The sequence below is a fragment of the Carcharodon carcharias genome, chromosome 15 (assembly GCF_017639515.1).
Source record: "Carcharodon carcharias isolate sCarCar2 chromosome 15, sCarCar2.pri, whole genome shotgun sequence".
NCBI classification, from domain to species: domain Eukaryota; kingdom Metazoa; phylum Chordata; class Chondrichthyes; order Lamniformes; family Lamnidae; genus Carcharodon; species Carcharodon carcharias.
Genome location: NC_054481.1, coordinates 80,491,547 through 80,552,494, shown reverse-complemented (window position 1 = coordinate 80,552,494; position 60,948 = coordinate 80,491,547). Strand labels below are relative to the sequence as shown.

Below are 60,948 nucleotides of genomic sequence, written 5' to 3'. Positions count from 1 at the left end.
CAATAACAGCCAAAGAACCAACACCAGCAAGAGGAAAAAAAGCTGCAGCAGCAACAGCAACAACAGCAGCAGCAAAAGCAGAAGCAGCAACAACAGCAACAATAGGAAAATTACAGCAGCATCAATCGCAAAACAGCAAAAGCACCAACAGCAGGAGCAACAGCAGCAAGTGGAACCAGAGCAGCAGCATTAACAGCAGAAATAGCAGCAGCAACAGCAGCAACAAGAGCAACAGCAGAAGCGACAGCAACAGCAACAGCGACAGCATCAGCAGCAATAGGAAAAGCAACAATAACAGCAGCAAAAGGAACAGCATCTACAGAAGCAACAGCAGCAGCAACAGCAGGAACAGGAACAGCAACAGCATTAGGAGCAACAACCGCAGCAATTGTAGCAGTAGCAACAACAGCAGGAACAGCAAGAGCAGCAGGAAGAGCAACAGCAGCAGCAACAGCTGAAACAGCAACAGCAGAAACAGCAAAAGCAAGAAAAGCTGCAGCAGCAACAGCAGCAGCAACAGCAACAGAAGCAACAGGTGCAGCTACAGCAGCAGCAAAAGCAAGAGCAACAATAACAGTCAAATCTGCAGCATCAACACGAACAGCAACAACAGCAGCAACAGGAACAGCAGCAACAGCAGCAACAGCATCAGCAGCAACAGCAAGAGCAACAATAACAGCCAAAGCTGCAACAGCAGCAACTGGAACAACAGCAGCAACAGGAACAGCAATAACAGCAGCCACAAAAGCAGCAGCAGCAACAGTAACAATAGGAACAGCAACAGCAGCATCAACAGCTGAAACAGCAACAGCAGAAACAGCAAAAGCAAGAAAAGCTGCAGCAGCAACAGCAGCAGCAACAGCAACAGCAACAGCAGCTGCAGCCGGAACAGCAGCAACAGCATCAGCAATAACAGCAACTTGAATACCAAAAATAGCAGCAGCGATTGTAGCAGCAGCAGCAGCAACAGCAGCAGCACCAGCAGCAACAGCAAGAGCAACAATAACAGCCAAAGATGCAACACCAGCAAGAGGAACAAAAGTTGCAGCAGGAACAGCAACGACAGCAACGACAGCAGCAACAGCAGCAACAGGAACAGCAACAGCATTAGGAGCAACAACCGCAGCAATTGTAGCAGGAGCAACAATAGCAGGAACAGCAACAGGAACAGCAACAGCAGCAGGAATAGCAACAGCAGCAGGAATAACAGCAACAGGAACAGCAGCAACAGCATTAGCAGCAATCGGAACAGTAGCAACAACAGCAGCAACATGAGCTAAAAGAATTGTAACAGCAACAGCAGCAACAGCAACAGCAGCATAACAGCAGCAGCAGCAATTGTGACAACAGGAACAGCAATAACAACAGCAACAGGAACAGCAACAAGAGCAACAGCAGCAGCAACAGCATCAGCAGCAACAGCAAGAGCAACAATAACAGCCAAAGCTGCAAAACCAGGAAGTGGAACAAAAGATACAGCAGGAATAGCAACAACAGCAGCAACAGCAGCAGCAGCAACAACAGCAACCATAGGAACATTACTGCAGCATCAATTGCAGAAACAGCAAAAGCACCAACAGCAGGAGCAAAAGAAGCAAGGTGAACCACAGCAGCAGCATTAACAGCAGAAATAGCAGCAGCGACATCAGCAGCAAGAACAACAGCAACAGCAGCTGCACCTGGAACAGCAGCAACAGGAACAGTAACAACAGCAGCAATAACATCAGCAATAATAACAATAGGAACAGCAAAAACGGCAGCATCAATTGTAGCAGCAGCAGCTGCAACAGCAGCAGCAACAGCAGCAACAAGAGCAACCGCAGTGTCGACAGCAACAGCAGCAACAGCAACAGTGACAGCATAAGCAACAATGGGAAAAGCAACAATAACAGCTGCAGTAGGAAAATCTACAGCAGCAACAACAGCAGCAACAGTAGCAACAGGAACAGCAACAGCATTAGGAGCAACAACCGCAAAATTGTAGCAGTAGCAACAACAGCCGGAACAGCAACAGGAACAGCAACAGCAGCAGGAACAGCAACAGCTGCAGGAACCACAGCAACAGGAACAGCAGCAACAGCATTAGCAGCAATAGGAACAGCAGCAACAGCATTAGCAGCAATAGGAACAGCAGCAACAACAGCAGCAACATGAGCTAAAAGAATCGTAACAGCAGCAGCAGCAACAGCAACAGCAGCATAACATCAGCAGCAGCAACTGCAACAACAGGAACAGCAATAGCAACAGCAACAGGAACAGCAACAAGAGCAACAGCAGCAGCAACAGCAACAGCATCAGCAGCAACAGCAAGAGCAACAATAACAGCCAAAGAACCAACACCAGCAAGAGGAAAAAAAGCTGCAGCAGGAACAGCAACAACAGCAGCAAAAGCAGCAGTAACAGCAGCAACAGGAAGAGCAACAGCATTAGGAGCAACAGCCGCAGCAATTGTTGCAGTAGCAACAACAGCAGGAACAGCAAGAGCAGCAGGAAGAGCAACAGCAGCAGCAACAACAGCAAAAGGAACAGCAACAACAGCAACAGCAACAACAGCAACAGCAGCAGCAAAAGCAGCAACAGGAGTAGCAACAGCAGCAATAGCAGCAGCAACAGTATGAGCAGCAACAGCAACAGCAGCAGCAGTTGCAACAGGAATAGCAGCAACAGGAACAGCAACAACAACAGCAACAGCAGCAGCAAAAACACAACAGCAATAGCAACAGAAGAAGCAGGAACTGCAACAACAGCAGGCACAACAACAGCAAAAGCAGAAACAGGCGCAGCAACAGCAGCAGCAACAGGAACAGCAGCAACAGCAACAGCAACAACAACACAACAGCAACAGCAGAAGCAGGAACAGCAACAGCAGCAGGGACAGCAACAGCAACAGCAGCAACAGGTGCAGCTACAGCAGCAGCAACAGGAACAGCAGTGACAGCAACAGCATCAGCAACAGCAACAGCAGCTTAACAGCAGGAACAGCAGCAGCAGCAGCAAGAGGAACAGGAACAACAGCAGCAACAGCAGCAAAAGGATAAGCAACAGCAGCATCAACAGTTGCAACAGCAGCAGCTACAGGAACAGCAGCAGCAATAGCAACTGAAAAAGCAATAGCAGCAACAACCGCAGCAATAGTAACAGCAAAAACAACACAACAGCAACAGCAACAGCAGAAGCAGGAACAACAACAGCAGCGGGCACAGCAACAGCAACACCAGCAACAGGTGCAGCTACAGCAGCAGCAACAGCAACAGAAGCAACAGGTGCAGCTACAGCAGCAGCAACAGCAAGAGCAACAATAACAGTCAAATCTGCAGCAACAACACCAACAGCAACAACAGCAGCAACAGGAACAGCAGCAACAGCAGCAACAGCATCAGCAGCAACAGCAAGAGCAACAATAACAGCCAAAGCTGCAACAGCAGCAACTGGAACAACAGCAGCAACAGGAACAGCAATAACAGCAGCCACAAAAGCAGCAGCAACAACAGTAACAATAGGAACAGCAACAGCAGCATCAACAGCTGAAACAGCAACAGCAGAAACAGCAAAAGCAAGAAAAGCTGCAGCAGCAACAGCAGCAGCAACAGCAACAGCAACAGCAGCTGCAGCCGGAACAGCAGCAACAGCATCAGCAATAACAGCAACTTGAACACCAAAAACAGCAGCAGCGATTGTAGCATCAAAAGCTGCAACAGCAGCAGCACCAGCAGCAACTGCAACAGAAACAGCAGCAATAGGAACGGAATCAGCAGCAGCAACAGCAGCAACAGGAACAGCAACAGCATTAGGAGCAACAACCGCTGCAATAATAGCAGTAGCAACAACAGCAGGAACTTCAGCAGCAGCAGCAAAAACTGCAACAGGAACAGTAGCAACAGCAGCAGCAACAGCAACAGCATCAGCAGCAACAGCAAAAGCAGCAACAACAGAAGCAACAACAGCAAAAAGAACAGCAACAGCAGCAACAGGAAAAGGAGCAATAGGAACAGGAACAACAGCAGCAACAGCAGCAATAGGAACAGCAACAGCAGAAGCAAAGCAGCAACAGGATCAGCACATGCAAAAACAACAGCAGCAACAGCAGCAGCTACAGGAACAGCAGCTATGGGAACAGCAGCAATAGGAACAGCATCTACAGCAGCAACAACAGCAGCAATAGCAGCAACAGCAGCAGCAGGAACAGCAACAACATTAGGAGCAACAACTACGGCAATTGTAGCAGTAGCAATAACAGCAGGAACAGCAACAGGAACAGCAACAGCAGCAGGAACAGCAACAGCAGCAGGAACAACAGCAACAGGAACAGCAGCAACAGCATCAGCAGCAATAGGAAAAGCAACAATAACAGCAGCAATAGGAACAGCATCTACAGAAGCAACAGCAGCAGCAACAGCAGGAACAGGAACAGCAACAGCATTAGGAGCAACAACCGCAGCAATTGTAGCATTAGCAACAACAGCAGGAACAGCAAGAGCAGCAGGAAGAGCAACAGCAGCAGCAACAGCTGAAACAGCAACAGCAGAAACAGCAAAAGCAAGAAAAGCTGCAGCAGCAACAGCAGCAGCAACAGCAACAGAAGCAACAGGTGCAGCTACAGCAGCAGCAAAAGCAAGAGCAACAATAACAGTCAAATCTGCAGCATCAACACGAACAGCAACAACAGCAGCAACAGGAACAGCAGCAACAGCAGCAACAGCATCAGCAGCAACAGCAAGAGCAACAATAACAGCCAAAGCTGCAACAGCAGCAACTGGAACAACAGCAGCAACAGGAACAGCAATAACAGAAGCCACAAAAGCAGCAGCAGCAACAGTAACAATAGGAACAGCAACAGCAGCATCAACAGCTGAAACAGCAACAGCAGAAACAGCAAAAGCAAGAAAAGCTGCAGCAGCAACAGCAGCAGCAACAGCAACAGCAACAGCAGCTGCAGCCGGAACAGCAGCAACAGCATCAGCAATAAAAGCAACTTGAATACCAAAAATAGCAGCAGCGATTGTAGCAGCAGCAGCAGCAACAGCAGCAGCACCAGCAGCAACAGCAAGAGCAACAATAACAGCCAAAGATGCAACACCAGCAAGAGGAACAAAAGTTGCAGCAGGAACAGCAACGACAGCAACGACAGCAGCAACAGCAGCAACAGGAACAGCAACAGCATTAGGAGCAACAACCGCAGCAATTGTAGCAGGAGCAACAATAGCAGGAACAGCAACAGGAACAGCAACAGCAGCAGGAATAGCAACAGCAGCAGGAATAACAGCAACAGGAACAGCAGCAACAGCATTAGCAGCAATCGGAACAGTAGCAACAACAGCAGCAACATGAGCTAAAAGAATTGTAACAGCAACAGCAGCAACAGCAACAGCAGCATAACAGCAGCAGCAGCAATTGTGACAACAGGAACAGCAATAACAACAGCAACAGGAACAGCAACAAGAGCAACAGCAGCAGCAACAGCAAGAGCAACAATAACTGCCAAAGCTGCAAAACCAGGAAGTGGAACAAAAGATGCAGCAGGAATAGCAACAACAGCAGCAACAGCAGCAGCAGCAACAACAGCAACCATAGGAACATTACTGCAGCATCAATTGCAGAAACAGCAAAAGCACCAACAGCAGGAGCAAAAAAAGCAAGGTGAACCACAGCAGCAGCATTAACAGCAGAAATAGCAGCAGCGACATCAGCAGCAAGAACAACAGCAACAGCAGCTGCACCTGGAACAGCAGCAACAGGAACAGTAACAACAGCAGCAATAACATCAGCAATAATAACAATAGGAACAGCAAAAACGGCAGCATCAATTGTAGCAGCAGCAGCTGCAACAGCAGCAGCAACAGCAGCAACAAGAGCAACCGCAGTGTCGACAGCAACAGCAGCAACAGCAACAGTGACAGCATAAGCAACAATGGGAAAAGCAACAATAACAGCAGCAGTAGGAAAATCTACAGCAGCAACAACAGCAGCAACAGCAGCAACAGGTACAGCAACAGCATTAGGAGCAACAACCGCAGCAATTGTAGCAGTAGCAACAACAGCCGGAACAGCAACAAGAACAGCAACAGCAACAGCAACAGGAACAGCAACAAGAGCAACAGCAGCAGCAACAGCAACAGCATCAGCAGCAACAGCAACAGCAAAAATAACAGCCAAAGCTGCAACACCAGCAAGAGGAATAAAAGCTGCAGCTGGAACAGCAACAACAGCAGCAACAGCAGCAGCAGCAACAACAGCAACAATAGGAACATTACAGCAGCATCAATCGCAGAAAAATCAACAGCAGCAACAGCAGGAGAAACCGCAGCAAGTGGAACCACAGCAGCAGCATTAACAGCAGAAATAGCAACAGCGACATCAGCAACAAGAACAACAGCAACAGCAGCTGCAGCTGGAACTGCAGGAACAGGCACAGTAACAACAGCAGCAATAACATCAGCAATAATAACAATAGGAACAGCAAAAATAGCAGCATCAATTGTAGCAGCAGCAGCTGCAACAGCAGAAGAAACAGCAGCAACAAGAGCAATGCAGTGGCGACAGCAACAGCAGCAACAGCAACAGTGACAGCTTCAGCAATAATAGGAAAAGCAACAATAACAGCATCAATAGGAACAACATCTACAGCAGCAACAACAGCAGCAACAGCAGCAACAGGAACAGCAACAGCATTAGGAGCAACAACCGCAAAATTGTAGCAGTAGCAACAACAGCCGGAACAGCAACAGGAACAGCAACAGCAGCAGGAACAGCAACAGCAGCAGGAACCACAGCAACAGGAACAGCAGCAACAGCATTAGCAGCAATAGGAACAGCAGCAACAGCATTAGCAGCAATAGGAACAGCAGCAACAACAGCAGCAACATGAGCTAAAAGAATCGTAACAGCAGCAGCAGCAACAGCAACAGCAGCATAACAGCAGCAGCAGCAACTGCAACAACAGGAACAGCAATAGCAACAGCAACAGGAACAGCAACAAGAGCAACAGCAGCAGCAACAGCAACAGCATCAGCAGCAACAGCAAGAGCAACAATAACAGCCAAAGAACCAACAACAGCAAGAGGAAAAAAAGCTGCAGCAGGAACAGCAACAACAGCAGCAAAAGCAGCAGTAACAGCAGCAACAGGAAGAGCAACAGCATTAGGAGCAACAGCCGCAGCAATTGTCGCAGTAGCAACAACAGCAGGAACAGCAAGAGCAGCAGGAAGAGCAGCAGCAGCAGCAACAACAGCAAAAGGAACAGCAACAACAGCAACAGCAACAACAGCAACAGCAGCAGCAAAAGCAGCAACAGGAGTAGCAACAGCAGCAATAGCAGCAGCAACAGTATGAGCAGCAACAGCAACAGCAACAGCAGTTGCAACAGGAATAGCAGCAACAGGAACAGCAACAACAACAGCAACAGCAGCAGCAAAAACACAACAGCAATAGCAACAGAAGAAGCAGGAACTGCAACAACAGCAGGCACAACAACAGCAAAAGCAGAAACAGGCGCAGCAACAGCAGCAGCAACAGGAACAGCAGCAACAGCAACAGCAACAACAACACAACAGCAACAGCAGAAGCAGGAACAGCAACAGCAGCAGGGACAGCAACAGCAACAGCAGCAACAGGTGCAGCTACAGCAGCAGCAACAGGAACAGCAGTGACAGCAACAGCATCAGCAACAGCAACAGCAGCTTAACAGCAGGAACAGCAGCAGCAGCAGCAAGAGGAACAGGAACAACAGCAGCAACAGCAGCAAAAGGATAAGCAACAGCAGCATCAACAGTTGCAACAGCAGCAGCTACAGGAACAGCAGCAGCAATAGCAACTGAAAAAGCAATAGCAGCAACAACCGCAGCAATAGTAACAGCAAAAACAACACAACAGCAACAGCAACAGCAGAAGCAGGAACAACAACAGCAGCGGGCACAGCAACAGCAACACCAGCAACAGGTGCAGCTACAACAGCAGCAACAGCAACAGAAGCAACAGGTGCAGCTACAGCAGCAGCAACAGCAAGAGCAACAATAACAGTCAAATCTGCAGCAACAACACCAACAGCAACAACAGCAGCAACAGGAACAGCAGCAACAGCAGCAACAGCATCAGCAGCAACAGCAAGAGCAACAATAACAGCCAAAGCTGCAACAGCAGCAACTGGAACAACAGCAGCAACAGGAACAGCAATAACAGCAGCCACAAAAGCAGCAGCAACAACAGTAACAATAGGAACAGCAACAGCAGCATCAACAGCTGAAACAGCAACAGCAGAAACAGCAAAAGCAAGAAAAGCTGCAGCAGCAACAGCAGCAGCAACAGCAACAGCAACAGCAGCTGCAGCCGGAACAGCAGCAACAGCATCAGCAATAACAGCAACTTGAACACCAAAAACAGCAGCAGCGATTGTAGCATCAAAAGCTGCAACAGCAGCAGCACCAGCAGCAACTGCAACAGAAACAGCAGCAATAGGAACAGAATCAGCAGCAGCAACAGCAGCAACAGGAACAGCAACAGCATTAGGAGCAACAACCGCTGCAATAATAGCAGTAGCAACAACAGCAGGAACTTCAGCAGCAGCAGCAATAACTGCAACAGGAACAGTAGCAACAGCAGCAGCAACAGCAACAGCATCAGCAGCAACAGCAAAATCAGCAACAACAGAAGCAACAACAGCAAAAAGAACGGCAACAGCAGCAACAGGAAAAGGAGCAATAGGAACAGGAACAACAGCAGCAACAGCAGCAATAGGAACAGCAACAGCAGAAGCAACAGCAGCAACAGGATCAGCACATGCAAAAACAACAGCAGCAACAGCAGCAGCTACAGGAACAGCAGCTATGGGAACAGCAGCAATAGGAACAGCATCTACAGCAGCAACAACAGCAGCAACAGCAGCAACAGCAGCAGCAGGAACAGCAACAGCATTAGGAGCAACAACTACGGCAATTGTAGCAGTAGCAATAACAGCAGGAACAGCAACAGGAACAGCAACAGCAGCAGGAACAGCAACAGCAGCAGGATCAACAGCAACAGGAACAGCAGCAACAGCACTAGCAGCAATAGGAACAGTAGCAACAACAGCAGCAACATGAGCAAAAAGAATCGTAACAGCAGCAGCAGCGACAGCAACAGCAGCATAACAGCAGCAGCAATTGCAACAACAGGAAAAGCAATAACAACAGCAACAGGAACAGCAACAACAGCAACAGCAGCAGCAATAGCAACAGCATCAGCAGCAACAGCAAGAGCAACAATAACAGCCAAAGATGCAACACCAGCAAGAGGAACAAAAGCTGCAGCAGGAACAGCAACGACAGCAGCAACAGCAGCAACAGGAACAGCAACAGCATTAGGAGCAACAACCGCAGCAATTGTAGCAGGAGCAACAATAGCAGGAACAGCAACAGGAACAGCAACAGCAGCAGGAATAGGAACAGCAGCAGGAACAACAGCAACAGGAACAGCAGCAACAGCATTAGCAGCAATCGGAACAGTAGCAACAACAGCAGCAAAATGAGCTAAAAGAATCGTAACAGCAACAGCAGCAGCAGCAACAGCAGCATAACAGCAGCAGCAGCAATTGTGACAACAGGAACAGCAATAACAACAGCAACAGGAACAGCAACAAGAGCAACAGCAGCAGCAACAGCATCAGCAGCAACAGCAAGAGCAACAATAACAGCCAAAGCTGCAACACCAGGAAGAGGAACAAACGCTGCAGCAGGAATAGCAACAATAGCAGCAGCAGCAACAACAGCAACAATATGAACATTACAGCAGCATCAATTGCAGAAACAGCAACAGCAACAACAGCAGGAGCAACAGCAGCAAGTTGACCCACAGCAGCAGCATTAACAGCAGAAATTGCAACAGCGACATCCGCAGCAGCAATAACAGCAGCAATAACATCAGCAATAATAACAATAGGAACAGCAAAAACAGCAGCATCAATTGTAGCAGCAGCAGCTGCAACAGCAGCAGCAACAGCAGCAACAAGAGCAACCACAGTGGTGACAGCAACAGCAGCAACAGCAACAGCGACAGCATAAGCAACAATTGGAAAAGCAACAATAACAGCATCAATAGGAACAACATCTACAGCAGCAACAACAGCAGCAACAGCAGCAACAGGAACAGCAACAGCATTAGGAGCAACAACCGCAGCAATTGTAGCAGTAGCATCAACAGCCGGAACAGCAACAGGAACAGCAACAGCAACAGGAACAGCAACAGCAGCAGGAACCACAGCAACAGGAACAGCAGCAACAGCATTAGCAGCAATAGGAACAGCAGCAACAACAGCAGCAACATGAGCAAAAGGAATCGTAACAGCAGCAGCAGCAACAGCAACAGCAGCATAACAGCAGCCGCAGCAACTGCAACAGGAACAGCAATAGCAACAGCAACAGGAACAGCAACAAGAGCAACAGCAGCAGCAACAGCAACAGCATCAGCAGCAACAGCAAGAGCAACAATAACAGCCAAAGAACCAACACCAGCAAGAGGAACAAAAGCTGCAGCAGCAACAGCAACAACAGCAGCAGCAAAAGCAGAAGCAGCAACAACAGCAACAATAGGAAAATTACAGCAGCATCAATCGCAAAACAGCAAAAGCACCAACAGCAGGAGCAACAGCAGCAAGTGGAACCAGAGCAGCAGCATTAACAGCAGAAATAGCAGCAGCAACAGCAGCAACAAGAGCAACAGCAGAAGCGACAGCAACAGCAACAGCGACAGCATCAGCAGCAATAGGAAAAGCAACAATAACAGCAGCAATAGGAACAGCATCTACAGAAGCAACAGCAGCAGCAACAGCAGGAACAGGAACAGCAACAGCATTAGGAGCAACAACCGCAGCAATTGTAGCAGTAGCAACAACAGCAGGAACAGCAAGAGCAGCAGGAAGAGCAACAGCAGCAGCAACAGCTGAAACAGCAACAGCAGAAACAGCAAAAGCAAGAAAAGCTGCAGCAGCAACAGCAGCAGCAACAGCAACAGAAGCAACAGGTGCAGCTACAGCAGCAGCAAAAGCAAGAGCAACAATAACAGTCAAATCTGCAGCATCAACACGAACAGCAACAACAGCAGCAACAGGAACAGCAGCAACAGCAGCAACAGCATCAGCAGCAACAGCAAGAGCAACAATAACAGCCAAAGCTGCAACAGCAGCAACTGGAACAACAGCAGCAACAGGAACAGCAATAACAGCAGCCACAAAAGCAGCAGCAGCAACAGTAACAATAGGAACAGCAACAGCAGCATCAACAGCTGAAACAGCAACAGCAGAAACAGCAAAAGCAAGAAAAGCTGCAGCAGCAACAGCAGCAGCAACAGCAACAGCAACAGCAGCTGCAGCCAGAACAGCAGCAACAGCATCAGCAATAACAGCAACTTGAATACCAAAAATAGCAGCAGCGATTGTAGCAGCAGCAGCAGCAACAGCAGCAGCACCAGCAGCAACAGCAAGAGCAACAATAACAGCCAAAGATGCAACACCAGCAAGAGGAACAAAAGTTGCAGCAGGAACAGCAACGACAGCAACGACAGCAGCAACAGCAGCAACAGGAACAGCAACAGCATTAGGAGCAACAACCGCAGCAATTGTAGCAGGAGCAACAATAGCAGGAACAGCAACAGGAACAGCAACAGCAGCAGGAATAGCAACAGCAGCAGGAATAACAGCAACAGGAACAGCAGCAACAGCATTAGCAGCAATCGGAACAGTAGCAACAACAGCAGCAACATGAGCTAAAAGAATTGTAACAGCAACAGCAGCAACAGCAACAGCAGCATAACAGCAGCAGCAGCAATTGTGACAACAGGAACAGCAATAACAACAGCAACAGGAACAGCAACAAGAGCAACAGCAGCAGCAACAGCAAGAGCAACAATAACTGCCAAAGCTGCAAAACCAGGAAGTGGAACAAAAGATGCAGCAGGAATAGCAACAACAGCAGCAACAGCAGCAGCAGCAACAACAGCAACCATAGGAACATTACTGCAGCATCAATTGCAGAAACAGCAAAAGCACCAACAGCAGGAGCAAAAGAAGCAAGGTGAACCACAGCAGCAGCATTAACAGCAGAAATAGCAGCAGCGACATCAGCAGCAAGAACAACAGCAACAGCAGCTGCACCTGGAACAGCAGCAACAGGAACAGTAACAACAGCAGCAATAACATCAGCAATAATAACAATAGGAACAGCAAAAACAGCAGCATCAATTGTAGCAGCAGCAGCTGCAACAGCAGCAGCAACAGCAGCAACAAGAGCAACCGCAGTGTCGACAGCAACAGCAGCAACAGCAACAGTGACAGCATAAGCAACAATGGGAAAAGCAACAATAACAGCTGCAGTAGGAAAATCTACAGCAGCAACAACAGCAGCAACAGTAGCAACAGGTACAGCAACAGCATTAGGAGCAACAACCGCAGCAATTGTAGCAGTAGCAACAACAGCCGGAACAGCAACAAGAACAGCAACAGCAACAGCAACAGGAACAGCAACAAGAGCAACAGCAGCAGCAACAGCAACAGCATCAGCAGCAGCAGCAACAGCAAAAATAACAGCCAAAGCTGCAACACCAGCAAGAGGAATAAAAGCTGCAGCTGGAACAGCAACAACAGCAGCAACAGCAGCAGCAGCAACAACAGCAACAATAGGAACATTACAGCAGCATCAATCGCAGAAAAATCAACAGCAGCAACAGCAGGAGAAACCACAGCAAGTGGAACCACAGCAGCAGCATTAACAGCAGAAATAGCAACAGCGACATCAGCAACAAGAACAACAGCAACAGCAGCTGCAGCTGGAACTGCAGGAACAGGCACAGTAACAACAGCAGCAATAACATCAGCAATAATAACAATAGGAACAGCAAAAATAGCAGCATCAATTGTAGCAGCAGCAGCTGCAACAGCAGAAGAAACAGCAGCAACAAGAGCAATGCAGTGGCGACAGCAACAGCAGCAACAGCAACAGTGACAGCTTCAGCAATAATAGGAAAAGCAACAATAACAGCATCAATAGGAACAACATCTACAGCAGCAACAACAGCAGCAACAGCAGCAACAGGAACAGCAACAGCATTAGGAGCAACAACCGCAAAATTGTAGCAGTAGCAACAACAGCCGGAACAGCAACAGGAACAGCAACAGCAGCAGGAACAGCAGCAACAGCATTAGCAGCAATAGGAACAGCAGCAACAGCATTAGCAGCAATAGGAACAGCAGCAACAACAGCAGCAACATGAGCTAAAAGAATCGTAACAGCAGCAGCAGCAACAGCAACAGCAGCATAACAGCAGCAGCAGCAACTGCAACAACAGGAACAGCAATAGCAACAGCAACAGGAACAGCAACAAGAGCAACAGCAGCAGCAACAGCAACAGCATCAGCAGCAACAGCAAGAGCAATAACAGCCAAAGAACCAACACCAGCAAGAGGAACAAAAGCTGCAGCAGGAACAGCAACAACAGCTGCAAAAGCAGCAGTAGCAGCAGCAACAGGAAGAGCAACAGCATTAGGAGCAACAGCCGCAGCAATTGTCGCAGTAGCAACAACAGCAGGAACAGCAAGAGCAGCAGGAAGAGCAACAGCAGCAGCAACAACAGCAAAAGGAACAGCAACAACAGCAACAGCAACAACAGCAACAGCAGCAGCAAAAGCAGCAACAGGAGTAGCAACAGCAGCAATAGCAGCAGCAACAGTATGAGCAGCAACAGCAACAGCAACAGCAGTTGCAACAGGAATAGCAGCAACAGGAACAGCAACAACAACAGCAAAAGCAGCAGCAAAAACACAACAGCAATAGCAACAGAAGAAGCAGGAACTGCAACAACAGCAGGCACAACAACAGCAAAAGCAGAAACAGGCGCAGCAACAGCAGCAGCAACAGGAACAGCAGCAACAGCAACAGCAACAACAACACAACAGCAACAGCAGAAGCAGGAACAGCAACAGCAGCAGGGACAGCAACAGCAACAGCAGCAACAGGTGCAGCTACAGCAGCAGCAACAGGAACAGCAGTGACAGCAACAGCATCAGCAACAGCAACAGCAGCTTAACAGCAGGAACAGCAGCAGCAGCAGCAAGAGGAACAGGAACAACAGCAGCAACAGCAGCAAAAGGATAAGCAACAGCAGCATCAACAGTTGCAACAGCAGCAGCTACAGGAACAGCAGCAGCAATAGCAACTGAAAAAGCAATAGCAGCAACAACCGCAGCAATAGTAACAGCAAAAACAACACAACAGCAACAGCAACAGCAGAAGCAGGAACAACAACAGCAGCGGGCACAGCAACAGCAACACCAGCAACAGGTGCAGCTACAACAGCAGCAACAGCAACAGAAGCAACAGGTGCAGCTACAGCAGCAGCAACAGCAAGAGCAACAATAACAGTCAAATCTGCAGCAACAACACCAACAGCAACAACAGCAGCAACAGGAACAGCAGCAACAGCAGCAACAGCATCAGCAGCAACAGCAAGAGCAACAATAACAGCCAAAGCTGCAACAGCAGCAACTGGAACAACAGCAGCAACAGGAACAGCAATAACAGCAGCCACAAAAGCAGCAGCAACAACAGTAACAATAGGAACAGCAACAGCAGCATCAACAGCTGAAACAGCAACAGCAGAAACAGCAAAAGCAAGAAAAGCTGCAGCAGCAACAGCAGCAGCAACAGCAACAGCAACAGCAGCTGCAGCCGGAACAGCAGCAACAGCATCAGCAATAACAGCAACTTGAACACCAGAAACAGCAGCAGCGATTGTAGCATCAAAAGCTGCAACAGCAGCAGCACCAGCAGCAACTGCAACAGAAACAGCAGCAATAGGAACAGAATCAGCAGCAGCAACAGCAGCAACAGGAACAGCAACAGCATTAGGAGCAACAACCGCTGCAATAATAGCAGTAGCAACAACAGCAGGAACTTCAGCAGCAGCAGCAATAACTGCAACAGGAACAGTAGCAACAGCAGCAGCAACAGCAACAGCATCAGCAGCAACAGCAAAAGCAGCAACAACAGAAGCAACAACAGCAAAAAGAACGGCAACAGCAGCAACAGGAAAAGGAGCAATAGGAACAGGAACAACAGCAGCAACAGCAGCAATAGGAACAGCAACAGCAGAAGCAACAGCAGCAACAGGATCAACACATGCAAAAACAACAGCAGCAACAGCAGCAGCTACAGGAACAGCAGCTATGGGAACAGCAGCAATAGGAACAGCATCTACAGCAGCAACAACAGCAGCAACAGCAGCAACAGCAGCAGCAGGAACAGCAACAGCATTAGGAGCAACAACTACGGCAATTGTAGCAGTAGCAATAACAGCAGGAACAGCAACAGGAACAGCAACAGCAGCAGGAACAGCAACAGCAGCAGGAACAACAGCAACAGGAACAGCAGCAACAGCATTAGCAGCAATAGGAACAGTAGCAACAACAGCAGCAACATGAGCAAAAAGAATCGTAACAGCAGCAGCAGCGACAGCAACAGCAGCATAACAGCAGCAGCAATTGCAACAACAGGAAAAGCAATAACAACAGCAACAGGAACAGCGACAAGAGCAACAGCAGCAGCAACAGCAACATCATCAGCAGCAACAGCAAGAGCAACAATAACAGCCAAAGATGCAACACCAGCAAGAGGAACAAAAGCTGCAGCAGGAACAGCAACGACAGCAGCAACAGCAGCAACAGGAACAGCAACAGCATTAGGAGCAACAACCGCAGCAATTGTAGCAGGAGCAACAATAGCAGGAACAGCAACAGGAACAGCAACAGCAGCAGGAATAGCAACAGCAGCAGGAATAACAGCAACAGGAACAGCAGCAACAGCATTAGCAGCAATCGGAACAGTAGCAACAACAGCAGCAAAATGAGCTAAAAGAATCGTAACAGCAACAGCAGCAACAGCAACAGCAGCATAACAGCAGCAGCAGCAATTGTGACAACAGGAACAGCAATAACAACAGCAACAGGAACAGCAACAAGAGCAACAGCAGCAGCAACAGCATCAGCAGCAACAGCAAGAGCAACAATAACAGCCAAAGCTGCAACACCAGGAAGAGGAACAAACGCTGCAGCAGGAATAGCAACAATAGCAGCAGCAGCAACAACAGCAACAATATGAACATTACCGCAGCATCAATTGCAGAAACAGCAACAGCAAAAACAGCAGGAGCAACAGCAGCAAGTTGACCCACAGCAGCAGCATTAACAGCAGAAATTGCAACAGCGACATCCGCAGCAAGAACAACAGCAACAGCAGCTGCAGCTGGAACAGCAGCAACAGGAACAGTAACAACAGCAGCAATAACATCAGCAATAATAACAATAGGAACAGCAAAAACAGCAGCATCAATTGTAGCAGCAGCAGCTGCAACAGCAGCAGCAACAGCAGCAACAAGAGCAACCACAGTGGTGACAGCAACAGCAGCAACAGCAACAGCGACAGCATAAGCAACAATTGGAAAAGCAACAATAACAGCATCAATAGGAACAACATCTACAGCAGCAACAACAGCAGCAACAGCAGCAACAGGAACAGCAACAGCATTAGGAGCAACAACCGCAGCAATTGTAGCAGTAGCATCAACAGCCGGAACAGCAACAGGAACAGCAACAGCAACAGGAACAGCAACAGCAGCAGGAACCACAGCAACAGGAACAGCAGCAACAGCATTAGCAGCAATAGGAACAGCAGCAACAACAGCAGCAACATGAGCAAAAGGAATCGTAACAGCAGCAGCAGCAACAGCAACAGCAGCATAACAGCAGCCGCAGCAACTGCAACAGGAACAGCAATAGCAACAGCAACAGGAACAGCAACAAGAGCAACAGCAGCAGCAACAGCAACAGCATCAGCAGCAACAGCAAGAGCAACAATAACAGCCAAAGAACCAACACCAGCAAGAGGAAAAAAAGCTGCAGCAGCAACAGCAACAACAGCAGCAGCAAAAGCAGAAGCAGCAACAACAGCAACAATAGGAAAATTACAGCAGCATCAATCGCAAAACAGCAAAAGCACCAACAGCAGGAGCAACAGCAGCAAGTGGAACCAGAGCAGCAGCATTAACAGCAGAAATAGCAGCAGCAACAGCAGCAACAAGAGCAACAGCAGAAGCGACAGCAACAGCAACAGCGACAGCATCAGCAGCAATAGGAAAAGCAACAATAACAGCAGCAATAGGAACAGCATCTACAGAAGCAACAGCAGCAGCAACAGCAGGAACAGGAACAGCAACAGCATTAGGAGCAACAACCGCAGCAATTGTAGCAGTAGCAACAACAGCAGGAACAGCAAGAGCAGCAGGAAGAGCAACAGCAGCAGCAACAGCTGAAACAGCAACAGCAGAAACAGCAAAAGCAAGAAAAGCTGCAGCAGCAACAGCAGCAGCAACAGCAACAGAAGCAACAGGTGCAGCTACAGCAGCAGCAAAAGCAAGAGCAACAATAACAGTCAAATCTGCAGCATCAACACGAACAGCAACAACAGCAGCAACAGGAACAGCAGCAACAGCAGCAACAGCATCAGCAGCAACAGCAAGAGCAACAATAACAGCCAAAGCTGCAACAGCAGCAACTGGAACAACAGCAGCAACAGGAACAGCAATAACAGCAGCCACAAAAGCAGCAGCAGCAACAGTAACAATAGGAACAGCAACAGCAGCATCAACAGCTGAAACAGCAACAGCAGAAACAGCAAAAGCAAGAAAAGCTGCAGCAGCAACAGCAGCAGCAACAGCAACAGCAACAGCAGCTGCAGCCGGAACAGCAGCAACAGCATCAGCAATAACAGCAACTTGAATACCAAAAATAGCAGCAGCGATTGTAGCAGCAGCAGCAGCAACAGCAGCAGCACCAGCAGCAACAGCAAGAGCAACAATAACAGCCAAAGATGCAACACCAGCAAGAGGAACAAAAGTTGCAGCAGGAACAGCAACGACAGCAACGACAGCAGCAACAGCAGCAACAGGAACAGCAACAGCATTAGGAGCAACAACCGCAGCAATTGTAGCAGGAGCAACAATAGCAGGAACAGCAACAGGAACAGCAACAGCAGCAGGAATAGCAACAGCAGCAGGAATAACAGCAACAGGAACAGCAGCAACAGCATTAGCAGCAATCGGAACAGTAGCAACAACAGCAGCAACATGAGCTAAAAGAATTGTAACAGCAACAGCAGCAACAGCAACAGCAGCATAACAGCAGCAGCAGCAATTATGACAACAGGAACAGCAATAACAACAGCAACAGGAACAGCAACAAGAGCAACAGCAGCAGCAACAGCATCAGCAGCAACAGCAAGAGCAACAATAACAGCCAAAGCTGCAAAACCAGGAAGTGGAACAAAAGATGCAGCAGGAATAGCAACAACAGCAGCAACAGCAGCAGCAGCAACAACAGCAACCATAGGAACATTACTGCAGCATCAATTGCAGAAACAGCAAAAGCACCAACAGCAGGAGCAAAAGAAGCAAGGTGAACCACAGCAGCAGCATTAACAGCAGAAATAGCAGCAGCGACATCAGCAGCAAGAACAACAGCAACAGCAGCTGCACCTGGAACAGCAGCAACAGGAACAGTAACAACAGCAGCAATAACATCAGCAATAATAACAATAGGAACAGCAAAAACGGCAGCATCAATTGTAGCAGCAGCAGCTGCAACAGCAGCAGCAACAGCAGCAACAAGAGCAACCGCAGTGTCGACAGCAACAGCAGCAACAGCAACAGTGACAGCATAAGCAACAATGGGAAAAGCAACAATAACAGCTGCAGTAGGAAAATCTACAGCAGCAACAACAGCAGCAACAGTAGCAACAGGTACAGCAACAGCATTAGGAGCAACAACCGCAGCAATTGTAGCAGTAGCAACAACAGCCGGAACAGCAACAAGAACAGCAACAGCAACAGCAACAGGAACAGCAACAAGAGCAACAGCAGCAGCAACAGCAACAGCATCAGCAGGAACAGCAACAGCAAAAATAACAGCCAAAGCTGCAACACCAGCAAGAGGAATAAAAGCTGCAGCTGGAACAGCAACAACAGCAGCAACAGCAGCAGCAGCAACAACAGCAACAATAGGAACATTACAGCAGCATCAATCGCAGAAAAATCAACAGCAGCAACAGCAGGAGAAACCACAGCAAGTGGAACCACAGCAGCAGCATTAACAGCAGAAATAGCAACAGCGACATCAGCAACAAGAACAACAGCAACAGCAGCTGCAGCTGGAACTGCAGGAACAGGCACAGTAACAACAGCAGCAATAACATCAGCAATAATAACAATAGGAACAGCAAAAATAGCAGCATCAATTGTAGCAGCGACAGCTGCAACAGCAGCAGAAACAGCAGCGACAAGAGCAATGCAGTGGCGACAGCAACAGCAGCAACAGCAACAGTGACAGCTTCAGCAATAATAGGAAAAGCAACAATAACAGCATCAATAGGAACAACATCTACAGCAGCAACAACAGCAGCAACAGCAGCAACAGGAACAGCAACAGCATTAGGAGCAACAACCGCAAAATTGTAGCAGTAGCAACAACAGCCGGAACAGCAACAGGAACAGCAACAGCAGCAGGAACAGCAACAGCAGCAGGAACCACAGCAACAGGAACAGCAGCAACAGCATTAGCAGCAATAGGAACAGCAGCAACAGCATTAGCAGCAATAGGAACAGCAGCAACAACAGCAGCAACATGAGCTAAAAGAATCGTAACAGCAGCAGCAGCAACAGCAACAGCAGCATAACATCAGCAGCAGCAACTGCAACAACAGGAACAGCAATAGCAACAGCAACAGGAACAGCAACAAGAGCAACAGCAGCAGCAACAGCAACAGCATCAGCAGCAACAGCAAGAGCAACAATAACAGCCAAAGAACCAACACCAGCAAGAGGAAAAAAAGCTGCAGCAGGAACAGCAACAACAGCAGCAAAAGCAGCAGTAACAGCAGCAACAGGAAGAGCAACAGCATTAGGAGCAACAGCCGCAGCAATTGTTGCAGTAGCAACAACAGCAGGAACAGCAAGAGCAGCAGGAAGAGCAACAGCAGCAGCAACAACAGCAAAAGGAACAGCAACAACAGCAACAGCAACAACAGCAACAGCAGCAGCAAAAGCAGCAACAGGAGTAGCAACAGCAGCAATAGCAGCAGCAACAGTATGAGCAGCAACAGCAACAGCAGCAGCAGTTGCAACAGGAATAGCAGCAACAGGAACAGCAACAACAACAGCAACAGCAGCAGCAAAAACACAACAGCAATAGCAACAGAAGAAGCAGGAACTGCAACAACAGCAGGCACAACAACAGCAAAAGCAGAAACAGGCGCAGCAACAGCAGCAGCAACAGGAACAGCAGCAACAGCAACAGCAACAACAACACAACAGCAACAGCAGAAGCAGGAACAGCAACAGCAGCAGGGACAGCAACAGCAACAGCAGCAACAGGTGCAGCTACAGCAGCAGCAACAGGAACAGCAGTGACAGCAACAGCATCAGCAACAGCAACAGCAGCTTAACAGCAGGAACAGCAGCAGCAGCAGCAAGAGGAACAGGAACAACAGCAGCAACAGCAGCAAAAGGATAAGCAACAGCAGCATCAACAGTTGCAACAGCAGCAGCTACAGGAACAGCAGCAGCAATAGCAACTGAAAAAGCAATAGCAGCAACAACCGCAGCAATAGTAACAGCAAAAACAACACAACAGCAACAGCAACAGCAGAAGCAGGAACAACAACAGCAGCGGGCACAGCAACAGCAACACCAGCAACAGGTGCAGCTACAGCAGCAGCAACAGCAACAGAAGCAACAGGTGCAGCTACAGCAGCAGCAACAGCAAGAGCAACAATAACAGTCAAATCTGCAGCAACAACACCAACAGCAACAACAGCAGCAACAGGAACAGCAGCAACAGCAGCAACAGCATCAGCAGCAACAGCAAGAGCAACAATAACAGCCAAAGCTGCAACAGCAGCAACTGGAACAACAGCAGCAACAGGAACAGCAATAACAGCAGCCACAAAAGCAGCAGCAACAACAGTAACAATAGGAACAGCAACAGCAGCATCAACAGCTGAAACAGCAACAGCAGAAACAGCAAAAGCAAGAAAAGCTGCAGCAGCAACAGCAGCAGCAACAGCAACAGCAACAGCAGCTGCAGCCGGAACAGCAGCAACAGCATCAGCAATAACAGCAACTTGAACACCAAAAACAGCAGCAGCGATTGTAGCATCAAAAGCTGCAACAGCAGCAGCACCAGCAGCAACTGCAACAGAAACAGCAGCAATAGGAACGGAATCAGCAGCAGCAACAGCAGCAACAGGAACAGCAACAGCATTAGGAGCAACAACCGCTGCAATAATAGCAGTAGCAACAACAGCAGGAACTTCAGCAGCAGCAGCAAAAACTGCAACAGCATCAGCAGCAACAGCAAAAGCAGCAACAACAGAAGCAACAACAGCAAAAAGAACAGCAACAGCAGCAACAGGAAAAGGAGCAATAGGAACAGGAACAACAGCAGCAACAGCAGCAATAGGAACAGCAACAGCAGAAGCAAAGCAGCAACAGGATCAGCACATGCAAAAACAACAGCAGCAACAGCAGCAGCTACAGGAACAGCAGCTATGGGAACAGCAGCAATAGGAACAGCATCTACAGCAGCAACAACAGCAGCAACAGCAGCAACAGCAGCAGCAGGAACAGCAACAACATTAGGAGCAACAACTACGGCAATTGTAGCAGTAGCAATAACAGCAGGAACAGCAACAGGAACAGCAACAGCAGCAGGAACAGCAACAGCAGCAGGAACAAAAGCAACAGGAACAGCAGCAACAGCATCAGCAGCAATAGGAAAAGCAACAATAACAGCAGCAATAGGAACAGCATCTACAGAAGCAACAGCAGCAGCAACAGCAGGAACAGGAACAGCAACAGCATTAGGAGCAACAACCGCAGCAATTGTAGCATTAGCAACAACAGCAGGAACAGCAAGAGCAGCAGGAAGAGCAACAGCAGCAGCAACAGCTGAAACAGCAACAGCAGAAACAGCAAAAGCAAGAAAAGCTGCAGCAGCAACAGCAGCAGCAGCAGCAACAGAAGCAACAGGTGCAGCTACAGCAGCAGCAAAAGCAAGAGCAACAATAACAGTCAAATCTGCAGCATCAACACGAACAGCAACAACAGCAGCAACAGGAACAGCAGCAACAGCAGCAACAGCATCAGCAGCAACAGCAAGAGCAACAATAACAGCCAAAGCTGCAACAGCAGCAACTGGAACAACAGCAGCAACAGGAACAGCAATAACAGCAGCCACAAAAGCAGCAGCAGCAACAGTAACAATAGGAACAGCAACAGCAGCATCAACAGCTGAAACAGCAACAGCAGAAACAGCAAAAGCAAGAAAAGCTGCAGCAGCAACAGCAGCAGCAACAGCAACAGCAACAGCAGCTGCAGCCGGAACAGCAGCAACAGCATCAGCAATAACAGCAACTTGAATACCAAAAATAGCAGCAGCGATTGTAGCAGCAGCAGCAGCAACAGCAGCAGCACCAGCAGCAACAGCAAGAGCAACAATAACAGCCAAAGATGCAACACCAGCAAGAGGAACAAAATTTGCAGCAGGAACAGCAACGACAGCAACGACAGCAGCAACAGCAGCAACAGGAACAGCAACAGCATTAGGAGCAACAACCGCAGCAATTGTAGCAGGAGCAACAATAGCAGGAACAGCAACAGGAACAGCAACAGCAGCAGGAATAGCAACAGCAGCAGGAATAACAGCAACAGGAACAGCAGCAACAGCATTAGCAGCAATCGGAACAGTAGCAACAACAGCAGCAACATGAGCTAAAAGAATTGTAACAGCAACAGCAGCAACAGCAACAGCAGCATAACAGCAGCAGCAGCAATTGTGACAACAGGAACAGCAATAACAACAGCAACAGGAACAGCAACAAGAGCAACAGCAGCAGCAACAGCAAGAGCAACAATAACTGCCAAAGCTGCAAAACCAGGAAGTGGAACAAAAGATGCAGCAGGAATAGCAACAACAGCAGCAACAGCAGCAGCAGCAACAACAGCAACCATAGGAACATTACTGCAGCATCAATTGCAGAAACAGCAAAAGCACCAACAGCAGGAGCAAAAGAAGCAAGGTGAACCACAGCAGCAGCATTAACAGCAGAAATAGCAGCAGCGACATCAGCAGCAAGAACAACAGCAACAGCAGCTGCACCTGGAACAGCAGCAACAGGAACAGTAACAACAGCAGCAATAACATCAGCAATAATAACAATAGGAACAGCAAAAACGGCAGCATCAATTGTAGCAGCAGCAGCTGCAACAGCAGCAGCAACAGCAGCAACAAGAGCAACCGCAGTGTCGACAGCAACAGCAGCAACAGCAACAGTGACAGCATAAGCAACAATGGGAAAAGCAACAATAACAGCTGCAGTAGGAAAATCTACAGCAGCAACAACAGCAGCAACAGTAGCAACAGGTACAGCAACAGCATTAGGAGCAACAACCGCAGCAATTGTAGCAGTAGCAACAACAGCCGGAACAGCAACAAGAACAGCAACAGCAACAGCAACAGGAACAGCAACAAGAGCAACAGCAGCAGCAACAGCAACAGCATCAGCAGCAACAGCAACAGCAAAAATAACAGCCAAAGCTGCAACACCAGCAAGAGGAATAAAAGCTGCAGCTGGAACAGCAACAACAGCAGCAACAGCAGCAGCAGCAACAACAGCAACAATAGGAACATTACAGCAGCATCAATCGCAGAAAAATCAACAGCAGCAACAGCAGGAGAAACCACAGCAAGTGGAACCACAGCAGCAGCATTAACAGCAGAAATAGCAACAGCGACATCAGCAACAAGAACAACAGCAACAGCAGCTGCAGCTGGAACTGCAGGAACAGGCACAGTAACAACAGCAGCAATAACATCAGCAATAATAACAATAGGAACAGCAAAAATAGCAGCATCAATTGTAGCAGCGACAGCTGCAACAGCAGCAGAAACAGCAGCGACAAGAGCAATGCAGTGGCGACAGCAACAGCAGCAACAGCAACAATGACAGCTTCAGCAATAATAGGAAAAGCAACAATAACAGCATCAATAGGAACAACATCTACAGCAGCAACAACAGCAGCAACAGCAGCAACAGGAACAGCAACAGCATTAGGAGCAACAACCGCAAAATTGTAGCAGTAGCAACAACAGCCGGAACAGCAACAGGAACAGCAACAGCAGCAGGAACAGCAACAGCAGCAGGAACCACAGCAACAGGAACAGCAGCAACAGCATTAGCAGCAATAGGAACAGCAGCAACAGCATTAGCAGCAATAGGAACAGCAGCAACAACAGCAGCAACATGAGCTAAAAGAATCGTAACAGCAGCAGCAGCAACAGCAACAGCAGCATAACATCAGCAGCAGCAACTGCAACAACAGGAACAGCAATAGCAACAGCAACAGGAACAGCAACAAGAGCAACAGCAGCAGCTACAGCAACAGCATCAGCAGCAACAGCAAGAGCAACAATAACAGCCAAAGAACCAACACCAGCAAGAGGAAAAAAAGCTGCAGCAGGAACAGCAACAACAGCAGCAAAAGCAGCAGTAACAGCAGCAACAGGAAGAGCAACAGCATTAGGAGCAACAGCCGCAGCAATTGTTGCAGTAGCAACAACAGCAGGAACAGCAAGAGCAGCAGGAAGAGCAACAGCAGCAGCAACAACAGCAAAAGGAACAGAAACAACAGCAACAGCAACAACAGCAACAGCAGCAGCAAAAGCAGCAACAGGAGTAGCAACAGCAGCAATAGCAGCAGCAACAGTATGAGCAGCAACAGCAACAGCAGCAGCAGTTGCAACAGGAATAGCAGCAACAGGAACAGCAACAACAACAGCACCAGCAGCAGCAAAAACACAACAGCAATAGCAACAGAAGAAGCAGGAACTGCAATAACAGCAGGCACAACAACAGCAAAAGCAGAAACAGGCGCAGCAACAGCAGCAGCAACAGGAACAGCAGCAACAGCAACAGCAACAACAACACAACAGCAACAGCAGAAGCAGGAACAGCAACAGCAGCAGGGACAGCAACAGCAACAGCAGCAACAGGTGCAGCTACAGCAGCAGCAACAGGAACAGCAGTGACAGCAACAGCATCAGCAACAGCAACAGCAGCTTAACAGCAGGAACAGCAGCAGCAGCAGCAAGAGGAACAGGAACAACAGCAGCAACAGCAGCAAAAGGATAAGCAACAGCAGCATCAACAGTTGCAACAGCAGCAGCTACAGGAACAGCAGCAGCAATAGCAACTGAAAAAGCAATAGCAGCAACAACCGCAGCAATAGTAACAGCAAAAACAACACAACAGCAACAGCAACAGCAGAAGCAGGAACAACAACAGCAGCGGGCACAGCAACAGCAACACCAGCAACAGGTGCAGCTACAGCAGCAGCAACAGCAACAGAAGCAACAGGTGCAGCTACAGCAGCAGCAACAGCAAGAGCAACAATAACAGTCAAATCTGCAGCAACAACACCAACAGCAACAACAGCAGCAACAGGAACAGCAGCAACAGCAGCAACAGCATCAGCAGCAACAGCAAGAGCAACAATAACAGCCAAAGCTGCAACAGCAGCAACTGGAACAACAGCAGCAACAGGAACAGCAATAACAGCAGCCACAAAAGCAGCTGCAACAACAGTAACAATAGGAACAGCAACAGCAGCATCAACAGCTGAAACAGCAACAGCAGAAACAGCAAAAGCAAGAAAAGCTGCAGCAGCAACAGCAGCAGCAACAGCAACAGCAACAGCAGCTGCAGCCGGAACAGCAGCAACAGCATCAGCAATAACAGCAACTTGAACACCAAAAACAGCAGCAGCGATTGTAGCATCAAAAGCTGCAACAGCAGCAGCACCAGCAGCAACTGCAACAGAAACAGCAGCAATAGGAACGGAATCAGCAGCAGCAACAGCAGCAACAGGAACAGCAACAGCATTAGGAGCAACAACCGCTGCAATAATAGCAGTAGCAACAACAGCAGGAACTTCAGCAGCAGCAGCAAAAACTGCAACAGGAACAGTAGCAACAGCAGCAGCAACAGCAACAGCATCAGCAGCAACAGCAAAAGCAGCAACAACAGAAGCAACAACAGCAAAAAGAACAGCAACAGCAGCAACAGGAAAAGGAGCAATAGGAACAGGAACAACAGCAGCAACAGCAGCAATAGGAACAGCAACAGCAGAAGCAACAGCAGCAACAGGATCAGCACATGCAAAAACAACAGCAACAACAGCAGCAGCTACAGGAACAGCAGTTATGGGCACAGCAGCAATAGGAACAGCATCTACAGCAGCAACAACAGCAGCAACAGCAGCAACAGCAGCAGCAGGAACAGCAACAGCATTAGGAGCAACAACTACGGCAATTGTAGCAGTAGCAATAACAGCAGGAACAGCAACAGGAACAGCAACAGCAGCAGGAACAGCAACAGCAGCAGGAACAACAGCAACAGGAACAGCAGCAACAGCATTAGCAGCAATAGGAACAGTAGCAACAACAGCAGCAACATGAGCAAAAAGAATCGTAACAGCAGCAGCAGCAACAGCAACAGCAGCATAACAGCAGCAGCAATTGCAACAACAGGAAAAGCAATAACAACAGCAACAGGATCAGCAACAAGAGCAACAGCAGCAGCAACAGCAACAGCATCAGCAGCAACAGCAAGAGCAACAATAACAGCCAAAGATGCACCACCAGCAAGAGGAACAAAAGCTGCAGCAGGAACAGCAACGACAGCAGCAACAGCAGCAACAGGAACAGCAACAGCATTAGGAGCAACAACCGCAGCAATTGTAGCAGGAGCAACAATAGCAGGAACAGCAACAGGAACAGCAACAGCAGCAGGAATAGCAACAGCAGCAGGAACAACAGCAACAGGAACAGCAGCAACAGCATTAGCAGCAATCGGAACAGTAGCAACAACAGCAGCAAATTGAGCTAAAAGAATCGTAACAGCATCAGCAGCAGCAGCAACAGCAGCATAACAGCAGCAGCAGCAATTGTGACAACAGGAACAGCAATAACAACAGCAACAGGAACAGCAACAAGAGCAACAGCAGCAGCAACAGCAACAGCATCAGCAGCAACAGCAAGAGCAACAATAACAGCCAAAGAACCAACACCAGCAAGAGGAACAAAAGCTGCAGCAGCAACAGCAACAACAGCAGCAAAAGCAGCAACAGGAACAGCAACAGCATTAGGAGCAACAACCGCAGCAATTGTAGCAGGAGCAACAATAGCAGGAACAGCAACAGGAACAGCAACAGCAGCAGGAATAGCAACAGCAGCAGGAACAACAGCAACAGGAACAGCGGCAACAGCATTAGCAGCAATAGGAACAGCATCTACAGCAGCAACAACAGCAGCAACAGCAGCAACAGCAGCAGCAGGAACAGCAACAACATTAGGAGCAACAACCATGGCAATTGTAGCAGTAGCAATAACAGCAGGAACAGCAACAGGAACAGCAACAGCAGCAGTAACAGCAACAGCAGCAGGAACAAGAGCAACAGGAACAGCAGCAACAGCATTAGCAGCAATAGGAACAGTAGCAACAACAGCAGCAACATGAGCAAAAAGAATCGTAACAGCAGCAGCAGCAACAGCAACAGCAGCATAACAGCAGCAGCAATTGCAACAACAGGAAAAGCAATAACAACAGCAACAGGAACAGCAACAAGAGCAACAGCAGCAGCAACAGCAACATCATCAGCAGCAACAGCAAGAGCAACAATAACAGCCAAAGATGCAACACCAGCAAGAGGAACAAAAGCTGCAGCAGGAACAGCAACGACAGCAGCAACAGCAGCAACAGGAACAGCAACAGCATTAGGAGCAACAACCGCTGCAATTGTAGCAGGAGCAACAATAGCAGGAACAGCAACAGGAACAGCAACAGCAGCAGGAACAGCAACAGCAGCAGCAACAGCAACAGCATCAGCAGCAACAGCATAAGCAGCAACAACAGAAGCAACAACAGCAAAAAGAACAGCAACAGCAGCAAAAGGAAAAGGAGCAACAGGAACAGGAACAACAGCAGCAATAGGAACAGCAACAGCAGAAGCAACAGCAGCAACAGGATCAGCACATGGGAAAAGAGCAGCAGCAACAGCAGCAGCTACAGGAACAGCAGCATTGGGAACAGCAGCAATAGGAACAGCATCTACAGCAGCAACAACAGCAGCAACAGCAGCAACAGCAGCAGCAGGAACAGCAACAGCATTAGAAGCAACAACTACGGCAATTGTAGCAGTAGCAATAACAGCAGGAACAGCAACAGGAACATCAACAGCAGCAGGAACAGCAACAGCAGCAGGAACAACAGCAACAGGAACAGCAGCAACAGCATTAGCATCAATAGGAACAGTAGCAACAACAGCAGCAACATAAGCAAAAAGAATCGTAACAGCAGCAGCAGCAACAGCAACAGCAGCATAACAGCAGCAGCAATTGCAACAACAGGAAAAGCAATAACAACAGCAACAGGAACAGCAACAAGAGCAACAGCAGCAGCAACAGCAACAGCATCAGCAGCAACAGCAAGAGCTACAATAACAGCCAAAGATGCAACACCAGCAAGAGGAACAAAAGCTGCAGCAGGAACAGCAACGACAGCAGCAACAGCAGCAACAGGAACAGCAACAGCATTAGGAGCAACAACCGCTGCAATTGTAGCAGGAGCAACAATAGCAGGAACAGCAACAGGAACAGCAACAGCAACAGGAACAGCAACAGCAGCAGGAACCACAGCAACAGGAACAGCAACAGCAGCAGGAACAGCAATAAGAGCAACAGCAGCAGCAACAGCAACAGCATCAGCAGCAACAGCAAGAGCAACAATAACCGCCAAAGAACAAACACCAGCAAGAGGAACAAAAGCTGCAGCAGGAACAGCAACAACAGCAGCAAAAGCAGCAGCAGCAACAACAGCAATAATAGGAAAATTACATCAGCATCAATCGCAAAACAGCAAAAGCACCAACAGAAGGAGCAACAGCAGCAAGTGGAACCAGAGCAGCAGCATTAACAGCAGAAATAGCAACAGCGACAGCAGCAGCAAGAACATCAGCAACAGCAGCTGCAGCTGGAACAGCAGCAACAGGAACAGTAACAACAGCAGCAATAACATCAGCAATAATAACAATAGGAACAGCAAAAACAGCAGCATCAATTGTAGCAGCAGCAGCTGCAACAGCAGCAGCAACAGCAGCAACAAGAGCAACAGCAGCAGCAACAGCAACAGCAGCAACAGCAACAGCGACAGCATCAGCAGCAATAGGAAAAGCAACAGCAACAGCATCAATAGGAACAGCATCTACAGCAGCAACAGCAGCAGCAACAGCAGAAACAGGAACAGCAACAGCATTAGGAGCAACAACCGCGGCAATTGTAGCAGTAGCAACAAGAGCCGTAACAGCAACAGGAACAGCAACAGCAGCAGGAACAGCAGTCGCAACAGGAATAGCAGCAACAGGAACAGCAACAACAACAGCAACAACCGCAGCAAAAACACAATAGCAACAGCAACAGCAGAAGCAGGAACTGCAACAACAGCAGGCACAGAAACAGCAAAAGCAGAAACAAGCGCAGCAACAGCAGCAGCAACAGGAACAGCAGCAACAGCAACAGCAACAACAACACAACAGCAACAGCAACAGCAGAAGCAGGAACAGCAACAGCAGCAGGGACAGCAACAGCAACAGCAGCATAACAGCAGCAGCAGCAACTGTAACAACAGGAACAGAAATAGCAACAGCAACAGCAACAGGAACAGCAACAAAAGCAACAGCAGCAGCAACAGCAACAGCATCAGCAGCAACAGCAACTGCAACAATAACAGTCAAAGCTGCAGCAACAACACGAACAGCAACAACAGCAGCAACAGGAACAAGAGCAACAGCAAATACAGCATCAGCAGCAACAGCAGCAGCAACAGCAGCAACAGGAACAGCAACAGGATTAGGAGCAACAACCACAGCAATTGTAGCAGTAGCAACAACAGCAGGAACAGCAAGAGCAGCAGGAAGAGCAACAGCAGCAGCAACAAGAGCAACAGGAACAGCAACAATAGCAACTGCAACAACAGCAACAGCAGCAGCAAAAGAAGCAACAGGAGTAGCAAATGCAGCAATAGCAGCAGCAACAGTATGAAAAGCAACAGCAACAGCAGTCGCAACAGGAATAGCAGCAACAGGAACAGCAACAACAACAGCAACAGCAGCAGCAAAAGCACAACAGCAACAGCAACAGCAGAAACAGGAACTGCAACAACAGCAGGCACAGCAACAGCAAAAGCAGAAACAGGCGCAGCAACAGCAGCAGCAACAGGAACAGCAGCAACAGCAACAGCAACAACAACACAACAGCAACAGCAACAGCAGAAGCAGGAACAGCAACAGCAGCAGGGACAGCAACAGCAACAGCAGCAACTGGTGCAGCTACAGTAGCAGCAACAGGAACAGCAGTAACAGCAACAGCATCAGCAACAGCAACAGCAGCATAACAGCAGGAACAGCAGCAGCAGCAGCAACAGGAACAGGAACAACAGCAGCAACAGCAGCAACAGGATAAGCAACAGCAGCATTGACAGTTGCAACAGCAGCAGCTACAGGAACAGCAGCAGCAATAGCAACTGAAAAAGCAATAGCAGCAACAACCGCAACAATAGTAAAAGCAAAAACAACACAACACCAAAAGCAACAGCAGAAGCAGGAACAACAACAGCAGCGGGCACAGCAACAGCAACACCAGCAACAGGTGCAGCTACAGCAGCAGCAACAGCAAGAGCAACAATAACAGTCAAATCTGCAGCAACAACACCAACAGCAACAACAGCAGCAACAGGAACAGCAGCAACAGCAGCAACAGCATCAGCAGCAACAGCAAGAGCAACAATAACAGCCAAAGCTGCAACAGCAGCAACTGGAACAACAGCAGCAACAGGAACAGCAATAACAGCAGCCACAAAAGCAGCAGCAACAACAGTAACAATAGGAACAGCAACAGCAGCATCAACAGCTGAAACAGCAACAGCAGAAACAGCAAAAGCAAGAAAAGCTGCAGCAGCAACAGCAGCAGCAACAGCAACAGCAACAGCAGCTGCAGCCGGAACAGCAGCAACAGCATCAGCAATAACAGCAACTTGAATACCAAAAATAGCAGCAGCGATTGTAGCAGCAGCAGCAGCAACAGCAGCAGCACCAGCAGCAACAGCAAGAGCAACAATAACAGCCAAAGATGCAACACCAGCAAGAGGAACAAAAGTTGCAGCAGGAACAGCTACGACAGCAACGACAGCAGCAACAGCAGCAACAGGAACAGCAACAGCATTAGGAGCAACAACCGCAGCAATTGTATCAGGAGCAACAATAGCAGGAACAGCAACAGGAACAGCAACAGCAGCAGGAATAGCAACAGCAGCAGGAATAACAGCAACAGGAACAGCAGCAACAGCATTAGCAGCAATCGGAACAGTAGCAACAACAGCAGCAACATGAGCTAAAAGAATTGTAACAGCAACAGCAGCAACAGCAACAGCAGCATAACAGCAGCAGCAGCAATTGTGACAACAGGAACAGCAATAACAACAGCAACAGGAACAGCAACAGGAGCAACAGCAGCAACAGCAGCAGCAGCAACAAGAGCAACAATAACAGCCAAAGCTGCAAAACCAGGAAGTGGAACAAAAGATGCAGCAGGAATAGCAACAACAGCAGCAACAGCAGCAGCAGCAACAACAGCAACCATAGGAACATTACTGCAGCATCAATTGCAGAAACAGCAAAAGCACCAACAGCAGGAGCAAAAGAAGCAAGGTGAACCACAGCAGCAGCATTAACAGCAGAAATAGCAGCAGCGACATCAGCAGCAAGAACAACAGCAACAGCAGCTGCACCTGGAACAGCAGCAACAGGAACAGTAACAACAGCAGCAATAACATCAGCAATAATAACAATAGGAACAGCAAAAACGGCAGCATCAATTGTAGCAGCAGCAGCTGCAACAGCAGCAGCAACAGCAGCAACAAGAGCAACCTGCAGTGTCGACAGCAACAGCAGCAACAGCAACAGTGACAGCATAAGCAACAATGGGAAAAGCAACAATAACAGCTGCAGTAGGAAAATCTACAGCAGCAACAACAGCAGCAACAGCAGCAACAGGTACAGCAACAGCATTAGGAGCAACAACCGCAGCAATTGTAGCAGTAGCAACAACAGCCGGAACAGCAACAAGAACAGCAACAGCAACAGCAACAGGAACAGCAACAGGAGCAACAGCAGCAGCAACAGCAACAGCATCAGCAGCAACAGCAACAGCAAAAATAACAGCCAAAGCTGCAACACCAGCAAGAGGAATAAAAGCTGCAGCTGGAACAGCAACAACAGCAGCAACAGCAGCAGCAGCAACAACAGCAACAATAGGAACATTACAGCAGCATCAATCGCAGAAAAATCAACAGCAGCAACAGCAGGAGAAACCGCAGCAAGTGGAACCACAGCAGCAGCATTAACAGCAGAAATAGCAACAGCGACATCAGCAACAAGAACAACAGCAACAGCAGCTGCAGCTGGAACTGCAGGAACAGGCACAGTAACAACAGCAGCAATAACATCAGCAATAATAACAATAGGAACAGCAAAAATAGCAGCATCAATTGTAGCAGCGACAGCTGCAACAGCAGCAGAAACAGCAGCGACAAGAGCAATGCAGTGGCGACAGCAACAGCAGCAACAGCAACAGTGACAGCTTCAGCAATAATAGGAAAAGCAACAATAACAGCATCAATAGGAACAACATCTACAGCAGCAACAACAGCAGCAACAGCAGCAACAGGAACAGCAACAGCATTAGGAGCAACAACCGCAAAATTGTAGCAGTAGCAACAACAGCCGGAACAGCAACAGGAACAGCAACAGCAGCAGGAACAGCAACAGCAGCAGGAACCACAGCAACAGGAACAGCAGCAACAGCATTAGCAGCAATAGGAACAGCAGCAACAGCATTAGCAGCAATAGGAACAGCAGCAACAACAGCAGCAACATGAGCTAAAAGAATCGTAACAGCAGCAGCAGCAACAGCAACAGCAGCATAACATCAGCAGCAGCAACTGCAACAACAGGAACAGCAATAGCAACAGCAACAGGAACAGCAACAAGAGCAACAGCAGCAGCTACAGCAACAGCATCAGCAGCAACAGCAAGAGCAACAATAACAGCCAAAGAACCAACACCAGCAAGAGGAAAAAAAGCTGCAGCAGGAACAGCAACAACAGCAGCAAAAGCAGCAGTAACAGCAGCAACAGGAAGAGCAACAGCATTAGGAGCAACAGCCGCAGCAATTGTTGCAGTAGCAACAACAGCAGGAACAGCAAGAGCAGCAGGAAGAGCAACAGCAGCAGCAACAACAGCAAAAGGAACAGCAACAACAGCAACAGCAACAACAGCAACAGCAGCAGCAAAAGCAGCAACAGGAGTAGCAACAGCAGCAATAGCAGCAGCAACAGTATGAGCAGCAACAGCAACAGCAGCAGCAGTTGCAACAGGAATAGCAGCAACAGGAACAGCAACAACAACAGCACCAGCAGCAGCAAAAACACAACAGCAATAGCAACAGAAGAAGCAGGAACTGCAACAACAGCAGGCACAACAACAGCAAAAGCAGAAACAGGCGCAGCAACAGCAGCAGCAACAGGAACAGCAGCAACAGCAACAGCAACAACAACACAACAGCAACAGCAGAAGCAGGAACAGCAACAGCAGCAGGGACAGCAACAGCAACAGCAGCAACAGGTGCAGCTACAGCAGCAGCAACAGGAACAGCAGTGACAGCAACAGCATCAGCAACAGCAACAGCAGCTTAACAGCAGGAACAGCAGCAGCAGCAGCAAGAGGAACAGGAACAACAGCAGCAACAGCAGCAAAAGGATAAGCAACAGCAGCATCAACAGTTGCAACAGCAGCAGCTACAGGAACAGCAGCAGCAATAGCAACTGAAAAAGCAATAGCAGCAACAACCGCAGCAATAGTAACAGCAAAAACAACACAACAGCAACAGCAACAGCAGAAGCAGGAACAACAACAGCAGCGGGCACAGCAACAGCAACACCAGCAACAGGTGCAGCTACAGCAGCAGCAACAGCAACAGAAGCAACAGGTGCAGCTACAGCAGCAGCAACAGCAAGAGCAACAATAACAGTCAAATCTGCAGCAACAACACCAACAGCAACAACAGCAGCAACAGGAACAGCAGCAACAGCAGCAACAGCATCAGCAGCAACAGCAAGAGCAACAATAACAGCCAAAGCTGCAACAGCAGCAACTGGAACAACAGCAGCAACAGGAACAGCAATAACAGCAGCCACAAAAGCAGCTGCAACAACAGTAACAATAGGAACAGCAACAGCAGCATCAACAGCTGAAACAGCAACAGCAGAAACAGCAAAAGCAAGAAAAGCTGCAGCAGCAACAGCAGCAGCAACAGCAACAGCAACAGCAGCTGCAGCCGGAACAGCAGCAACAGCATCAGCAATAACAGCAACTTGAACACCAAAAACAGCAGCAGCGATTGTAGCATCAAAAGCTGCAACAGCAGCAGCACCAGCAGCAACTGCAACAGAAACAGCAGCAATAGGAACGGAATCAGCAGCAGCAACAGCAGCAACAGGAACAGCAACAGCATTAGGAGCAACAACCGCTGCAATAATAGCAGTAGCAACAACAGCAGGAACTTCAGCAGCAGCAGCAAAAACTGCAACAGGAACAGTAGCAACAGCAGCAGCAACAGCAACAGCATCAGCAGCAACAGCAAAAGCAGCAACAACAGAAGCAACAACAGCAAAAAGAACAGCAACAGCAGCAACAGGAAAAGGAGCAATAGGAACAGGAACAACAGCAGCAACAGCAGCAATAGGAACAGCAACAGCAGAAGCAACAGCAGCAACAGGATCAGCACATGCAAAAACAACAGCAACAACAGCAGCAGCTACAGGAACAGCAGTTATGGGAACAGCAGCAATAGGAACAGCATCTACAGCAGCAACAACAGCAGCAACAGCAGCAACAGCAGCAGCAGGAACAGCAACAGCATTAGGAGCAACAACTACGGCAATTGTAGCAGTAGCAATAACAGCAGGAACAGCAACAGGAACAGCAACAGCAGCAGGAACAGCAACAGCAGCAGGAACAACAGCAACAGGAACAGCAGCAACAGCATTAGCAGCAATAGGAACAGTAGCAACAACAGCAGCAACATGAGCAAAAAGAATCCTAACAGCAGCAGCAGCAACAGCAACAGCAGCATAACAGCAGCAGCAATTGCAACAACAGGAAAAGCAATAACAACAGCAACAGGATCAGCAACAAGAGCAACAGCAGCAGCAACAGCAACAGCATCAGCAGCAACAGCAAGAGCAACAATAACAGCCAAAGATGCACCAGCAGCAAGAGGAACAAAAGCTGCAGCAGGAACAGCAACGACAGCAGCAACAGCAGCAACAGGAACAGCAACAGCATTAGGAGCAACAACCGCAGCAATTGTAGCAGGAGCAACAATAGCAGGAACAGCAACAGGAACAGCAACAGCAGCAGGAATAGCAACAGCAGCAGGAACAACAGCAACAGGAACAGCAGCAACAGCATTAGCAGCAATCGGAACAGTAGCAACAACAGCAGCAAATTGAGCTAAAAGAATCGTAACAGCAACAGCAGCAGCAGCAACAGCAGCATAACAGCAGCAGCAGCAATTGTGACAACAGGAACAGCAATAACAACAGCAACAGGAACAGCAACAAGAGCAACAGCAGCAGCAACAGCAACAGCATCAGCAGCAACAGCAAGAGCAACAATAACAGCCAAAGAACCAACACCAGCAAGAGGAACAAAAGCTGCAGCAGCAACAGCAACAACAGCAGCAAAAGCAGCAACAGGAACAGCAACAGCATTAGGAGCAACAACCGCAGCAATTGTAGCAGGAGCAACAATAGCAGGAACAGCAACAGGAACAGCAACAGCAGCAGGAATAGCAACAGCAGCAGGAACAACAGCAACAGGAACAGCGGCAACAGCATTAGCAGCAATAGGAACAGCATCTACAGCAGCAACAACAGCAGCAACAGCAGCAACAGCAGCAGCAGGAACAGCAACAACATTAGGAGCAACAACCATGGCAATTGTAGCAGTAGCAATAACAGCAGGAACAGCAACAGGAACAGCAACAGCAGCAGTAACAGCAACAGCAGCAGGAACAAGAGCAACAGGAACAGCAGCAACAGCATTAGCAGCAATAGGAACAGTAGCAACAACAGCAGCAACATGAGCAAAAAGAATCGTAACAGCAGCAGCAGCAACAGCAACAGCAGCATAACAGCAGCAGCAATTGCAACAACAGGAAAAGCAATAACAACAGCAACAGGAACAGCAACAAGAGCAACAGCAGCAGCAACAGCAACATCATCAGCAGCAACAGCAAGAGCAACAATAACAGCCAAAGATGCAACACCAGCAAGAGGAACAAAAGCTGCAGCAGGAACAGCAACGACAGCAGCAACAGCAGCAACAGGAACAGCAACAGCATTAGGAGCAACAACCGCTGCAATTGTAGCAGGAGCAACAATAGCAGGAACAGCAACAGGAACAGCAACAGCAGCAGGAACAGCAACAGCAGCAGCAACAGCAACAGCATCAGCAGCAACAGCATAAGCAGCAACAACAGAAGCAACAACAGCAAAAAGAACAGCAACAGCAGCAAAAGGAAAAGGAGCAACAGGAACAGGAACAACAGCAGCAATAGGAACAGCAACAGCAGAAGCAACAGCAGCAACAGGATCAGCACATGGGAAAAGAGCAGCAGCAACAGCAGCAGCTACAGGAACAGCAGCATTGGGAACAGCAGCAATAGGAACAGCATCTACAGCAGCAACAACAGCAGCAACAGCAGCAACAGCAGCAGCAGGAACAGCAACAGCATTAGAAGCAACAACTACGGCAATTGTAGCAGTAGCAATAACAGCAGGAACAGCAACAGGAACATCAACAGCAGCAGGAACAGCAACAGCAGCAGGAACAACAGCAACAGGAACAGCAGCAACAGCATTAGCATCAATAGGAACAGTAGCAACAACAGCAGCAACATAAGCAAAAAGAATCGTAACAGCAGCAGCAGCAACAGCAACAGCAGCATAACAGCAGCAGCAATTGCAACAACAGGAAAAGCAATAACAACAGCAACAGGAACAGCAACAAGAGCAACAGCAGCAGCAACAGCAACAGCATCAGCAGCAACAGCAAGAGCTACAATAACAGCCAAAGATGCAACACCAGCAAGAGGAACAAAAGCTGCAGCAGGAACAGCAACGACAGCAGCAACAGCAGCAACAGGAACAGCAACAGCATTAGGAGCAACAACCGCTGCAATTGTAGCAGGAGCAACAATAGCAGGAACAGCAACAGGAACAGCAACAGCAACAGGAACAGCAACAGCAGCAGGAACCACAGCAACAGGAACAGCAACAGCAGCAGGAACAGCAATAAGAGCAACAGCAGCAGCAACAGCAACAGCATCAGCAGCAACAGCAAGAGCAACAATAACCGCCAAAGAACAAACACCAGCAAGAGGAACAAAAGCTGCAGCAGGAACAGCAACAACAGCAGCAAAAGCAGCAGCAGCAACAACAGCAATAATAGGAAAATTACATCAGCATCAATCGCAAAACAGCAAAAGCACCAACAGAAGGAGCAACAGCAGCAAGTGGAACCAGAGCAGCAGCATTAACAGCAGAAATAGCAACAGCGACAGCAGCAGCAAGAACATCAGCAACAGCAGCTGCAGCTGGAACAGCAGCAACAGGAACAGTAACAACAGCAGCAATAACATCAGCAATAATAACAATAGGAACAGCAAAAACAGCAGCATCAATTGTAGCAGCAGCAGCTGCAACAGCAGCAGCAACAGCAGCAACAAGAGCAACAGCAGCAGCAACAGCAACAGCAGCAACAGCAACAGCGACAGCATCAGCAGCAATAGGAAAAGCAACAGCAACAGCATCAATAGGAACAGCATCTACAGCAGCAACAGCAGCAGCAACAGCAGAAACAGGAACAGCAACAGCATTAGGAGCAACAACCGCGGCAATTGTAGCAGTAGCAACAAGAGCCGTAACAGCAACAGGAACAGCAACAGCAGCAGGAACAGCAGTCGCAACAGGAATAGCAGCAACAGGAACAGCAACAACAACAGCAACAACCGCAGCAAAAACACAATAGCAACAGCAACAGCAGAAGCAGGAACTGCAACAACAGCAGGCACAGAAACAGCAAAAGCAGAAACAAGCGCAGCAACAGCAGCAGCAACAGGAACAGCAGCAACAGCAACAGCAACAACAACACAACAGCAACAGCAACAGCAGAAGCAGGAACAGCAACAGCAGCAGGGACAGCAACAGCAACAGCAGCATAACAGCAGCAGCAGCAACTGTAACAACAGGAACAGAAATAGCAACAGCAACAGCAACAGGAACAGCAACAAAAGCAACAGCAGCAGCAACAGCAACAGCATCAGCAGCAACAGCAACTGCAACAATAACAGTCAAAGCTGCAGCAACAACACGAACAGCAACAACAGCAGCAACAGGAACAAGAGCAACAGCAAATACAGCATCAGCAGCAACAGCAGCAGCAACAGCAGCAACAGGAACAGCAACAGGATTAGGAGCAACAACCACAGCAATTGTAGCAGTAGCAACAACAGCAGGAACAGCAAGAGCAGCAGGAAGAGCAACAGCAGCAGCAACAAGAGCAACAGGAACAGCAACAATAGCAACTGCAACAACAGCAACAGCAGCAGCAAAAGAAGCAACAGGAGTAGCAAATGCAGCAATAGCAGCAGCAACAGTATGAAAAGCAACAGCAACAGCAGTCGCAACAGGAATAGCAGCAACAGGAACAGCAACAACAACAGCAACAGCAGCAGCAAAAGCACAACAGCAACAGCAACAGCAGAAACAGGAACTGCAACAACAGCAGGCACAGCAACAGCAAAAGCAGAAACAGGCGCAGCAACAGCAGCAGCAACAGGAACAGCAGCAACAGCAACAGCAACAACAACACAACAGCAACAGCAACAGCAGAAGCAGGAACAGCAACAGCAGCAGGGACAGCAACAGCAACAGCAGCAACTGGTGCAGCTACAGTAGCAGCAACAGGAACAGCAGTAACAGCAACAGCATCAGCAACAGCAACAGCAGCATAACAGCAGGAACAGCAGCAGCAGCAGCAACAGGAACAGGAACAACAGCAGCAACAGCAGCAACAGGATAAGCAACAGCAGCATTGACAGTTGCAACAGCAGCAGCTACAGGAACAGCAGCAGCAATAGCAACTGAAAAAGCAATAGCAGCAACAACCGCAACAATAGTAAAAGCAAAAACAACACAACACCAAAAGCAACAGCAGAAGCAGGAACAACAACAGCAGCGGGCACAGCAACAGCAACACCAGCAACAGGTGCAGCTACAGCAGCAGCAACAGCAAGAGCAACAATAACAGTCAAATCTGCAGCAACAACACCAACAGCAACAACAGCAGCAACAGGAACAGCAGCAACAGCAGCAACAGCATCAGCAGCAACAGCAAGAGCAACAATAACAGCCAAAGCTGCAACAGCAGCAACTGGAACAACAGCAGCAACAGGAACAGCAATAACAGCAGCCACAAAAGCAGCAGCAACAACAGTAACAATAGGAACAGCAACAGCAGCATCAACAGCTGAAACAGCAACAGCAGAAACAGCAAAAGCAAGAAAAGCTGCAGCAGCAACAGCAGCAGCAACAGCAACAGCAACAGCAGCTGCAGCCGGAACAGCAGCAACAGCATCAGCAATAACAGCAACTTGAATACCAAAAATAGCAGCAGCGATTGTAGCAGCAGCAGCAGCAACAGCAGCAGCACCAGCAGCAACAGCAAGAGCAACAATAACAGCCAAAGATGCAACACCAGCAAGAGGAACAAAAGTTGCAGCAGGAACAGCTACGACAGCAACGACAGCAGCAACAGCAGCAACAGGAACAGCAACAGCATTAGGAGCAACAACCGCAGCAATTGTAGCAGGAGCAACAATAGCAGGAACAGCAACAGGAACAGCAACAGCAGCAGGAATAGCAACAGCAGCAGGAATAACAGCAACAGGAACAGCAGCAACAGCATTAGCAGCAATCGGAACAGTAGCAACAACAGCAGCAACATGAGCTAAAAGAATTGTAACAGCAACAGCAGCAACAGCAACAGCAGCATAACAGCAGCAGCAGCAATTGTGACAACAGGAACAGCAATAACAACAGCAACAGGAACAGCAACAAGAGCAACAGCAGCAGCAACAGCATCAGCAGCAACAGCAAGAGCAACAATAACTGCCAAAGCTGCAAAACCAGGAAGTGGAACAAAAGATGCAGCAGGAATAGCAACAACAGCAGCAACAGCAGCAGCAGCAACAACAGCAACCATAGGAACATTACTGCAGCATCAATTGCAGAAACAGCAAAAGCACCAACAGCAGGAGCAAAAGAAGCAAGGTGAACCACAGCAGCAGCATTAACAGCAGAAATAGCAGCAGCGACATCAGCAGCAAGAACAACAGCAACAGCAGCTGCACCTGGAACAGCAGCAACAGGAACAGTAACAACAGCAGCAATAACATCAGCAATAATAACAATAGGAACAGCAAAAACGGCAGCATCAATTGTAGCAGCAGCAGCTGCAACAGCAGCAGCAACAGCAGCAACAAGAGCAACCGCAGTGTCGACAGCAACAGCAGCAACAGCAACAGTGACAGCATAAGCAACAATGGGAAAAGCAACAATAACAGCTGCAGTAGGAAAATCTACAGCAGCAACAACAGCAGCAACAGTAGCAACAGGTACAGCAACAGCATTAGGAGCAACAACCGCAGCAATTGTAGCAGTAGCAACAACAGCCGGAACAGCAACAAGAACAGCAACAGCAACAGCAACAGGAACAGCAACAAGAGCAACAGCAGCAGCAACAGCAACAGCATCAGCAGCAACAGCAACAGCAAAAATAACAGCCAAAGCTGCAACACCAGCAAGAGGAATAAAAGCTGCAGCTGGAACAGCAACAACAGCAGCAACAGCAGCAGCAGCAACAACAGCAACAATAGGAACATTACAGCAGCATCAATCGCAGAAAAATCAACAGCAGCAACAGCAGGAGAAACCACAGCAAGTGGAACCACAGCAGCAGCATTAACAGCAGAAATAGCAACAGCGACATCAGCAACAAGAACAACAGCAACAGCAGCTGCAGCTGGAACTGCAGGAACAGGCACAGTAACAACAGCAGCAATAACATCAGCAATAATAACAATAGGAACAGCAAAAATAGCAGCATCAATTGTAGCAGCGACAGCTGCAACAGCAGCAGAAACAGCAGCGACAAGAGCAATGCAGTGGCGACAGCAACAGCAGCAACAGCAACAGTGACAGCTTCAGCAATAATAGGAAAAGCAACAATAACAGCATCAATAGGAACAACATCTACAGCAGCAACAACAGCAGCAACAGCAGCAACAGGAACAGCAACAGCATTAGGAGCAACAACCGCAAAATTGTAGCAGTAGCAACAACAGCCGGAACAGCAACAGGAACAGCAACAGCAGCAGGAACAGCAACAGCAGCAGGAACCACAGCAACAGGAACAGCAGCAACAGCATTAGCAGCAATAGGAACAGCAGCAACAGCATTAGCAGCAATAGGAACAGCAGCAACAACAGCAGCAACATGAGCTAAAAGAATCGTAACAGCAGCAGCAGCAACAGCAACAGCAGCATAACATCAGCAGCAGCAACTGCAACAACAGGAACAGCAATAGCAACAGCAACAGGAACAGCAACAAGAGCAACAGCAGCAGCTACAGCAACAGCATCAGCAGCAACAGCAAGAGCAACAATAACAGCCAAAGAACCAACACCAGCAAGAGGAAAAAAAGCTGCAGCAGGAACAGCAACAACAGCAGCAAAAGCAGCAGTAACAGCAGCAACAGGAAGAGCAACAGCATTAGGAGCAACAGCCGCAGCAATTGTTGCAGTAGCAACAACAGCAGGAACAGCAAGAGCAGCAGGAAGAGCAACAGCAGCAGCAACAACAGCAAAAGGAACAGCAACAACAGCAACAGCAACAACAGCAACAGCAGCAGCAAAAGCAGCAACAGGAGTAGCAACAGCAGCAATAGCAGCAGCAACAGTATGAGCAGCAACAGCAACAGCAGCAGCAGTTGCAACAGGAATAGCAGCAACAGGAACAGCAACAACAACAGCACCAGCAGCAGCAAAAACACAACAGCAATAGCAACAGAAGAAGCAGGAACTGCAACAACAGCAGGCACAACAACAGCAAAAGCAGAAACAGGCGCAGCAACAGCAGCAGCAACAGGAACAGCAGCAACAGCAACAGCAACAACAACACAACAGCAACAGCAGAAGCAGGAACAGCAACAGCAGCAGGGACAGCAACAGCAACAGCAGCAACAGGTGCAGCTACAGCAGCAGCAACAGGAACAGCAGTGACAGCAACAGCATCAGCAACAGCAACAGCAGCTTAACAGCAGGAACAGCAGCAGCAGCAGCAAGAGGAACAGGAACAACAGCAGCAACAGCAGCAAAAGGATAAGCAACAGCAGCATCAACAGTTGCAACAGCAGCAGCTACAGGAACAGCAGCAGCAATAGCAACTGAAAAAGCAATAGCAGCAACAACCGCAGCAATAGTAACAGCAAAAACAACACAACAGCAACAGCAACAGCAGAAGCAGGAACAACAACAGCAGCGGGCACAGCAACAGCAACACCAGCAACAGGTGCAGCTACAGCAGCAGCAACAGCAACAGAAGCAACAGGTGCAGCTACAGCAGCAGCAACAGCAAGAGCAACAATAACAGTCAAATCTGCAGCAACAACACCAACAGCAACAACAGCAGCAACAGGAACAGCAGCAACAGCAGCAACAGCATCAGCAGCAACAGCAAGAGCAACAATAACAGCCAAAGCTGCAACAGCAGCAACTGGAACAACAGCAGCAACAGGAACAGCAATAACAGCAGCCACAAAAGCAGCTGCAACAACAGTAACAATAGGAACAGCAACAGCAGCATCAACAGCTGAAACAGCAACAGCAGAAACAGCAAAAGCAAGAAAAGCTGCAGCAGCAACAGCAGCAGCAACAGCAACAGCAACAGCAGCTGCAGCCGGAACAGCAGCAACAGCATCAGCAATAACAGCAACTTGAACACCAAAAACAGCAGCAGCGATTGTAGCATCAAAAGCTGCAACAGCAGCAGCACCAGCAGCAACTGCAACAGAAACAGCAGCAATAGGAACGGAATCAGCAGCAGCAACAGCAGCAACAGGAACAGCAACAGCATTAGGAGCAACAACCGCTGCAATAATAGCAGTAGCAACAACAGCAGGAACTTCAGCAGCAGCAGCAAAAACTGCAACAGGAACAGTAGCAACAGCAGCAGCAACAGCAACAGCATCAGCAGCAACAGCAAAAGCAGCAACAACAGAAGCAACAACAGCAAAAAGAACAGCAACAGCAGCAACAGGAAAAGGAGCAATAGGAACAGGAACAACAGCAGCAACAGCAGCAATAGGAACAGCAACAGCAGAAGCAACAGCAGCAACAGGATCAGCACATGCAAAAACAACAGCAACAACAGCAGCAGCTACAGGAACAGCAGTTATGGGAACAGCAGCAATAGGAACAGCATCTACAGCAGCAACAACAGCAGCAACAGCAGCAACAGCAGCAGCAGGAACAGCAACAGCATTAGGAGCAACAACTACGGCAATTGTAGCAGTAGCAATAACAGCAGGAACAGCAACAGGAACAGCAACAGCAGCAGGAACAGCAACAGCAGCAGGAACAACAGCAACAGGAACAGCAGCAACAGCATTAGCAGCAATAGGAACAGTAGCAACAACAGCAGCAACATGAGCAAAAAGAATCCTAACAGCAGCAGCAGCAACAGCAACAGCAGCATAACAGCAGCAGCAATTGCAACAACAGGAAAAGCAATAACAACAGCAACAGGATCAGCAACAAGAGCAACAGCAGCAGCAACAGCAACAGCATCAGCAGCAACAGCAAGAGCAACAATAACAGCCAAAGATGCACCACCAGCAAGAGGAACAAAAGCTGCAGCAGGAACAGCAACGACAGCAGCAACAGCAGCAACAGGAACAGCAACAGCATTAGGAGCAACAACCGCAGCAATTGTAGCAGGAGCAACAATAGCAGGAACAGCAACAGGAACAGCAACAGCAGCAGGAATAGCAACAGCAGCAGGAACAACAGCAACAGGAACAGCAGCAACAGCATTAGCAGCAATCGGAACAGTAGCAACAACAGCAGCAAATTGAGCTAAAAGAATCGTAACAGCAACAGCAGCAGCAGCAACAGCAGCATAACAGCAGCAGCAGCAATTGTGACAACAGGAACAGCAATAACAACAGCAACAGGAACAGCAACAAGAGCAACAGCAGCAGCAACAGCAACAGCATCAGCAGCAACAGCAAGAGCAACAATAACAGCCAAAGAACCAACACCAGCAAGAGGAACAAAAGCTGCAGCAGCAACAGCAACAACAGCAGCAAAAGCAGCAACAGGAACAGCAACAGCATTAGGAGCAACAACCGCAGCAATTGTAGCAGGAGCAACAATAGCAGGAACAGCAACAGGAACAGCAACAGCAGCAGGAATAGCAACAGCAGCAGGAACAACAGCAACAGGAACAGCGGCAACAGCATTAGCAGCAATAGGAACAGCATCTACAGCAGCAACAACAGCAGCAACAGCAGCAACAGCAGCAGCAGGAACAGCAACAACATTAGGAGCAACAACCATGGCAATTGTAGCAGTAGCAATAACAGCAGGAACAGCAACAGGAACAGCAACAGCAGCAGTAACAGCAACAGCAGCAGGAACAAGAGCAACAGGAACAGCAGCAACAGCATTAGCAGCAATAGGAACAGTAGCAACAACAGCAGCAACATGAGCAAAAAGAATCGTAACAGCAGCAGCAGCAACAGCAACAGCAGCATAACAGCAGCAGCAATTGCAACAACAGGAAAAGCAATAACAACAGCAACAGGAACAGCAACAAGAGCAACAGCAGCAGCAACAGCAACATCATCAGCAGCAACAGCAAGAGCAACAATAACAGCCAAAGATGCAACACCAGCAAGAGGAACAAAAGCTGCAGCAGGAACAGCAACGACAGCAGCAACAGCAGCAACAGGAACAGCAACAGCATTAGGAGCAACAACCGCTGCAATTGTAGCAGGAGCAACAATAGCAGGAACAGCAACAGGAACAGCAACAGCAGCAGGAACAGCAACAGCAGCAGCAACAGCAACAGCATCAGCAGCAACAGCATAAGCAGCAACAACAGAAGCAACAACAGCAAAAAGAACAGCAACAGCAGCAAAAGGAAAAGGAGCAACAGGAACAGGAACAACAGCAGCAATAGGAACAGCAACAGCAGAAGCAACAGCAGCAACAGGATCAGCACATGGGAAAAGAGCAGCAGCAACAGCAGCAGCTACAGGAACAGCAGCATTGGGAACAGCAGCAATAGGAACAGCATCTACAGCAGCAACAACAGCAGCAACAGCAGCAACAGCAGCAGCAGGAACAGCAACAGCATTAGAAGCAACAACTACGGCAATTGTAGCAGTAGCAATAACAGCAGGAACAGCAACAGGAACATCAACAGCAGCAGGAACAGCAACAGCAGCAGGAACAACAGCAACAGGAACAGCAGCAACAGCATTAGCATCAATAGGAACAGTAGCAACAACAGCAGCAACATAAGCAAAAAGAATCGTAACAGCAGCAGCAGCAACAGCAACAGCAGCATAACAGCAGCAGCAATTGCAACAACAGGAAAAGCAATAACAACAGCAACAGGAACAGCAACAAGAGCAACAGCAGCAGCAACAGCAACAGCATCAGCAGCAACAGCAAGAGCTACAATAACAGCCAAAGATGCAACACCAGCAAGAGGAACAAAAGCTGCAGCAGGAACAGCAACGACAGCAGCAACAGCAGCAACAGGAACAGCAACAGCATTAGGAGCAACAACCGCTGCAATTGTAGCAGGAGCAACAATAGCAGGAACAGCAACAGGAACAGCAACAGCAACAGGAACAGCAACAGCAGCAGGAACCACAGCAACAGGAACAGCAACAGCAGCAGGAACAGCAATAAGAGCAACAGCAGCAGCAACAGCAACAGCATCAGCAGCAACAGCAAGAGCAACAATAACCGCCAAAGAACAAACACCAGCAAGAGGAACAAAAGCTGCAGCAGGAACAGCAACAACAGCAGCAAAAGCAGCAGCAGCAACAACAGCAATAATAGGAAAATTACATCAGCATCAATCGCAAAACAGCAAAAGCACCAACAGAAGGAGCAACAGCAGCAAGTGGAACCAGAGCAGCAGCATTAACAGCAGAAATAGCAACAGCGACAGCAGCAGCAAGAACATCAGCAACAGCAGCTGCAGCTGGAACAGCAGCAACAGGAACAGTAACAACAGCAGCAATAACATCAGCAATAATAACAATAGGAACAGCAAAAACAGCAGCATCAATTGTAGCAGCAGCAGCTGCAACAGCAGCAGCAACAGCAGCAACAAGAGCAACAGCAGCAGCAACAGCAACAGCAGCAACAGCAACAGCGACAGCATCAGCAGCAATAGGAAAAGCAACAGCAACAGCATCAATAGGAACAGCATCTACAGCAGCAACAGCAGCAGCAACAGCAGAAACAGGAACAGCAACAGCATTAGGAGCAACAACCGCGGCAATTGTAGCAGTAGCAACAAGAGCCGTAACAGCAACAGGAACAGCAACAGCAGCAGGAACAGCAGTCGCAACAGGAATAGCAGCAACAGGAACAGCAACAACAACAGCAACAACCGCAGCAAAAACACAATAGCAACAGCAACAGCAGAAGCAGGAACTGCAACAACAGCAGGCACAGAAACAGCAAAAGCAGAAACAAGCGCAGCAACAGCAGCAGCAACAGGAACAGCAGCAACAGCAACAGCAACAACAACACAACAGCAACAGCAACAGCAGAAGCAGGAACAGCAACAGCAGCAGGGACAGCAACAGCAACAGCAGCATAACAGCAGCAGCAGCAACTGTAACAACAGGAACAGAAATAGCAACAGCAACAGCAACAGGAACAGCAACAAAAGCAACAGCAGCAGCAACAGCAACAGCATCAGCAGCAACAGCAACTGCAACAATAACAGTCAAAGCTGCAGCAACAACACGAACAGCAACAACAGCAGCAACAGGAACAAGAGCAACAGCAAATACAGCATCAGCAGCAACAGCAGCAGCAACAGCAGCAACAGGAACAGCAACAGGATTAGGAGCAACAACCACAGCAATTGTAGCAGTAGCAACAACAGCAGGAACAGCAAGAGCAGCAGGAAGAGCAACAGCAGCAGCAACAAGAGCAACAGGAACAGCAACAATAGCAACTGCAACAACAGCAACAGCAGCAGCAAAAGAAGCAACAGGAGTAGCAAATGCAGCAATAGCAGCAGCAACAGTATGAAAAGCAACAGCAACAGCAGTCGCAACAGGAATAGCAGCAACAGGAACAGCAACAACAACAGCAACAGCAGCAGCAAAAGCACAACAGCAACAGCAACAGCAGAAACAGGAACTGCAACAACAGCAGGCACAGCAACAGCAAAAGCAGAAACAGGCGCAGCAACAGCAGCAGCAACAGGAACAGCAGCAACAGCAACAGCAACAACAACACAACAGCAACAGCAACAGCAGAAGCAGGAACAGCAACAGCAGCAGGGACAGCAACAGCAACAGCAGCAACTGGTGCAGCTACAGTAGCAGCAACAGGAACAGCAGTAACAGCAACAGCATCAGCAACAGCAACAGCAGCATAACAGCAGGAACAGCAGCAGCAGCAGCAACAGGAACAGGAACAACAGCAGCAACAGCAGCAACAGGATAAGCAACAGCAGCATTGACAGTTGCAACAGCAGCAGCTACAGGAACAGCAGCAGCAATAGCAACTGAAAAAGCAATAGCAGCAACAACCGCAACAATAGTAAAAGCAAAAACAACACAACACCAAAAGCAACAGCAGAAGCAGGAACAACAACAGCAGCGGGCACAGCAACAGCAACACCAGCAACAGGTGCAGCTACAGCAGCAGCAACAGCAAGAGCAACAATAACAGTCAAATCTGCAGCAACAACACCAACAGCAACAACAGCAGCAACAGGAACAGCAGCAACAGCAGCAACAGCATCAGCAGCAACAGCAAGAGCAACAATAACAGCCAAAGCTGCAACAGCAGCAACTGGAACAACAGCAGCAACAGGAACAGCAATAACAGCAGCCACAAAAGCAGCAGCAACAACAGTAACAATAGGAACAGCAACAGCAGCATCAACAGCTGAAACAGCAACAGCAGAAACAGCAAAAGCAAGAAAAGCTGCAGCAGCAACAGCAGCAGCAACAGCAACAGCAACAGCAGCTGCAGCCGGAACAGCAGCAACAGCATCAGCAATAACAGCAACTTGAATACCAAAAATAGCAGCAGCGATTGTAGCAGCAGCAGCAGCAACAGCAGCAGCACCAGCAGCAACAGCAAGAGCAACAATAACAGCCAAAGATGCAACACCAGCAAGAGGAACAAAAGTTGCAGCAGGAACAGCTACGACAGCAACGACAGCAGCAACAGCAGCAACAGGAACAGCAACAGCATTAGGAGCAACAACCGCAGCAATTGTAGCAGGAGCAACAATAGCAGGAACAGCAACAGGAACAGCAACAGCAGCAGGAATAGCAACAGCAGCAGGAATAACAGCAACAGGAACAGCAGCAACAGCATTAGCAGCAATCGGAACAGTAGCAACAACAGCAGCAACATGAGCTAAAAGAATTGTAACAGCAACAGCAGCAACAGCAACAGCAGCATAACAGCAGCAGCAGCAATTGTGACAACAGGAACAGCAATAACAACAGCAACAGGAACAGCAACAAGAGCAACAGCAGCAGCAACAGCATCAGCAGCAACAGCAAGAGCAACAATAACAGCCAAAGCTGCAAAACCAGGAAGTGGAACAAAAGATGCAGCAGGAATAGCAACAACAGCAGCAACAGCAGCAGCAGCAACAACAGCAACCATAGGAACATTACTGCAGCATCAATTGCAGAAACAGCAAAAGCACCAACAGCAGGAGCAAAAGAAGCAAGGTGAACCACAGCAGCAGCATTAACAGCAGAAATAGCAGCAGCGACATCAGCAGCAAGAACAACAGCAACAGCAGCTGCACCTGGAACAGCAGCAACAGGAACAGTAACAACAGCAGCAATAACATCAGCAATAATAACAATAGGAACAGCAAAAACGGCAGCATCAATTGTAGCAGCAGCAGCTGCAACAGCAGCAGCAACAGCAGCAACAAGAGCAACCTGCAGTGTCGACAGCAACAGCAGCAACAGCAACAGTGACAGCATAAGCAACAATGGGAAAAGCAACAATAACAGCAGCAGTAGGAAAATCTACAGCAGCAACAACAGCAGCAACAGCAGCAACAGGTACAGCAACAGCATTAGGAGCAACAACCGCAGCAATTGTAGCAGTAGCAACAACAGCCGGAACAGCAACAAGAACAGCAACAGCAACAGCAACAGGAACAGCAACAGGAGCAACAGCAGCAGCAACAGCAACAGCATCAGCAGCAACAGCAACAGCAAAAATAACAGCCAAAGCTGCAACACCAGCAAGAGGAATAAAAGCTGCAGCTGGAACAGCAACAACAGCAGCAACAGCAGCAGCAGCAACAACAGCAACAATAGGAACATTACAGCAGCATCAATCGCAGAAAAATCAACAGCAGCAACAGCAGGAGAAACCGCAGCAAGTGGAACCACAGCAGCAGCATTAACAGCAGAAATAGCAACAGCGACATCAGCAACAAGAACAACAGCAACAGCAGCTGCAGCTGGAACTGCAGGAACAGGCACAGTAACAACAGCAGCAATAACATCAGCAATAATAACAATAGGAACAGCAAAAATAGCAGCATCAATTGTAGCAGCGGCAGCTGCAACAGCAGCAGAAACAGCAGCGACAAGAGCAATGCAGTGGCGACAGCAACAGCAGCAACAGCAACAGTGACAGCTTCAGCAATAATAGGAAAAGCAACAATAACAGCATCAATAGGAACAACATCTACAGCAGCAACAACAGCAGCAACAGCAGCAACAGGAACAGCAACAGCATTAGGAGCAACAACCGCAAAATTGTAGCAGTAGCAACAACAGCCGGAACAGCAACAGGAACAGCAACAGCAGCAGGAACAGCAACAGCAGCAGGAACCACAGCAACAGGAACAGCAGCAACAGCATTAGCAGCAATAGGAACAGCAGCAACAGCATTAGCAGCAATAGGAACAGCAGCAACAACAGCAGCAACATGAGCTAAAAGAATCGTAACAGCAGCAGCAGCAACAGCAACAGCAGCATAACATCAGCAGCAGCAACTGCAACAACAGGAACAGCAATAGCAACAGCAACAGGAACAGCAACAAGAGCAACAGCAGCAGCTACAGCAACAGCATCAGCAGCAACAGCAAGAGCAACAATAACAGCCAAAGAACCAACACCAGCAAGAGGAAAAAAAGCTGCAGCAGGAACAGCAACAACAGCAGCAAAAGCAGCAGTAACAGCAGCAACAGGAAGAGCAACAGCATTAGGAGCAACAGCCGCAGCAATTGTTGCAGTAGCAACAACAGCAGGAACAGCAAGAGCAGCAGGAAGAGCAACAGCAGCAGCAACAACAGCAAAAGGAACAGCAACAACAGCAACAGCAACAACAGCAACAGCAGCAGCAAAAGCAGCAACAGGAGTAGCAACAGCAGCAATAGCAGCAGCAACAGTATGAGCAGCAACAGCAACAGCAGCAGCAGTTGCAACAGGAATAGCAGCAACAGGAACAGCAACAACAACAGCACCAGCAGCAGCAAAAACACAACAGCAATAGCAACAGAAGAAGCAGGAACTGCAACAACAGCAGGCACAACAACAGCAAAAGCAGAAACAGGCGCAGCAACAGCAGCAGCAACAGGAACAGCAGCAACAGCAACAGCAACAACAACACAACAGCAACAGCAGAAGCAGGAACAGCAACAGCAGCAGGGACAGCAACAGCAACAGCAGCAACAGGTGCAGCTACAGCAGCAGCAACAGGAACAGCAGTGACAGCAACAGCATCAGCAACAGCAACAGCAGCTTAACAGCAGGAACAGCAGCAGCAGCAGCAAGAGGAACAGGAACAACAGCAGCAACAGCAGCAAAAGGATAAGCAACAGCAGCATCAACAGTTGCAACAGCAGCAGCTACAGGAACAGCAGCAGCAATAGCAACTGAAAAAGCAATAGCAGCAACAACCGCAGCAATAGTAACAGCAAAAACAACACAACAGCAACAGCAACAGCAGAAGCAGGAACAACAACAGCAGCGGGCACAGCAACAGCAACACCAGCAACAGGTGCAGCTACAGCAGCAGCAACAGCAACAGAAGCAACAGGTGCAGCTACAGCAGCAGCAACAGCAAGAGCAACAATAACAGTCAAATCTGCAGCAACAACACCAACAGCAACAACAGCAGCAACAGGAACAGCAGCAACAGCAGCAACAGCATCAGCAGCAACAGCAAGAGCAACAATAACAGCCAAAGCTGCAACAGCAGCAACTGGAACAACAGCAGCAACAGGAACAGCAATAACAGCAGCCACAAAAGCAGCTGCAACAACAGTAACAATAGGAACAGCAACAGCAGCATCAACAGCTGAAACAGCAACAGCAGAAACAGCAAAAGCAAGAAAAGCTGCAGCAGCAACAGCAGCAGCAACAGCAACAGCAACAGCAGCTGCAGCCGGAACAGCAGCAACAGCATCAGCAATAACAGCAACTTGAACACCAAAAACAGCAGCAGCGATTGTAGCATCAAAAGCTGCAACAGCAGCAGCACCAGCAGCAACTGCAACAGAAACAGCAGCAATAGGAACGGAATCAGCAGCAGCAACAGCAGCAACAGGAACAGCAACAGCATTAGGAGCAACAACCGCTGCAATAATAGCAGTAGCAACAACAGCAGGAACTTCAGCAGCAGCAGCAAAAACTGCAACAGGAACAGTAGCAACAGCAGCAGCAACAGCAACAGCATCAGCAGCAACAGCAAAAGCAGCAACAACAGAAGCAACAACAGCAAAAAGAACAGCAACAGCAGCAACAGGAAAAGGAGCAATAGGAACAGGAACAACAGCAGCAACAGCAGCAATAGGAACAGCAACAGCAGAAGCAACAGCAGCAACAGGATCAGCACATGCAAAAACAACAGCAACAACAGCAGCAGCTACAGGAACAGCAGTTATGGGAACAGCAGCAATAGGAACAGCATCTACAGCAGCAACAACAGCAGCAACAGCAGCAACAGCAGCAGCAGGAACAGCAACAGCATTAGGAGCAACAACTACGGCAATTGTAGCAGTAGCAATAACAGCAGGAACAGCAACAGGAACAGCAACAGCAGCAGGAACAGCAACAGCAGCAGGAACAACAGCAACAGGAACAGCAGCAACAGCATTAGCAGCAATAGGAACAGTAGCAACAACAGCAGCAACATGAGCAAAAAGAATCCTAACAGCAGCAGCAGCAACAGCAACAGCAGCATAACAGCAGCAGCAATTGCAACAACAGGAAAAGCAATAACAACAGCAACAGGATCAGCAACAAGAGCAACAGCAGCAGCAACAGCAACAGCATCAGCAGCAACAGCAAGAGCAACAATAACAGCCAAAGATGCACCAGCAGCAAGAGGAACAAAAGCTGCAGCAGGAACAGCAACGACAGCAGCAACAGCAGCAACAGGAACAGCAACAGCATTAGGAGCAACAACCGCAGCAATTGTAGCAGGAGCAACAATAGCAGGAACAGCAACAGGAACAGCAACAGCAGCAGGAATAGCAACAGCAGCAGGAACAACAGCAACAGGAACAGCAGCAACAGCATTAGCAGCAATCGGAACAGTAGCAACAACAGCAGCAAATTGAGCTAAAAGAATCGTAACAGCAACAGCAGCAGCAGCAACAGCAGCATAACAGCAGCAGCAGCAATTGTGACAACAGGAACAGCAATAACAACAGCAACAGGAACAGCAACAAGAGCAACAGCAGCAGCAACAGCAACAGCATCAGCAGCAACAGCAAGAGCAACAATAACAGCCAAAGAACCAACACCAGCAAGAGGAACAAAAGCTGCAGCAGCAACAGCAACAACAGCAGCAAAAGCAGCAACAGGAACAGCAACAGCATTAGGAGCAACAACCGCAGCAATTGTAGCAGGAGCAACAATAGCAGGAACAGCAACAGGAACAGCAACAGCAGCAGGAATAGCAACAGCAGCAGGAACAACAGCAACAGGAACAGCGGCAACAGCATTAGCAGCAATAGGAACAGCATCTACAGCAGCAACAACAGCAGCAACAGCAGCAACAGCAGCAGCAGGAACAGCAACAACATTAGGAGCAACAACCATGGCAATTGTAGCAGTAGCAATAACAGCAGGAACAGCAACAGGAACAGCAACAGCAGCAGTAACAGCAACAGCAGCAGGAACAAGAGCAACAGGAACAGCAGCAACAGCATTAGCAGCAATAGGAACAGTAGCAACAACAGCAGCAACATGAGCAAAAAGAATCGTAACAGCAGCAGCAGCAACAGCAACAGCAGCATAACAGCAGCAGCAATTGCAACAACAGGAAAAGCAATAACAACAGCAACAGGAACAGCAACAAGAGCAACAGCAGCAGCAACAGCAACATCATCAGCAGCAACAGCAAGAGCAACAATAACAGCCAAAGATGCAACACCAGCAAGAGGAACAAAAGCTGCAGCAGGAACAGCAACGACAGCAGCAACAGCAGCAACAGGAACAGCAACAGCATTAGGAGCAACAACCGCTGCAATTGTAGCAGGAGCAACAATAGCAGGAACAGCAACAGGAACAGCAACAGCAGCAGGAACAGCAACAGCAGCAGCAACAGCAACAGCATCAGCAGCAACAGCATAAGCAGCAACAACAGAAGCAACAACAGCAAAAAGAACAGCAACAGCAGCAAAAGGAAAAGGAGCAACAGGAACAGGAACAACAGCAGCAATAGGAACAGCAACAGCAGAAGCAACAGCAGCAACAGGATCAGCACATGGGAAAAGAGCAGCAGCAACAGCAGCAGCTACAGGAACAGCAGCATTGGGAACAGCAGCAATAGGAACAGCATCTACAGCAGCAACAACAGCAGCAACAGCAGCAACAGCAGCAGCAGGAACAGCAACAGCATTAGAAGCAACAACTACGGCAATTGTAGCAGTAGCAATAACAGCAGGAACAGCAACAGGAACATCAACAGCAGCAGGAACAGCAACAGCAGCAGGAACAACAGCAACAGGAACAGCAGCAACAGCATTAGCATCAATAGGAACAGTAGCAACAACAGCAGCAACATAAGCAAAAAGAATCGTAACAGCAGCAGCAGCAACAGCAACAGCAGCATAACAGCAGCAGCAATTGCAACAACAGGAAAAGCAATAACAACAGCAACAGGAACAGCAACAAGAGCAACAGCAGCAGCAACAGCAACAGCATCAGCAGCAACAGCAAGAGCTACAATAACAGCCAAAGATGCAACACCAGCAAGAGGAACAAAAGCTGCAGCAGGAACAGCAACGACAGCAGCAACAGCAGCAACAGGAACAGCAACAGCATTAGGAGCAACAACCGCTGCAATTGTAGCAGGAGCAACAATAGCAGGAACAGCAACAGGAACAGCAACAGCAACAGGAACAGCAACAGCAGCAGGAACCACAGCAACAGGAACAGCAACAGCAGCAGGAACAGCAATAAGAGCAACAGCAGCAGCAACAGCAACAGCATCAGCAGCAACAGCAAGAGCAACAATAACCGCCAAAGAACAAACACCAGCAAGAGGAACAAAAGCTGCAGCAGGAACAGCAACAACAGCAGCAAAAGCAGCAGCAGCAACAACAGCAATAATAGGAAAATTACATCAGCATCAATCGCAAAACAGCAAAAGCACCAACAGAAGGAGCAACAGCAGCAAGTGGAACCAGAGCAGCAGCATTAACAGCAGAAATAGCAACAGCGACAGCAGCAGCAAGAACATCAGCAACAGCAGCTGCAGCTGGAACAGCAGCAACAGGAACAGTAACAACAGCAGCAATAACATCAGCAATAATAACAATAGGAACAGCAAAAACAGCAGCATCAATTGTAGCAGCAGCAGCTGCAACAGCAGCAGCAACAGCAGCAACAAGAGCAACAGCAGCAGCAACAGCAACAGCAGCAACAGCAACAGCGACAGCATCAGCAGCAATAGGAAAAGCAACAGCAACAGCATCAATAGGAACAGCATCTACAGCAGCAACAGCAGCAGCAACAGCAGAAACAGGAACAGCAACAGCATTAGGAGCAACAACCGCGGCAATTGTAGCAGTAGCAACAAGAGCCGTAACAGCAACAGGAACAGCAACAGCAGCAGGAACAGCAGTCGCAACAGGAATAGCAGCAACAGGAACAGCAACAACAACAGCAACAACCGCAGCAAAAACACAATAGCAACAGCAACAGCAGAAGCAGGAACTGCAACAACAGCAGGCACAGAAACAGCAAAAGCAGAAACAAGCGCAGCAACAGCAGCAGCAACAGGAACAGCAGCAACAGCAACAGCAACAACAACACAACAGCAACAGCAACAGCAGAAGCAGGAACAGCAACAGCAGCAGGGACAGCAACAGCAACAGCAGCATAACAGCAGCAGCAGCAACTGTAACAACAGGAACAGAAATAGCAACAGCAACAGCAACAGGAACAGCAACAAAAGCAACAGCAGCAGCAACAGCAACAGCATCAGCAGCAACAGCAACTGCAACAATAACAGTCAAAGCTGCAGCAACAACACGAACAGCAACAACAGCAGCAACAGGAACAAGAGGAACAGCAAATACAGCATCAGCAGCAACAGCAGCAGCAACAGCAGCAACAGGAACAGCAACAGGATTAGGAGCAACAACCACAGCAATTGTAGCAGTAGCAACAACAGCAGGAACAGCAAGAGCAGCAGGAAGAGCAACAGCAGCAGCAACAAGAGCAACAGGAACAGCAACAATAGCAACTGCAACAACAGCAACAGCAGCAGCAAAAGAAGCAACAGGAGTAGCAAATGCAGTAATAGCAGCAGCAACAGTATGAAAAGCAACAGCAACAGCAGGCGCAACAGGAATAGCAGCAACAGGAACAGCAACAACAACAGCAACAGCAGCAGCAAAAGCACAACAGCAACAGCAACAGCAGAAACAGGAACTGCAACAACAGCAGGCACAGCAACAGCAAAAGCAGAAACAGGCGCAGCAACAGCAGCAGCAACAGGAACAGCAGCAACAGCAACAGCAACAACAACACAACAGCAACAGCAACAGCAGAAGCAGGAACAGCAACAGCAGCAGGGACAGCAACAGCAACAGCAGCAACTGGTGCAGCTACAGTAGCAGCAACAGGAACAGCAGTAACAGCAACAGCATCAGCAACAGCAACAGCAGCATAACAGCAGGAACAGCAGCAGCAGCAGCAACAGGAACAGGAACAACAGCAGCAACAGCAGCAACAGGATAAGCAACAGCAGCATTGACAGTTGCAACAGCAGCAGCTACAGGAACAGCAGCAGCAATAGCAACTGAAAAAGCAATAGCAGCAACAACCGCAACAATAGTAAAAGCAAAAACAACACAACACCAAAAGCAACAGCAGAAGCAGGAACAACAACAGCAGCGGGCACAGCAACAGCAACACCAGCAACAGGTGCAGCTACAGCAGCAGCAACAGCAAGAGCAACAATAACAGTCAAATCTGCAGCAACAACACCAACAGCAACAACAGCAGCAACAGGAACAGCAGCAACAGCAGCAACAGCATCAGCAACAACAGCAAGAGCAACAATAACAGCCAAAGCTGCAACAGCAGCAACTGGAACAACAGCAGCAACAGGAACAGCAATAACAGCAGCCACAAAAGCAGCAGCAACAACAGTAACAATAGGAACAGCAACAGCAGCATCAACAGCTGAAACAGCAACAGCAGAAACAGCAAAAGCAAGAAAAGCTGCAGCAGCAACAGCAGCAGCAACAGCAACAGCAACAGCAGCTGCAGCCGGAACAGCAGCAACAGCATCAGCAATAACAGCAACTTGAATACCAAAAATAGCAGCAGCGATTGTAGCAGCAGCAGCAGCAACAGCAGCAGCACCAGCAGCAACAGCAAGAGCAACAATAACAGCCAAAGATGCAACACCAGCAAGAGGAACAAAAGTTGCAGCAGGAACAGCTACGACAGCAACGACAGCAGCAACAGCAGCAACAGGAACAGCAACAGCATTAGGAGCAACAACCGCAGCAATTGTAGCAGGAGCAACAATAGCAGGAACAGCAACAGGAACAGCAACAGCAGCAGGAATAGCAACAGCAGCAGGAATAACAGCAACAGGAACAGCAGCAACAGCATTAGCAGCAATCGGAACAGTAGCAACAACAGCAGCAACATGAGCTAAAAGAATTGTAACAGCAACAGCAGCAACAGCAACAGCAGCATAACAGCAGCAGCAGCAATTGTGACAACAGGAACAGCAATAACAACAGCAACAGGAACAGCAACAAGAGCAACAGCAGCAGCAACAGCATCAGCAGCAACAGCAAGAGCAACAATAACAGCCAAAGCTGCAAAACCAGGAAGTGGAACAAAAGATGCAGCAGGAATAGCAACAACAGCAGCAACAGCAGCAGCAGCAACAACAGCAACCATAGGAACATTACTGCAGCATCAATTGCAGAAACAGCAAAAGCACCAACAGCAGGAGCAAAAGAAGCAAGGTGAACCACAGCAGCAGCATTAACAGCAGAAATAGCAGCAGCGACATCAGCAGCAAGAACAACAGCAACAGCAGCTGCACCTGGAACAGCAGCAACAGGAACAGTAACAACAGCAGCAATAACATCAGCAATAATAACAATAGGAACAGCAAAAACGGCAGCATCAATTGTAGCAGCAGCAGCTGCAACAGCAGCAGCAACAGCAGCAACAAGAGCAACCGCAGTGTCGACAGCAACAGCAGCAACAGCAACAGTGACAGCATAAGCAACAATGGGAAAAGCAACAATAACAGCAGCAGTAGGAAAATCTACAGCAGCAACAACAGCAGCAACAGCAGCAACAGGTACAGCAACAGCATTAGGAGCAACAACCGCAGCAATTGTAGCAGTAGCAACAACAGCCGGAACAGCAACAAGAACAGCAACAGCAACAGCAACAGGAACAGCAACAAGAGCAACAGCAGCAGCAACAGCAACAGCAAAAATAACAGCCAAAGCTGCAACACCAGCAAGAGGAATAAAAGCTGCAGCTGGAACAGCAACAACAGCAGCAACAGCAGCAGCAGCAACAACAGCAACAATAGGAACATTACAGCAGCATCAATCGCAGAAAAATCAACAGCAGCAACAGCAGGAGAAACCGCAGCAAGTGGAACCACAGCAGCAGCATTAACAGCAGAAATAGCAACAGCGACATCAGCAACAAGAACAACAGCAACAGCAGCTGCAGCTGGAACTGCAGGAACAGGCACAGTAACAACAGCAGCAATAACATCAGCAATAATAACAATAGGAACAGCAAAAATAGCAGCATCAATTGTAGCAGCGGCAGCTGCAACAGCAGCAGAAACAGCAGCGACAAGAGCAATGCAGTTGCGACAGCAACAGCAGCAACAGCAACAGTGACAGCTTCAGCAATAATAGGAAAAGCAACAATAACAGCATCAATAGGAACAACATCTACAGCAGCAACAACAGCAGCAACAGCAGCAACAGGAACAGCAACAGCATTAGGAGCAACAACCGCAAAATTGTAGCAGTAGCAACAACAGCCGGAACAGCAACAGGAACAGCAACAGCAGCAGGAACAGCAACAGCAGCAGGAACCACAGCAACAGGAACAGCAGCAACAGCATTAGCAGCAATAGGAACAGCAGCAACAGCATTAGCAGCAATAGGAACAGCAGCAACAACAGCAGCAACATGAGCTAAAAGAATCGTAACAGCAGCATAACAGCAGCAGCAGCAACTGCAACAACAGGAACAGCAATAGCAACAGCAACAGGAACAGCAACAAGAGCAACAGCAGCAGCAACAGCAACAGCATCAGCAGCAACAGCAAGAGCAACAATAACAGCCAAAGAACCAACACCAGCAAGAGGAAAAAAAGCTGCAGCAGGAACAGCAACAACAGCAGCAAAAGCAGCAGTAACAACAGCAACAGGAAGAGCAACAGCATTAGGAGCAACAGCCGCAGCAATTGTTGCAGTAGCAACAACAGCAGGAACAGCAAGAGCAGCAGGAAGAGCAACAGCAGCAGCAACAACAGCAAAAGGAACAGCAACAACAGCAACAGCAACAACAGCAACAGCAGCAGCAAAAGCAGCAACAGGAGTAGCAACAGCAGCAATAGCAGCAGCAACAGTATGAGCAGCAACAGCAACAGCAGCAGCAGTTGCAACAGGAATAGCAGCAACAGGAACAGCAACAACAACAGCAACAGCAGCAGCAAAAACACAACAGCAATAGCAACAGAAGAAGCAGGAACTGCAACAACAGCAGGCACAACAACAGCAAAAGCAGAAACAGGCACAGCAACAGCAGCAGCAACAGGAACAGCAGCAACAGCAACAGCAACAACAACACAACAGCAACAGCAGAAGCAGGAACAGCAACAGCAGCAGGGACAGCAACAGCAACAGCAGCAACAGGTGCAGCTACAGCAGCAGCAACAGGAACAGCAGTGACAGCAACAGCATCAGCAACAGCAACAGCAGCTTAACAGCAGGAACAGCAGCAGCAGCAGCAAGAGGAACAGGAACAACAGCAGCAACAGCAGCAAAAGGATAAGCAACAGCAGCATCAACAGTTGCAACAGCAGCAGCTACAGGAACAGCAGCAGCAATAGCAACTGAAAAAGCAATAGCAGCAACAACCGCAGCAATAGTAACAGCAAAAACAACACAACAGCAACAGCAACAGCAGAAGCAGGAACAACAACAGCAGCGGGCACAGCAACAGCAACACCAGCAACAGGTGCAGCTACAGCAGCAGCAACAGCAACAGAAGCAACAGGTGCAGCTACAGCAGCAGCAACAGCAAGAGCAACAATAACAGTCAAATCTGCAGCAACAACACCAACAGCAACAACAGCAGCAACAGGAACAGCAGCAACAGCAGCAACAGCATCAGCAGCAACAGCAAGAGCAACAATAACAGCCAAAGCTGCAACAGCAGCAACTGGAACAACAGCAGCAACAGGAACAGCAATAACAGCAGCCACAAAAGCAGCAGCAACAACAGTAACAATAGGAACAGCAACAGCAGCATCAACAGCTGAAACAGCAACAGCAGAAACAGCAAAAGCAAGAAAAGCTGCAGCAGCAACAGCAGCAGCAACAGCAACAGCAACAGCAGCTGCAGCCGGAACAGCAGCAACAGCATCAGCAATAACAGCAACTTGAACACCAAAAACAGCAGCAGCGATTGTAGCATCAAAAGCTGCAACAGCAGCAGCACCAGCAGCAACTGCAACAGAAACAGCAGCAATAGGAACGGAATCAGCAGCAGCAACAGCAGCAACAGGAACAGCAACAGCATTAGG

The 60,948-nt window shown here is 48.6% G+C and overlaps 4 pseudogenes; all 4 read left to right on the top strand.

The window, feature by feature from the left end:
- Window positions 1–1,870: 1,870 nt before the first annotated feature.
- LOC121288413 lies at window positions 1,871–4,471 on the top strand (annotated as a pseudogene).
- A 4,672-nt stretch (window positions 4,472–9,143) lies between these two features.
- On the top strand, window positions 9,144–11,118 carry LOC121288412 (annotated as a pseudogene).
- A 1,191-nt stretch (window positions 11,119–12,309) lies between these two features.
- Window positions 12,310–17,333, top strand: LOC121288411 (annotated as a pseudogene).
- Window positions 17,334–18,737: 1,404 nt separating this feature from the next.
- Window positions 18,738–31,327, top strand: LOC121288410 (annotated as a pseudogene).
- The last annotated feature ends 29,621 nt before the right edge of the window (window positions 31,328–60,948 follow it).